Source organism: Malania oleifera, chromosome 2 (genome assembly GCF_029873635.1).
Source record: "Malania oleifera isolate guangnan ecotype guangnan chromosome 2, ASM2987363v1, whole genome shotgun sequence".
Classification (NCBI taxonomy): Eukaryota; Viridiplantae; Streptophyta; class Magnoliopsida; order Santalales; family Ximeniaceae; genus Malania; species Malania oleifera.
Window position 1 is genome coordinate 89,571,595 of NC_080418.1, and position 72,089 is coordinate 89,643,683.

General features: G+C 35.8%; 1 protein-coding gene across 7 annotated transcripts; it reads left to right on the forward strand.

The window, feature by feature from the left end:
- Positions 1–22,763: 22,763 nt before the first annotated feature.
- Positions 22,764–55,661, forward strand: LOC131147823 (zinc finger BED domain-containing protein RICESLEEPER 1-like). Of its 7 annotated transcripts, none has more exons than XR_009134942.1 (4): positions 22,764–23,181; positions 49,959–51,979; positions 53,726–53,808; positions 54,565–54,914. XR_009134942.1 is itself a non-coding variant. In XM_058097416.1 (3 exons), the coding sequence occupies exons 2-3, from the start codon at positions 49,984–49,986 to the stop codon at positions 55,184–55,186; spliced, it is 2,004 nt and encodes a 667-aa protein (XP_057953399.1). In that variant the 5' UTR covers positions 22,764–23,181; positions 49,959–49,983; the 3' UTR covers positions 55,187–55,661. The 7 variants fall into 7 exon arrangements, 3 of the variants coding, with proteins under 3 accessions (XP_057953399.1, XP_057953400.1, XP_057953398.1); XR_009134945.1 differs by having other exon boundaries at positions 22,831–23,181; positions 50,094–51,979; XR_009134943.1 differs by lacking the exon at positions 54,565–54,914 and adding an exon at positions 55,179–55,661 and having other exon boundaries at positions 22,843–23,181.
- Positions 55,662–72,089: the final 16,428 nt, after the last annotated feature.

The window sequence follows — 72,089 nt, forward strand, 5'->3', positions numbered from 1 at the left end:
GCCTGAGGGGGTTTGATCTAGCCTGGAAGGATCAGGTTGGGGTCAACCCTGTGAATTTGACCTAGGGCCTTCTCCGCCCCGTAAGGAGAATTTGTAAAGGTTGAGGTCAGCCCTATGCTAATTGACCTGATTGTATTCGGTGTTGCTCCACCCGTTAAGTGAGCATTAGTAGAATCATCGGGCTTGCGAGCTAGAGGCAGGAACGTAGGCATAGTTGGCAAAACCCTGATAACATATCTGGTGTTGATTTTATTTTCTGTAATTTACTTTCTGCACCTAAATGTTTAAGTTTATCCTTTAAATATTTTATTAGGATTGTGAACACATAGAAAGACCCTAGGTTTGTGAAATACTGCTTGCTAGATTAGGTGAACCTAGGGGATTAACTTTTAAATACCCAAGTCACCCCCCTCTTGGGAATACACCAAAGCTAATATCATCTTTCTTAGACTTTATGAAGAGTGTTGTGTCTATCCTCCCTCTGATAAATACATTGTCCAGTAGAAAGCCACTTAGTCTCTTATACCAAGCTGTAGGAGGTTGTTTTAAACTGTACAAGGCTTTTGTTAGTCTATAAACGTGATCTGGATTCTTATGGTTTTCAAAGTCTAGGGGTTGTTCTACATATACCTTTTCACTTATATAGCCATTTAAAAACGCGTTTTTGACATCCATTTGATATAACTTGAAATCCTTAAATGCAGCATAGGTTAAAAGCATTCAAATGGCTTCCATTCTAACTACAGGTGCAGAGGTTTCTTCAAAATCTATTCCTTCTTCCTAGTTATATACCTGAGCTACTAGTCTTGCCTTATTTCTAACAACTATCCCATGTTCATCTTTCTTGTTCTTATATATCAATTTTGTTAAAATAATTGTCTTATCCTCAGGTCTAGGAACTAATGTCCATACTTTGTTTCTTTTAAATTAGTTTAACTCTTCTTGCATGGACAACACCCATGATTCATCCTTAATTGCTTCACTCACATTCTTAGGTTCTTCTTAACATAGAAAGGCAAAATGACTAATCATATTCCTAAGTGAGGATTGAGTGGCTACTCCACATAATGGTTCACCTATTTTTTGATCAATGGGATGATTCTTTATGTACTTCCATTCTTTAGGTAGTTCATTAACCTCATTTTCAATTTGATTAGTTTCAGCGGATGGTTCCGTAATTTCATTTTTCTTTCCTGAATCATCTTTAATGGACAGTTTTTCAAATTTCTCATTTATCTCAATTTCATCTTCATCAGTCCTTTTAGAGAAAGGATTTGACTCATCAAACACTACATAAATGGATTCTATAACAGTTAATGTTCGTTTATTGTATATACTCTGTAGGCTTTACTATTAAGGCATACCTTAGAAAGATTCCTTCATCTGATTTCACATCAAACTTTCCTAAATGTTCATTGTTTCTAAGCACAAAACACTTACAGCCAAAGACATGAAAATATGATATGTTTGGTCTATAGCCATTCCATAATTCGTAAGGAGTCTTATTTAGAGATGGTCTAATCAAAACTCTATTTAGAACATAGTAAACGGTATTTACTGCCTCAACCCAGAAGTACGTAGGTAATTTATGTTCGTTAAGCATAGTTCTGGCCATTTCTTAAATAAACCTATTCTTCCTTTCAACTACACCATTTTGTTGTGGTGTTCTAGGAGCGGAAAAATTATAAGCTATTCCTAATGAATTGCAATAGTCTTCCATGCTTTGATTTTTAAATTCTCTACCCCTATCACTTCAGATTTTAGTGACAGTATAACCCTTTTCATTTTGAATTTTCTTACACAGATTTATGAATTGTTCATTCGCTTCATCTTTGTGACCTAAAAATAGGACTCATGTATATCTTGAATAATCATCAACTATGACGAATGCGTATGATTTTCCTCCTAAGCTCTAAGTTGGGTTTGGACCAAATAAATCTAAGTGTAGCATTTGAAGTGGCCTAGTAGTAGAGATTACTTTCTTCTTCTTAAAGCTCATTCTTGCTTGTTTTCCTAGTTGGCATGCATCACAGATTTTATCTTTCACAAAATTTCTCTTAGGCAATCTCTTAACTAATTCTTCCTTAACAAGTTTAGATATTAAGTCCATGTTTGCGTCTCCTAATCTCCTATGTCAAATCCAACTAATCTCAATTATAGCAGAGAAACATGTAACATGTTGAGAGGCACGATTATCAAGGCTAGTGATGTATACATTTTCATGACGATCAGCAGTAAAAAGTATTTTGTTTTCAGATTTGTTCTTTACAGTGCATTTGTCATGTTCAAATGAGACTTTATAACCTTTATCACATAGTTGACTTATACTTAATAAGTTATATTTTAATCCATCAACTAAAAACACATTATTAATGACAAGTGAAGGTTCCTTACCAATTTTACCAACTCCAATGATTTTACCTTTAGAGTTATCCCCAAATGTAATGAATCCTTCATCTTTGGATATGATAGATGCGAATTTAGCTTTATCTTATACCACTTGTCCCTTGAGGAGGACAATCTCAAGCATATCTACAGGACATAGTCAAATAACTATTTTTGGTACCCAGATTTTCTTAGGTCCATTGGGGTTAGTACTAGATTCTCCTTTGACTCTCCAGACTTTCTTAATTTTGACATCTTTATTTTTGAATGGATAGTAAAATTTTATGTGACCCAACCTCTTACATTTAAAACAAGTAATATTTCTATGATGGTCTTTAGTTAGAACATATGATTTTGACTCTCTTACAAAATATCTCATGTAGAGATGTTTCAATTTTAGATTCTCCTTCCCATTAAAACCAAGACATTCCTTCTCTAGGGAATTTCTTTGAGCTCCTAGGAGTTTTTCAAAATTATTTCGGCCTTTAGTAAATTTACAAATAATCTTAGTTTTATCTTTCAAATTAATTTCTAACTTCTCAATTTTCAAATCCTTGTCTTTCATGAGAGATGCGTGAGATTCATTTTGACATTCAACTAACTTTGAAAATTCTTTCAATTTTAATTTCAAACTAGCATTTTTCTTATTCATTTTCTTAAGAATTTTAAGGGTGTACAAATATTCCTAATGCAATTCATCATACGAAAGCATGCTATTTTCATTTTCTAAATCACTTGAATAGTAAGATGAAGCAGAACAAAAGGATTGTACCTCATGATCATCGTGAGCCATCAGACATAGATTTGCAATCTCGTCATCACTGGATTCAGATTCTGAACTACTGGTGTTGTGCGTGTCCCAACCCACTTTTAGAGTCTTCTTCTTCTGCTTCTTAGACCCTTTTTTCATCTGGGGACAATCCGGCTTGATGTGTCCGAATTCTCTGCAATTATAACACATGGGAGGATCATCTTTTTGCTTCCTTCTGCTTGACTCTCCCTTTTCTGTTTTTGAGCCCTTGAATTTTCTGGTGTATTTCTTATTCTTTCTCATGAACTCTCCAAATCTCTTGGTGATGAGTGCCATGTTATCATCCGATTCTGAATCACTTCCCTCACTGGAGCAATAAGATAATGCCTTAAGTGTTGTAGTTTTCTTTGCCTTAATTTGCTCATTCTTCCTCTCATTTATTGCAAGCTCATAGGTGATAAGTGATCCAATTAGTTCATCAACCGACATCTTCTTGAGATTTCTCCCTTCTGCTATTGTAGTAGCTTTAGCCTCCCAAACTAAAGGTAGTCCCCTGAGTATTTTCCTGGTCAACTCGTAAGTAGGGTAAGATTTACCAAGAGCATTTAAAGAATTCGTGATGTGTGTGAATCTAGTGTACATTGATTGAATAGATTCATCAATAGTCATTTTAAATGTTTCATACTCACTAGTGAGCATGTCTATCCTACTATTTTTTATTTCCTTAGTACATTCATATGTAACTTCTAATTTTTTCCAAATCTCTTTAGCTGAGTTACATGTCATTACCCTATTAAACTCATTTACATCTAGTGCACAGAATAACAGATACATTGCAGTAGCATTTATTTGCACTGATTTTCAGTCCTCTTCAATATACTCATCATCAGTTTTGGGTACATTAACCTTATCAACTACTTTCATAGGGATATGGTTTCCTTTGGAAACAATTTTCCACACTTTCCAATCGACATTTAATAGATATATACTCATCCTTCTTTTCCAGTAGGTGTAATTTACACCGCAGAAAATAGGTGGTCTAGTGGACAAGTGTCCCACACCAAATGGAGTTACACCGATGTGTGTCATGTGATCTTTTTACAAATGAACAATTAAGTCTATGTAAACCCGCTTTGATACCAAATATTAATTTAGGTGTAATCTCAAGAGGGGGATGAATTGGGTATTTTAGAATCTTTTCAGATTATTTGCTACTTAATCCCTATTTCTATATTTAACTAAATAGCTGCAGGGGTTTGAGGCTGATTTAAATTATTATATCAATGAATTCTTTTTAACCAATTCAGTGCATGTGGGATTATTCAACATACACACGCAAGATAGATATTGAAATGCGTTACGGAAAATAAAAGGAGTAAAGGAAAAGAGAAGGCAAACACAATTTTTACGAGATTCAGCCAACCCGGCCTACGCCCTCGCCTTGAGCAACCCAATCAAAGATTCCACTAATTCCCTGCTCCTTTAACTAGGATGAAGCTTCCCTTACATCCGCTGCTTACAAGAGGCACAGCTTCCTCCTCACTCGGTTCACAACCCGAACCGTGATTGCAATATATAATGTCAAATCTGCAAAACAACTCAAGATTCGCTTCTAACAAAGCTAGTGAGTACAATTTAAACCTAACACACATCCATATGATGAAACTTGAAGCTCAGTATGTATGTAACAATACAATTGTTATATGAATGATATGCTTTATCCAATTTCCCTTTTATCAAATCTCCCAAGTAATGATATAAGTAAAAGCTTTGGAGAAATTAGGGTTCTAGTTCAACTTGCTAAATACACAAATATCATATGTGAACTTATCAAAAGATTTGTCTTGAATATTATAACGATCAAAATCAATAAGCTTTCTTCCAAATATTCAACCACAATATGATCTTTATAATATGCAAATATATATATATGATATGATTTCCAAAGATCAAAAACCTAATGTAATATTTTTCAGAAAATATCCCTCAATAATATATACATACATATATATATATATATATATAGTTATGAACACTATGGATATTTAATCAAGTGGTTTTTTGATATTAAAAATATCAAGTCTTTAACTGAATACACACTTGAATCAAAACCGTTTAACCAATGGAAAAAACTTTTCTCAAGTATTGATCTTGTCAAAACAATCTATATGTAAGCACACTCAAGATCAATCACTCAACTTATATTCAATAATGGATTTTGAGATGAAAAGTTCTTTGAAAATTAATATTAACAAGCAGATCGATCTACCAAACCTCAGTACGAAGTTGATTGCACAACAATCACAAAAAAGTCTTTTGAAGATCAACGTAGCTTTAGTTTAGATTTGAATTATAAGATTTGAAATCCGAATCAAGAACTCAGCAGTGTATTCTCCCAAGTTGTGCTAATCGTACAATATACCCAATCGTATGCCAAAGGTTCTTTTTCTTCTTTCTCTTGTATCTCTTATAGGGCACTAGGGTTTAGATGTTGATTATATAGGTAACCTTGCCCTTAGAATGAATCTTAACCGTTCGATCAAAAAATAACTCGCGTGAAGTCTGAGTTCAGTCTTCTAATGTGCTTCTGCCAGGTTCTATGTTCCACCAATAATTCTTCAGACGACTGAACTTAATCTTCGGTCTTCTGATGAAATTTTTCAGATGACTAAGCTTAAGTTCGGTCTTCTAAAGTTGAATCTTAAAACGACTAAACATGGTGTTCGGTCTTCTAAACTGACCATTTTCTGAATTTTCCTTTTTAGTTTGAAAATTTTACTTTTGCACTCTTTCGTTGCTCTTTTACAAAATGTTTTTCAAGGTTTTAAAAATATTTCTAAATCCATAAATATCCCCTAAAGATGTTCAAGAGATGCATGAGTCCTAAGGTCAGTCTAGGATATAAGTTGAGCCTCAAATTAAATCATATAAAATATGTAAATACATTCAGTTCTAAATACCCATCCCTATGATGATCTTGAACTTGCCGCCAACATCTTCATTCTTTAACTCTTTTAGTTCCATGGATTTTGCCAAGATGTATATTCTTTAGTCTTCATGGCTTCCATGACTTGCTATCCTTCCGTGCATGCTAAATATTTTTTATGTTCACAATCTCAATGCACAAATCAAATACCAAGTGATTTGTCATTATCAAAACCGGATTGGACTCATAGAGTCAACAAGAACAGTGAAATGTGAATGTGAAATATGGAAGTGAGATTTATGTGATGTGTGATTTTTGTGAAAGGTCTCGGGGGATTGCGATACGTAACGCCCCAATGACGATTGATGTGTAAGGCTGGATTGAGGGACGACGATACGTAACACCTCAATCTCAATGAATGTGAATTGTAGTATTAAATGTATTATATATTGTAGTATTATATTTATTTGGGGTGAGGTAAACTCTCTGCCCGAGGGCTCGCTGAGAAAGGCGAGTGCCCTGATAGATAGATATCAGATGTAGTCATACCAAGCCGCATAACATATTAGGGCAGAGGGAATCTTCCCTATTCTCGGGAACCTTCATTGGTAAACATTTGTGTGAATGTGTGTGAATACGAGATAAACTATCCACCTGAGGGCTTACCAAGTAAGGTAAGTGCCCTGATATGCTTTAGTTGTAGCTATAAGTTGCATAAGGTATCAAAGCAGAGGAGTGCTACTTGTATGGGCAGGTAATCACCCCAATCTTTGGGAACTCCCGTTAGTAAAATATGTTGCATGTGTGTGAGTAGGGATAGAAAATGATTTTATAATTGTGGATTAATTTGTAAATGATGATTACATATTTTGTACACAAACCTCATAATAGCAACACACTAGTGTTAATCTATTGACCTTATAGGTCACACCCGATTTTAATAATGACAAATATTCAGGTATTTGATGGTTTTCAAGTATATGTGCAGGTTCATGTTAGCAGATCAAGTAATGGCACATGAAAGCAAATCATGAAGATCCTGAAGATGTTGTAATTCATTTTATGTAATATGGGTCTGTAATAGTAATTAGGATATAAGGTCTGTAATAATTTGCATTGCATGCATGTAGGAACTTATAAGCTCAAGACCTTAGAGAATACCTTAGGGATCACCGGTCGACCGACGCCAGGTTTTTTGGCGTACTTAAAAAGGCCTTAGAAAAGACCCTAGGTCCCAGCACTTGCACATAAGAAAGTCCCCAACATCACTTACTATATCAGGGGAACCAAGTCGGGCTAAAAATGAACTTAATAGAAAACATTGAGAGGGTTCGGGCGACCGAACCTATGCCGTGTTAAACAACTGAGACAACCGAACAAGTCAATATGTTGACTTGGTGTTCAGGCACCCGAACCACTTTTGAGTGTATCTTCCTCAGGCACCCAAACATGTGTCAGGTTCCTTTTCAACAACCCGGGCGCCCAAACGATTACGTTCAAAATGGGCTCAGGCGACTGAATTGATCAATTCGTTTAACCGAACTTTGAGCCGAGCACTCGAACTAACGAACAAATGCTACTAACTTTTGTTCGACCGACCGACTCACTCTTCGGGCACCCGAACCTCTAAAACTTGGATTTTTGACTGTGTCTATTCGAGCACCCGAACCTCAGACCGGGCACCCAAACTTTGTGGGTTAAAATAATTTTTACTGATTTTTAAATAGGGTAAACTAGATTAATTTTCTTAATGGCTTTTGAAACAAATTTAACTATACCCATTGTGTCCCCAACAGTCAAAAAATCCCCCTTGCCTATAAATATCTATTCATTTATCTTAATTAACAAAGGAATTCTCTCAAAATCCAAAACCCTATTTTAGCCTATACTACTCCAAAACACTCATACACTTCATTTTCTTAGATCTTTCAAGTGTTGTGAGTATTTCTAAAGTACTTGTGTCCAATCTAGCCTGCTCATACTCTCATTAGATTATATTGTTTGTTTGATTTTATTGAGAGTAGAAGCATCAAGTTCTTCCACTGATTTAACTTGATAAATCTTGTGTGGGAAGACTTGGAAGGTTGTGGTTCTTGCATTGTTATTGCAAGACACCTAAGCTTATAATTTTTGTGTGCAAAATTATTTTCAAAACTTGCATTCAAGCACTCCTTGTACTTAGTACATTGAGAATATCTTATTGAGTTTGTTTGAATCAACTAGATAGCATATTTGAAACCTTGATATGATTTTGTGATATTCATATATTGTGTTTCAAATCTTGCATTGATATACACTTGTTGGCCTTACAAGCCTTCATATCCTATTTTGATGCTAACAAACAAGTATAACTTAACATAGTTGGTTAAGTGTTGTTATTTTCGGGACTAAATGAAGAATGCAAGGATAAAGAGTTCATGAGAGCTTGTACTTCAGAAAAGGATAATTATATCAAGCTTGAGGCATGGATTCAAGAATAAAAAGCCAAAATTCAACATGGAAAGCTCAAAATTCAAATGAAACTCAAATTTCAAATACTATATCTGGAAAGCTCACAAGGATCAAGGAACATGAAAAGTCTTATATAAATGCAAATGATCCAAATTGAAAGCTCAAAGAAGTGTGGAAGATCAGAAGTTCAGTAAAGAAGATCAAGAGACCTTAAAGCCAAGAAAATGTCAAAACATTTTAGGTCCAAGTCTTTGTAAGTACTTCTAAAGTTTATTCAAATATGAAGTTTTCATTTTGAAGCTCTTTAGGTAAAGAGACTTAGAGACCTTAAAATAAAACTTGCGACAAAATATTTCAAAGTCAAACAAATTCATATTCTAAGATTAATTGAGCAAAGAAGAGAGAATTTAAAAATATGGTTGAAATGCAAAAATGTCTATTGACAAACGACTGTCTATTAATGGACAAGCGACTCGCCAATTTAGTAAAGCTTAACTAAAGACAGAAGCCTGACAAACGACTGTCAAGGTTCTGACAGACGACTACAAGTGCCAAGTGAGAAGTTTGCGAGTGTTCTACTAGACGACTGTCCACCCTCTGTGAAAAATTTGAATTGTTCATGGACAAACAACTATCACCATATGAACAGATGACTACCAACCTACTGAGTTGTATTATAACTACATTATTTCGGTGACAGATGACTGCCAATCAAGGGACAAACGATTGCCACCTCTCTGCCTATGTTTTTATAGTTATAACATATGGGCAGACGACTGCCAGGACTTAACAGTCGTCTAGCTCGCGGAATTTTTCAAACTTCCAATGGATATAATTTTTGAAAGTCAAATTTTTGGAAGCTTAAATAATTTTAATATTTAGAAACAACTCTAAGTATTCTTGAGGAACAAACGAGGTTTTCTACTTCTATAAATACCTCAAGATACATTGATTTTAAAAACACAAGAGAGACATCAAGAAATAAAATTCTGCAAATATACTCTCTCAAGCCTTCTGAAATTCTGAAATTCTGAAATTCTGAAAGTTCCTCAAAGCTCACATCATTCACAAAATCAACTCAAGTCTTCTCACCAATCTTATGCTTAAATTGCTAATTCTTTCATCTATTGAAAGAACTCTACGGTGATATAATTCTGGAGCTTCAATTCTAAATTTACTTTGAAGTATATTAGTTGTGCTGTAATTGTGGTACTAACCAGCTCTTTGAGGAGCAAGTTCTTTGTGCACATCTATTTGATTTTTATCTTGTAGATTGACGAATCCAAGGACTTTTTGGATCGTTGGCTAAGTAAGGGGATATTGCTTAGAGAGGCGGGCTCTAACCTAGTTAAGGAGTGACCAAGCGAGGGTACATCGTTTGGAGAGGCGGGTTCTAGCCTATTTGAAGGAGTGACCGAATTAGGGGATATCGTTTGGAGAGGCAGGCTCTAGCCTACTAAAGCAGTGTGTAAAGGTATTATTCCGCCCAGTAAAGGAATAGGCTTAGTGAATCCTTTGGTGGTTTGCCAAAGGCGAGGACGTAGGCTAGGTATAAGCCAAACCTCGTAAAAATCTCCGTCTCACTCTTTCTTTCCCTTACTCCTTATTTTCAATGCATACTTAAATTGGGTGGATGGTTTAAATTTGAAATCATATATACTACGTAAATTTGGAAATCAAACAAACTTAGAGTTCAATTTTGATTTGGGTTGCGAAAACCGAAAAGGGAGTATGTTGGTTAAATCATTTTTTATGAAAACCATACGGGAGTACGTTACTTGGTTAAACACACAAAGATAAATTAACTAAAAGATTATTTGAATTCTAAATATTTGGAAAGAGTGATTGAATTTTATATTGAACTTCATATTGAAGAATATCATTCACAACACGGCTTAGTTCAAATTCTTACATTATTCAAAGTGTTGTATATCTCATTCTTGGTTTGGCTACTTTTACTTTCAAATTGTGGTTAATTGGTTTGGATAGTGTGGTTGAAGATTGAATGTTTAATTAGTTGATTGTTTAAAAGAATCTCAGTTATTGAGTAATTGATAAATTAAACGAACAAGTTAAAGAATTGGTTAAAGAATTAAAAAGGTTAAGAATTCTCCAAAGGAATTAAAAGAAAGTTTTAAATTCCGATTCACCCCCCCCCCCCTCTTTTGAGAAGTTATTCCTAATTTTAATTGGTATCAGAGTCAGGTTATAGAAAATCTTAATTAGTAGCTATAAAAAGATCTTAATGACTAACTTAGGCGTAGCTTCCTTTAGAGAGGGACAATCTTCAACTAGGCCACCAATCTTTTGTGGACACAACTATACATTTTGGAAAAAGAGAATGCAAATATACCTTCAAATCATGGATTGGAAAGCTTGGGAGGTTGTCACGGATGGTGATCTAATTCCTACCACATTAGTAGATGGAAAACAAATACCTAAGGAAAAGAAAGACATGAGTGAAAGAGATTATAACATGTTGCAAATAAACTCTAGTGCTATGAATGCTCTATATTGTGCTTTAAATGCTAATGAATTTAATAGAATAATGGCTCATAAATCAGCTAATGAAAATATGAGATAAGCTTGAAGTCACTTACGAAGGCACTATAAATGTTAGGGATAATAGGATCGATATGCTCACAAGTGAATATGAAGCTTTTAAGATGAATCCAGATGAATCCATAACTAATATGTTTACTAGGTTCACTCACATAATTAATTCCCTAAATGCACTAGGAAAAACCTACACTACTTATGAGATGATTAGGAAAATTCTTAGAGGGCTGCCACCAAAATGGGAACCAAAAGCCACTGCCATAACTGAAGGAAGAAATCTGAAAACCACTTCCTTAGATGAGTTAATAGGTTCTCTGCTTACATATGAACTGGCAATGAATGAAAAGAATGAAAAAAACCAAAACCCAAGAGACAATAGCCTTCAAAGCCCTAAAAGACAACTCAAGTAGTGAAGAAGAAATGGATGAAGATGAAGTAGCCTTCATATCTAAAAAGCTAGCGAGAATACTAAGAAAGAGAAACAAATCCAAAAGAAGTAATCAAAACTCTGAATCAGAAGAAGCAAGCAAGCAAAAGGTCAAAGAATAAAACTCTTACGTGTTACAATTGCAACAAAGCTGGACATATAAAATCGGAATTTCCTCTACTTAAGAAAGAGTCTAAAAAGAAAAAGAAAAAGGCCATGAAAGCCACTACTTGGGAAATGATGAATACAAGTAGTTCTGAAATTGAATCAAGTGACCAAGAGGTTGCTTATACGTGCTTTATGGCTTGGGACGATGAGGAAAGCTCTTTAGCCAAATCCTTAGATAATTCTTGTAGTAATTCTTCAAATGAATCCAATAATGAGGGGATGCCATCTTATGAAGAACTACAAAATGATCTATTCAAAGTACATAAGATGTTGATCAAAGTAAATAAACAAAATGCTTCACTGAAGAATAAGAATGAAAGTATAATGAAAGAATTAGAATCCCTTAAGAATGCTGCAAGGGAAAAGGATTCAAGGATCAAGAAAATTGAAAATAAGTATGATGCTACTATAAAAGAATTAGAAGTTAAAACTCTTGCTGAAAAAGAAAACGACTTGAAAAGTAAGAAATTAGAAAGCAAGAATGAACAAAAGATAGAAGACCTTCGATCCCTATCCTCTATGGTATATGAGAAAGATATGTACATTTCTGAATTAGAGAATAGAATCAAAAAATTATCTCAAGAATTGGAGAAATCATTAAAGAAAGTTGACAACAAGAAAGAGATAGAGTTAAATGATCTTAAAAATCAGATTAAAGATAAAGAAAAGATCATTTATAACTTTACAATAGGAAAAACAAATTTTGATAAAATGCTAGGCTCCCAAAGAATGACTCTAAATAAAGAAGACATTGGTTTTAATGTAATTGAAAATACAAGAAAAAAGAATCTTTATATGGGTTATTTTTTAAAAGAAGCCAAAGACTATGCTACCACATCTAATAATGTCTACACTAATACAATATGCTATCAATGCAAGAAAAATGGGCATATCAAGTTTGAATGTCCATTTAAGAGAAAAAGTGTGAAAACTAAACAAATATAGAGAGTTAAAGAAACATCCTTCATGAAACTAACCAGACCCAAGAAAGTATGGGTACCGAGATAATAGACTAGTTCATAAATGAAAAACTCCATGGATTAAGTCATTCCCTTTAAAAATTGAGAAAGTAACTTAATTCATGATCAACAAACAAACTAGTTAAAATAGAAAAACTTAAAGAAGAGTTTAAGATAAGTTTGAGAATGAATGACTATATGAGATGCTATATGCTTACATGCCTATATGATTAAGCTACATGATATGCTTGACTTATATTGAAAATTTATGACTCACTATGTTGAAAATTTGAGCATGAGATTATTGAGTATAAGCATGAATTTTGATATGAGATTAATTCTTGATCATGCATGCTATTGATGAATTACATGGATAGACTTACTACTTTTTTATATTGATATTCATGAGCTATGAGAGATATAATGGTTATATTGGTATCCATGAGCTGTGTATAATGTGATAATGACTTTAGTATCTATAAAATCTTTGGTATCCATGAATTTTTTTGGTATCACATTTTAAAAATTTTAATTGGTATCACAATTATTTAAAAAAAAAAAAAAACTCATTTGGTATCACAATCTAAAAGATCAATTGGATTTTTAAGCATAACAAGAATAATTATATCTATGAGCATGGTATGACATTGATGATATGAGCATAATATTGATATTTGATACATCATGTGAATCAATGTTTTGAAATATAGGATGATGAAAGCAAAATTGATAACAAAACTGAATGTATTGAATTCAAGGAGAGTGTTATGTCATATAGCTTATATTATGATTGTTTCCTTATTAATCAATTCATAGAATTTTCAATTGGTATCATGAATTAAATTTTCAATTGGTATCATGAATTTTAAATAGATATCATGAATTCAATTTTAAATCGGTATCATAAAATTAACAATTGAAATCTTGAATATTGTCTAAAGGAAAAAGCTGTTAGTAATGAAGTTACAACTCATATTCTTGAATGTTATAACACACTACACATGCTATATTGAAAAATAATAAATTGAGTGTGTTCATATGTTTGATACGCATGTTTGATGATATGCTCAACATGTGATTTTACTTGAACTTAATCATTTTTTTTTTCATTTTTGATGGATGTCAAAAGGGGGAGAAGTTTTAAAACAAAAACTGAGCATAGTATTGTATATTGCAAAAACTGAGCATGAACATAATATATATCAAAAGGAGAAGTATTTGATAGTGATGAGCATGATTGTAAAAGAGGTTTTGAAATTGATATTGATCTTGCAAATATTGTTAAGATGATGCTTATTGAAAGGGGAAGTCTTTTTAAAGCCCACTCCAATTTTTGCTTCTTATTTGTCATCATCAAAAGGGGGAGATTGTTGGCCTTACAAGGCTTAATATCCTATTTTGATGCTAACAAACAAGTATAACTTAATATATTTGGTTAAGTGTTGTTATTTTCGGGACTAAATGAAGAATGCAAGGATAAAGAGTTCATGAGAGCTTGTACTTCAGAAAAAGATAATTATATCAAGCTTAAGGCATGGATTCAAGTATAAAAAGCCAAAATTCAACATGGAAAGCTCAAAATTCAAATGAAGCTCAAATTTCAAATACTATATCTTGAAAGCTCACAAGGATCAAGGAACATGAAAGTCTTATATAAATGCACGTGATCCAAATTGAAAGCTCGGAGAAGTTTGGAAGATCAGAAGTTCAGCAAAGAAGATCAAGAGACTTTAAAGCCAAGAAAATGTCAAAACAGCTTAGGTCCAAGTCTTTGTAAGTACTTCTAAAGTTTATTCAAATATGAAGTTTTCATTTTGAAGCTCTTTAGGCAAAGAGACTTAGAGACCTTAAAATAAAACTTGGAACAAAATATTTCAAAGTCACACAAATTCATATTCCAAGATTTATTGAGCAAAGAAGAGAGAATTTAAAAATCTGGTTGAAAAGCAAAAATGTCAGTTGATAGATGAATGTCTGTTAATGGACAGACGACTGGCCAATTTAGTAAAGTTTAACTGAAAACAAAAGCCTAATAGATGACTGTCAAGGTACTGATAGACAACTGCCAGTGCCAAGTGAGAAGTATGTGAGTGTTCTACTAAACGACTATCCACCCTCTGTGAAAAATTTGAATTGTTCATGGACAGACGACTATCATCATATGGACAGACGACTACCACCCTACTGAGTTGTATTATAACTACATTATTCTGGTGAGAGACGATTGTCAATCAAGGGACAAACGACTGTCACCTCTCTGCCTATGTTTTTATAGTTATAACATATGGACAGACGACTGCTAGGACTTAACAGTCATCTGGCTCACGACATTTTTCATACTTCCAACGGATATAATTTTTGAAATTCAAATTTTTGGAAGCTTAAATAATTTTAATATTTGGAAACAATTCTAAGTATTCTTGAGGAACAAGCAAGGAGGTTTTCTACTTCTATAAATACCTCAAGATACATTGATTTTAAAAACACAAGAGAGACATCAATAAATAAAATTCTGCAAATATACTCTCTCAAGCCTTCTGAAATTCTGAAAGTTCCTCAAAGCTCACATCATTCACGAAATCAACTAATGTCTTCTAACCAATCTTGTGCTTAAATTGCTAATTCTTTCATCTATTGAAACAACTCTATGGTGATACAATTCTGGAGCTTCAATTCTGAATTTCATATTCTGAATTTACTTTGAAGTATATTAGTTGTGTTGTAATTGTGGTACTAACTAGCTCTTTGAGGAGCAAGTTCTTTGTACACATTTATTTGATATTTATCTTGTAGATTGACAAATCCAAGGACTGTTTGGATCGTTGGCTAAGCAAGGAGATATTGCTTAAAGAGGTGGGCTCTAGCTTAGTTAAGAAGTGACCAAGCGAGGGTACATCATTTGGAGAGGCAGGCTCTAGCCTATTTAAAAGAGTGACCGAACGAGGGGATATCGTTTGGAGAGGCGAGGTCTAGCCTACTGAAAGAGTGTGTAAAGGTATTGTTCCGCCCGGTAAAGGAATAGGCTTAGTGAATCCTTTGGTGGTTTGCCAAAGGTGAGGACGTAGGCTAGGTATAAACTGATGTAGTGACCCGAAGAATAATAACATTTTAATAATAAGAGGGAGAGAAAATAGATACAGAAACAGAAGGAGGCTGTAAACTTCGTCGGGAGCGTTCGTCGACGACATTGCATTTTAGAGATAATATTAAATAATCATAATTTCAGAAAATTGCCAAGCTTCGTCGACGAACACAGGGTCTCGTCGATGAAGGTCTTCAAAATTTCGTCGACGAACACAGGGCTTCGTCGATGAGAAAATACCGAGAGACAGTTCGGGCTGCTTTGAATTTCGTCGACGAACACAGGGTCTCGTCGAGGAACCTGGCCCTATAAATAGTAGAAATCCGGGATTTTTATCATTTTTCACCGAGCTCTCTCTCTCTCTTCTTTCTCTCTCCTACGACTCTCTCTCCCTTCTCTCTTCATTTTTGGCCCCACCAGTCGCCGGATCAACGATCCGAAGCTACCACGACGCTCCTGGTGGAATTCTCTACAAGTTTGCCGGAGCGGATCGTCGAGAAAATGAAGTTGGATTTCATCCCAAATTCAGGGTAAGGTCTTTTATTGAGTTTTTGACTTTCTGGCAGTTATAGAAAATGATGTAGACTAAGAAATACTGATGTTTTGTTCTGGGACATTGTGTTTTCAGGATGTTGAGTTAAGAATCCTGCGGGTATAGAGCCAGATTTTTATAGGGGCTTTTCAAAGTTGAGGTAAGGGAAATATGTTATGCTAGGAGTTTTTGTAATGATATTAGAGATTTTATAGATGCATAACTACACCATTTTACTATACAAAAATTTCAGAATATGAGTTTGAAACAGTATTTGTTTTAGAATATGGGTTTAAATGCTTCTGTGGCCTGAGTAGATGTTTATGAGATGAAGAAATTTATACAATTATTATAATATATCATACTATACTGAATTGAGGGACAACGATACCTAACGCCTCAATCTCAGTGAAAGATTATACAGATTATACAGATAAGGATATACATATACAGAGAAATTTACATGCATATACAGTTTTTATACGTGTAGTTTCACGAACAGATATTTATATATATATATATACATCTACATGTATGCGTATATTCAGATTAGTATGTATATCACCATTTTATACAGAATGTTATATATGCAGAGATTACAGCATTTACAGTACAGAAAGAAGGAGTTACGGTAATTTTGGAAACATGATTAAAATAGTAAAAGAGTATATATGTATATAGTATTAGATCCCTGAGGAAAGATACACAGACAAATACAGATTACAGAGCACGGTACCGTTGCTAGATACAGATAGAGTGCAACCACATATCTCAGATAGTATGTGGGTACCATCAGCCGTACTCGGAGAGTATGCAGCTCCCCAGTACACTGGGTTGAGGGGGCCGATTTGACGAGGTAGTAGACAGTCCCGAGCTTAGGAGAGGATGCAGTTTGGCCGGGCTGAGGTAGTGTAGAGTATGATGACCTATTTGGAGGTCCAACCAGATAGAGTCCCGCCTATGGGCCACACAACCCTATCATGAGGGGTCAAATCATGATGTACAGAGTCCTAGGGATAAAAGCACAGTTATATATATATATATATATATATATATATATATATATATGTTACAGTTTTACAGTATATGATGAGTATAGTATGATATTACCAGTATGAAAAGTAGAAAAACATACGATACAATATGTTTTAAATTGTGAAAGAAAGATATGTTTTACAGATGATTTATTACATTACAGTTCAATTATTATTTTTAAAAGTAACCTTAACTTAGTTGTCACACACTAGTGATAGCATATTTCCACTTACTGAGCGTCGACTCACCCCATTATTTTACCATTTTTCAGGTGAGCCAGCTAGGCGAGCAGATCAGGCTCGCGGATAGAAAGTAGTTAGATCACCCTGGTTATAGGGTGAGTTTTTGTCAGAGCTATATGTCTTTTCTTTTTAGTAGATGATACTGGAGGGATATTTTTGTATGGTCTGTATATTCTAGATTCTGGTATTGTACAGTTTATGTATAAATGGTTTTATGATTTGTGTTTCTGCTGCGTAGGAATGTTTATTATATATATAAAAAAAAATAAAGATAAGAATTTTGAGGTCGTTACAGCTGAACCTCGTAAAAATCTCCGTCTCACTCTTTCTTTTCCTTACTCCTTATTTTCAGTACATATTTAAATTGCATAGATGGTTTAAATTTGAAATCATATATACTACGTAAATTTGGAAATCAGACAAACTTAAAGTTCAATTTTGATTTGGGTTGCAAAAACCGAAAAGGGAGTATGTTGGTTAAATCATTTTTTATGAAAACCATACGGGAGTACGTTACTTGGTTAAACACACAAAGATAAATTAACTAAAAGATTATTTGAATTCTAAATATTTGGAAAGAGTGATTGAATTTTATATTGAACTTCATATTGAAGAATATCATTCACAACACGGCTTAGTTCAAATTCTTACATTATTCAAAGTGTTGTATATCTCATTCTTGGTTTGGCTGCTTTTACTTTCAAATTGTGGTTGATTGGTTTGGATAGTTTGGTTGAAGATTGAATGTTTAATTAGTTGATTGTTTAAAAGAATCTCAGTTATTGAGTAATTGATAAATTAAACAAACAAGTTAAAGAATTGGTTAAAGAATTAAAAAGGTTAAGAATTCTCCAAAGGAATTAAAAGAAAGTTTTAAATTCCGATTCACCACCCCTCTCTTGAGAAGCTATTTCTAATTTCAACACTCTTGTGCTTGATTAGAAAAAGTCATATTCTGAGTGTTAATTGCATACATAGAGCACCGAACTTATAGTTCATACATCATTGAGGTGCATTGATTATATTGCGCGCATTGGGTACATATCTGCTTTACTTGAGAAGCATATTCAATGTACCGGTTATTTTGTGAAGAATATTATTATATTTTCAGGCGTGGCCTGAGGGTGTTTAATCTAGCCCAAAAGGATTAGGTTAGGGTCATCCCTGTGAATTTGACCTAGGGTCTTCTTCACCTCACAAGGAGAATTTGTAAAGGTTGAGGTCAACCCTGTGCTAACTGACCTAGTTGTATTAGGGTGTCGTTCCACCCGTAAAGTGAGCTTTAGTGGAATCCTCGGGCTTGCGAGTTAGAGGCAAGGACGTAGGCACAGTTGGCCGAACCCCGATAACATATCGGGTGTTGATTTTATTTTCCGCAATTTACTTTCTGCATCTATATTTTTATGTTTATCATTTAAATATTTGATTGAGATTGTGAATACATAGAAAGACCATAGGTTTGTGAAATACTGTTTTCTAAATTAGTTGAACCTAGGGGATTAATTTTTAAATACCCAATTCACCCCCCTCTTGGGAATACACCAAAGCTAACATAATCTATTCCATCTTACTGAGATCTGTCTCACCCGATATGAAATTTTATCTTTTTCAAGACCTCTGTGTGATCGAGCTCAGTGAGCTTGGGGCTGGCCTAGTGGCGTAGCATTTTTGTGAGAGAGAGGGTATAGACTTTTGATGTATATTTTTGGGTTTTGTTTAAGTTTTCTAAGATGCATATATTTGAATACTGGATGTTGGAGGATGCTATCTTTTGGGTTATGTATATAGAACTCTGTTATGTTATAAAGAACGTTAGTTTATTTTTCCACTGCGTAATTAATGTTATAGTATCAGATATAGGTAAATGGAAACATGTGACACCCGGATTCGGGGCGTCATAACAACGTAGCCTCTCACTACACAATCACAAAGATTAGACAAAACTTAATAAGCTTCACAAAGGAAATACCCTTTAATTCAATATCAATACCTTTTCTCCTTACACAGTTCTTACAATGAAGGGATATATATATATATATATAGCTAGCATGGGGAGGGGGGGGGACAAAGCATTAATAAGCTTAGCTAGCATGGAAGGACAAAGACATTACACAACTAACAATTCCCACACAAGCATGGGAGACACAAATAATAAAGACACCAACTTACTAGACACATTAATTACTCTTACAAGTTACTAACAAAATAAATGCTCCAACTTTCTAGAGAGAATAAATACTAGTACAACTCACTAGGCAAACACAACTTACTAAGACATGCACATGCAAGAAAACAAGTTGTCTTGTAAAGTTACAAATTAAATCTGAAACAAGAGTCAAAGGGAGACCCAATTTCGTGTGGGGCCCACAATATCGTGTGGGACTCACATGGGTCTTGAACTCAAGCTTGCTTCGGCATCTCTACTGGGGTTTTTCTCACACCAAAAAGTCTTCAAGCTTCTACAAAATAATCATGAACTGATGTGGATATCTGGAGGTCCATGTGTCAACATATCAGCAAAGGAAATGTGGACATCTGGAGGTCATCCATGTATCATAACATCTGAAAATAAGATAGGTAGGGCATGCTGATCCCCATCAATTGTTCACAAGTCAGATGTTATAAGTATCCCCAATATTTGTCCAAATTCTTGTTGATTGGCAGTCATATCCTAAATTATACCAAGTTTGAAAAAAATTTCAAACACGAAAAGGTTCTCTTCAACATTGACATTTATTACGATTGGCTTCATCCACATTCCTTTTCTAGCCTTCTTTAGAATGTTATTGTGGTCAACTCCTTTTGCTAGTCCCATTAGTTGCAATAAAGCTTATCAGATTTCTTGGCTACTCCTCATCTCTTTCATAGGCAAACTCGAGCCTTTTACACAATGTGTAACATGAGCTGGTGGTTGAACCTTTTGCTACTCCTTGGCTTCCTCCATCTTGAGGTGCTCTACCATCTTTTGGGCATTCACATTCTTCTTGCTTTTTTTCCAAACAATGATTGAGGTGTAGTTTTTATTATCAAAACCATTGCTGTCTCTTGTCATTGCTTATTTGTTGTCTTAGATATCACTTTAGACTTCCTTAGCATTTGATTGTTGGTTAGTTGATTGCGAATTTCTTTAAAATTTTGACTTCATCTTGGTGCAACATTTGAGTTGCTTCGCCTAAGTAACTTTCAACCCCAAAAAGAGAGAAGAAAGCAGCAAAGGAAAGAGAAGCGTTTCTCAGAAAAGAGGACGTCCAGTTCTAGTTCAGGAACAGAGTCTGATGAAAAAGGGAAGTTCATCCGGGAGAGATGAAAAGCCCAGCGACAAAAGTCATCTCCAGTGCTTCGTGTGTAGCCAGTTTGGTCACTACAACACTCAATGCACCCAGAATCCTAGATCCAGGAAGGGGAAAGGAGAAGATATGCAGAAAAATGAAGTAATTACAATCAACAAAAATGTTTCAGAATCCAGCAGGGATAGGGAAACAGTTGAAGTAGTCGATGTTGATTACGTTCTTGAAGACTATCTGGGAAGGACTCCAAAAATTACAAGAGGAAAAAGACATTTGCTAGAAGGGATTATTAATAATCCAGCAACACCAGCAAGTACAACTTTTTCAGTCAATATTTGAGAAGTAGTAGAAATTTTGGAAGAATTTGAATCCATTATTTAAGAATACCTTAAAATTATTAACAGGGAGAGTACATCCAAACTTATTCACCAGCAGATTAAACTCAAGGTGGAAATGGATATTCAACTAGAGAAACTCAGTTTTACTACCAGAGCGATAGTCAGTATTTCAGAATATCCAGAATTGAAGAGCTTTTGGATGAAAAGTGGATTGTGTAATCCAAAGCTACACATTCCCAGAAATATTAACCCTGAGCTTCTTATTGCAGTACAGAAGGTCTTGAGGACAGGAGAAGTCCAGTTTTTTGGGTTCAGTAAGACAGGGCAAGCTTTCAAATTCCTACCAGCAATGGTAAAATATGTGCTAAATTTTACTAATCCATGACGGATTTTTTGGACTAGCTATATTGAACCAATTGAATTGAAGTCAGGAAAAGTCTTGTTCTGGAATCTTTTTCTAGAAGATTGGAAAGACGGAACAGTCTCAGATTCTCATGAATAAGAACCAGATTGGGAGGATTTTCAGAAATTTATGGGGAGTTTATCTTCTAGAAGTTAGGATGACTTTAGACTGTATATTTTTCTCAGATCATGAAATTTTGATTGCAATTGAAGAAAAGTTTCTCTAGAAATTCGAAGAAGCAAATTTAGTAGAATTTGCAATCAATGCAAGAGATATAATTAAACAAGTTAAGAATTGGGAGCATCATCTTCCTTCAACGCAGGCCATGAAGAGTGATATTCATATCGTACTTGCAGTACTGTCAAAAAAGGAGCACAATGAAGAAATCATTAGTGCTCTGAAAGATCTTTGAAGGAGACGAGATCCTTGCCAAATGTACAGATTAGATGATAGTCCAGATAGTCATCATATCTCAGGCCAGATTGAGCGGGCTACTCAAGAAGGTCATATCAGACACCTATCCAGAAACGTGTCATATCCCAGACCTCGCCGAAAGGGCGATTCGTCGGATTATATCTTGTGTATTTAGTCAAAAGTAGCTTTATTAAAGTTGTTGGTATTTTGTTTTGTTTTGAAAAGGTGAGTCAGCAAAGCATGTGCTGTCCCCCTCTTTTATTAAAGAAGCTTTTACTTTATGTCAAAGTAGGTTTTGCTTTTACTTTACGTCAAACATCTGCTTTTGAGAAAGCAAGTTGTGCTTATCCATTAGCGTTTGCTTGCCTATTTAAGGGAGCTCTGACCCTTATGTTCGAGGAAGGAAAATTAAGAAATATTAATACAAGTTTATTCAATTCAAGAGATCTCTCTCTTTGAATCTTTCTTTCTATTCCAAACACTAGAATATGACGATTGAAGTTCTAAGGAAGCTCAAGGAAGCTTGTTGAAAGAAGAGCTCGCAGAGGTTCCGCATAGACACCAACCATACTAGTGGGAGACGAAAGGTTACCTATTACAGTTTCGAACAGGATTGCAGAAAGAAATCAAGAAAAGGTAATAAATTTGTTATTAATTAATTTTCCTTTCCCCCTTTGGCACTTTAATCTCAATTTTTAGTTTAGTAAGGATTCGCAAGAAATTGGTATCAGAGCACTAGCACGAGCCAACCAAAGATACCGAATGACACGGTCATTTTTATGGAACCTCTCACATTTTCCAAACAGAAATAAAATTTGTTTGACCAACAGACATAGATCAATTTTGTTGCTGTAATTTTCGGTCTATCCTTGTGTTAATATGATGATGTTCATATTATTCGAGCCCTGCACCTTCTCCACTAATTTTGTTTTTGTACGGAGATATCCTCCTCCAGCTTAAGGTCCGAAAGCTTCGTAACACGAAACTATCTTTCCCGTCGCCCAAACAAGTACACCAACGGCGACCGTAAGCATTTGGAACAAGAAAGCTGCGTTAGACTGCGAAGGGTATGCGTCGAAAAGGACGAAAAGACCAGTAATCCCAAAAACTGAATTATCGGGTTCGCGCTTTTTCATTGAATCCGCAGTCCGTGCCCTCTCTCTCTCTCTCTCTCAACCCTAAACCTAGCTCAACCATTCAGTCGAGAGCTTCTTCGTTCACTGTACGCTCTAAGCCCCTACTCCCTTTCAAGCTTTTTCGTTTTTCACTTTGGCTTAAATCATTATGTAATTTCTTAGGGTTTAATGTATGCATGTGTGTAAATTGAGTCTTTAACCTGTTATTCCGAATCCGAATCCGAATCCGAATCCGGCCCTTACTCGGATATTTGGGTTCTTTTGAGATGGACGTCAATTTTCAATGGGTCCTTGACACCCTATTGCGTGCGACCCGATTGGATCAGGGTTGTTCGGAATATTACTGGTGTGGAGATGGCCAACTTGGTCTCCTTCAGTCTCTGACGGCCGTATTTTGATGGGTTGACCCATTTGTTTGTTGTTTTAAAGTTTTCTCTCTTGTTAATTATATCATTTAACCGTATATTATTTTCCTCCATTTATGGGCGTTGTGTCAAGTACTTCCAAGTTTTTGGAACCTGGCCTTGGGGCCATGTGGTTCTCATCTCTCCATCCCACTTTGTGGAGCTGGTGGTTCAAGTCCCCTTAAGGGCACTTTGTTGAGCATTTAGGTATGCATTTGTATGTGTTTGTTGTGTAGCTTGGGGGTGGTTATGAGCCTGCCCTTGCGGAAGGGGCTTGTGGGGTTGCGTGTCCCGCATGGGTTTTCAAAAAATGTATTTTGAAAATTTATTTAATCCAACTCATAGGAATTGGTGAGTGAAGTTCTTAGTTTAGATTATTATTGCTTTTAAGAATGCATCTGTTTTGAGGACATTATTGATGCAGGATAGCATCATGGAATTACATCCAACACATAATTTGGTGGCGAGAGAGGAGAGGGGAAGAAGAATTAGGAAGAAGGAAGAGAAGGAAGGGGGTACAAGGTCGAGGGTGGGGGGGTGATAGGGGGAATTGCGCCATTCACTATCAATTCAAACTCATCAACAACCTACTCTAATATGGCTTTCACGCACTAAAAGGAGGCGGGCCATATGGCTGCATGCTTATTTATAAGAAGGCCATTAACACAAAAAATTGCACATATGCCCCTAAAACTAGATGAAATTACAAACACCCCCCTAAATTACACAAAGATTACAAACAAGCCTTCAAATACACATAATGCTATACTAACTAAACTAAACACATAACTAATTAATTTGAAGGGGAGCTTAGGCTTAGGCGCAATGGTAAGGTTGTCGCCGTGTGACCTGGAGGTTACGGGTTCGAGGCGTGGAAATAGTCTCTTGCAAAAATGTAAGGTAAGGTTGCGTACTATAGATCCATAGTGACCTGCGCCTTCCTCGGATCCCACATACGTGGGAGCTTTGTGCACTAGGCTGCTATTATATTTAACTAATTAATTAAACAAAGTTGTCCATTCAATTGTTGTTCTCAAACCATTGTCCTATAATTCATTTGCCCCACTTGTTAGATGCCTTATAACAAATGGATGTCAAATTGAGTGGAATGTAAGGTCATATCTTTTTATATTTCTTCATGAGTTGATCTTTAAGCAGTGGGGTCATTGTATGTTGGGTAGGCAATATCTTAATGACCTCAAGTCCTATTTTATTGATGTAAAGAGCAACATGGTTGTCATGCACACTATGCCTTGAGTTAATGCTATGTGTTGATTCATATTAATAAAACCATTAAATTATATTAGTTTTGAGGCAAATAAAGTTTATGGAAAAATTATTAATGATACTTTTGATGGGTATTTTTTTAACTCTCTCTCTCTCTTTATATATATATATGTATGTATTTGCATGATGTTAGATTTGAAAGTTTGGCGACATTAGCATAATTGACATTGCTTGATCAAGAGAAATAAAAGTTGGGAGGGGTTTGGTGTTGAAATTCATTTGTTTTGCTTCCATTTTGTCAAGCAGTGAGGATTGTTCTTTGTTGATCACGGGCTGGATGAAAATGAGCCTTGAACTTATCAGGATGAGAGTGTGAGATGATTCCTAAAATGGGTGATCGAGAGTGCATATGGTCAAATATTCGAGGTATAAGGTTTAGGGGTTTAATGAGGGATCATTTGGTTATGGTTTTAAGTGATTGAAGATCTACAATTAAGGGAACTTATTTGATGTAATGATCACGCGCAAGAGAAAAAACAGTGTTTGGGTTTGCAACTAAGAGTTTAGGGTTTGGGGGTGATCTTGAGTTTAAGTAAGGACTGATCATGGGTTAGAAGATAATAAAGACAAAGAAAGGAAAGAATAGTAATGATAGATGATTTTTAACTGCAGTTGAATGTGATTAGAATGAATGGTTTCTTACCATTATGATCTGATAGAAACTTATGGGTCTGTAGATAGACATCTAAAGAGAGTACTAAAAAGGACATTGATGAAAGTTACTTAAGAGTTGATCAGATTGTGGAATTGGGATCACGAAAATTAACATCTAAACACTAGGAAACTGAAATAGAAAATGATTTTGAGGCCTTTGACAATACAAGAAAAGTCCATTTAGTATAATTTACCAAAATACTCGGCTATCCACTAGTAAGCATGGTCTTAAATTTAGGTAATTCTGCTGAAATTTTAGCTTGAAGTTCGAATTCCAGGGAACATTCCTTTATTTTTTGCTAAATATAGTTGTTGAAATTTCAAATTTTAAATTTGAAACTAAAGAAAAACAAGCAAAATTTTAGGCTTTTTATTTTGTTCCTTAATTATCACAATCGTCTAATCCCAAAAATTTCAATCATAATTTTATAATTTTCCTATATGTTTCTGGTGTTAAAATAGAATTGAAATTTCTGTAAATTGAGACCTTGAAATTTCCACCGTAATCAAAATTTATGTCCTTGCTCGTAAGTCATGCATTGGTTTTCTGCCCTTCTATTTTATCCCCCTCGGAATCATATTTGAGGAGATGTCCAAGCCTAAGGCCTACTTGATGACTGTTTTTAAATGTTGAATGAAAATTGATCATGATAAGTGGTTCCTTTGTTCAATGGGTTAACAAATTAACATGCATTGGTAATTCAAGTTATTATTATTATTATTATTATTATTGTAATATTTTTTTATTAGTTTAATAAACTAAATACTGAGGGGTGAAGACTAAAGATTATGGTTTGGTTCGTAGCATTAGCTGGTTAATAAAAGTGATTGTTTTCCAATTTTATTAGATAGAACTAGAACATCTCGACCATCCGAAGATTTTAAGATGGAGTTTGCTTGGCATTGAAGGGTCTTACAAAGGTGTAGAAGTGAATGTATCAGCTCTGTGCTTTCTCAGGTATTGGCACCATTTTTGTATCACTATATTTACTCTCCCCAAAGAAAGATGCATTGCTGGAACAACACCAAGGATCTGCAGCCATGGAGAATGTAGGAGAGATAGAGGGGAATAAGGAGAAAGAGAGAAGAGAGGAGAGAAGAGAGGAGCTACGAGGGGGAAATCACACGTTGTCTTTTAAATTCAAATTCAACAACTACCTCTATATGGCTTTCACACACTATTTATAAGAAAGCCTCTAATACATGAAATTACACCTATACCCCTAAAACTAGATGAAATTACAAACATATCCCTAAAATGCACAAATATTACAAATAAGCTCCCAATTACACATAATACTATACTATTAAACTAAACACGCAATTAACTACTAACTAAACCCAACAATCCCTTGACCTAATTCTTCTGAATTATTCTCCAACAAAGGATCTTCCCAAGGTCTTGCTTCTTATCCTACATTAGAATGTTTTCAAATTCTTAGTTGATTAGTTAGTTTTCAAGAATGCAACTTTCAAGGTTTATATACAACAACAACAATAACAACAAAAAGTCTTAAGTCCCACTAGGTGGGGTTGGCTGCATGAATCCTTCTCCGCCAATTCACTTGATCTAGAGTATTTTGCTCTATTAAATTAAGGGCTATTAAATCTTTCCTTACTACTTCATTTCAAGTTATTTTAGGTCTACCCCTTCCCCTTTTCATGCTAGAAATCATAACTAACTCACTCCTCCTCACAGGTGCTCTACTAGGCCTACGTTTTAAATGACCAAACCATCTAAGTCGCCTCTCCCTCATTTTGTTTTCAACCAATGCTATGCTTAAATTATTCGGTATATGTTCATTTCTTACTTTATCTTTTAATGTTGAACCTCTCATCGACCTAAACATATGCGTCTCAACAACTTTCATTTTTTGTATATGTTGTTTCTTAGTTGCCTAGCATTTTGAATCATAAAGCATAGCTGGCCTTATACTTGTCTTATAAAACTTTCTTGGAAGATGCATTACTGGAACAACATCAAGGATTTGCAGCCATGGAGAATGTAAGAGAGATAAAGGGGAAGAAGGGAGAGAGAGAAGAGAGAAGAGAGGAGATACAAGGGGGGAATCACACGTTCACTTTTGAATTTAAATCCAACAACTAACTCTACATGGCTTTCACACACTATTTATAAGAAAGCCTCTAATACATGAAATTACACCTATACCTCTAAAACTAGATGAAATTACAAACATATCCCTAAAATGCACAAATATTACAAATAAGCTCCCAATTACACATAATACTATACTATTAAACTAAACACTTAATTAACTATTAACTAAACCCAACAATCCCTTGACTTAGTTCTTCTGAATTATTCTCCAACAAGGATCTTCCCAAGGTCTTGCTTCTTGTCCTGCATTAGAATGTTTTCAAATTCATAGTTGATTAGTTAGTTTTCTAGAATGCAACTTTCAAGGTTTATATACAACAACAAGCCTTAAGTCCCACTAGGTGGGGTCGGCTACATGAATCCGTCTCCGCCAATTCACCTGATCTAGATTATTTTCCTCTATTAGATTAAGGGCTATTAAATCCTTCCTTACTACTTCATTCCAAGTTATTTTAGGTCTACCCCTTCACTGTTTTTTATGCCAAAAATCATAACTAACTCACTCCTCCTCTTTGGTGCTCTACTAGGTTTGCGTTTCAAATGACCAAACCATTTAAGTCACCTCTTCCTTATCTTGTTTTCAACTGGTGTTATGCCTAAATTATTTTGTATATGTTCATTTCTTACTTTATCTTTTAATGTTAAACCACTCATCCACCTTAACATATGCATCTCAGCAACTTTCATTTTTTGTACATGTTGTTTCATTTTCGCTACCTCTCGTTTATGCCTTCATCTCTAATTAAGACATTATCATTCTCATCCTTTATACATTTTACATCACTTATATCTGTGCATTTTCTTTCTCTAGCTCTGGCAAGTCTATAAATGTCTTTTGCTCCTACTTTTGTATCTAATTTAGTATATAAAGTGTCATAAGCTCTATGTTTAGCTTCATTGATAGTCTTTTTTTTGCATTTTTTCTTGTTTCTTTATATTTTTCAAAATTTTATATATTTCTAGTTTTCTACAATTTTGCCATATTTTATACCAATTTCTTTTTGTCTTAACCACTTTTTGGACATTTTCATCCCACTGCCAACTTTCTTTACTACTCAACTATCTTCCTTTGGACTCACCTAAAACCTCTTTTGCTATCCTTACAATAGAATTTTCCGTTTTATTCCAAATAGTATCTGCATCAACCTCCTCCCCAACTGTCCAATCACGCTCTTTGTTAATTTTATCTTTGAATTTTACTATATTATCTCCCTTCAAGTTCCACCATTTAGTCCTCTTGTGTTGATTTATGCTACTTCTCTTCCATTTTTTAATATGCATATCTAATACTAAGACTCTATGTTGTGTAGCCAAACTTTGACCTAAAATAACTTTACAATCTTTACGAGACATACGGTCCACATTCTTAGTTAAAAAGAAATCTATTTGGCTTTTATTGTACCCACTCTTGAAAGTTATTAAGTGTTCTCTTTTTGTAAAGCAAGTATTCAATATAACCAAATCGTAAGACATGACAAAATCTAAGATTATATCACCAGCCTTATTTTTATCTCCATATCCATGACCTCCATGTATCCTCTCATTTCCTATAAGTACTTGCCAATGTGACCATTCAAATCAGCTCCTATGAATGTCTTTTTCAGACATTGGTATCCCTTGTAAATACTATCCATATCTTCCCAAAATTGTCTTTTTAGATTTTACGCTAAGCTTATTTGGGGAGCATACACACTAATGACGCTCACTATTTCTAGTCCTAAAACTGTCCTGATTTTAATGATCCTATCCCTTGTTCTTTCAAGATCCATTACATTATCTTTTAGGTCTCTATCCACGATAATACCTATCTCGTTTTTATGTTTCTCTTTACCATTACCAAAGTGATTTATCAATTTATCTAGCTTTCTCTCTTACCCATGTCTCTTGAAGGAAGATTAAGTTGATTTTCCTTCTAAACATTATTTCCACTATTTCCATACTTTTTCCCATAAGAATCCCTATATTCCAAGTTTCTAATCTTATCTTAGTTTCTTGTTCTAACTTATTAACCCTCTCTCTTTTATACTGACTCGGTCTATTCCCTTGATTTTGGTGAATTTGGTAAGACTTCATGATAATAAGATCTGACGAAGTTTTACGTTGGCTGTCAACTACCTAACACAACTCTATTCGTTTATTTGGGCTTGGTACTGGCTGTGTGTACAAAGAATTTGTGTTACATAGGCGAAGTACACGTTTGCATTTTTTTTTTTTTCCCTTAGCAAACTTATTTCACATATACAATTTTCTAAGTCACACCCTACAGCTAGTAAAAACCACACACACAAATACAATGCATTAAAGAAATACAATTTTGGGTGTGAATCCAAGCTAGACTAAAAACCATGCAATAGTACTTTCTGCGAAAAATTGTTATATTTCAAGACTTTCAAATGAAAACACAAAAAAAGAAATAACACAAAAATGCATATATTAAGCCTACAAATCCTAAACACAAAAATCGCCACAGCTACCCAACTATTGAAGAAGAGAAAAAATATAATAATAGTAGTAATAAGAAAAGAAATAACAAGAGAGGGGAAGATCTCGCTGATGGCTGAAATTAAAAAGGTAAAGACAAACTGCTTGAAAATACCCTTTGGAACAAGGAACTTGATGATGGTAACGAGAATCAATTGAAGAATAATTAAGCGACGAGGGATTGCAAGAATTCTTCAATCTAAAATCAAGTGATGCCCCAATATAACCTCCACAAGAATCCAATTTAAAAATATAGATTTTTAGCGAAAGAGTCTTTGGCGTGACGTAACAAATCCTTAATGGTCAATTTCAAACAAAATTGGATGTCCCAATATAATTGTGATGACCACCAGTTGTGAAATACTTGAAAATTCAAGGTTTATATAAAATCTATTATTAATCTAATGTTTGAAGCTTATTTGGACTTTTAGGTTTTGTTTTATGAGGATTATGGTTGTGTAAGCACCAATGTTTGTGGGAATATAGAAAGTTTGTTTCTGATCCAATTTCTTCCTGCACATTTAAATTAGGTGAATTTACTGAATCCAGGTTATCCATCTTGGAAAATGTGTTGCAGCCTTTTATTTTGTCCAATTGCTCTAATTGTCTGGCCAATTTACTAGTTTCTATTTTAGTGTCATCATTGGTGTGGATATAGTTCAAGTTCTCAATCTAATTCTCTAGCTAACCCCTTACCTCCGTCTTCTTTCCTTGTGCCCCTTGGGTCCAAGAAAGAAAAATGAAGGGCCATTTGGTACCACTATCAAAAATTCTGAAAATGAAAACTAGAAATAACAACAACAACAACAAACCTTAAGTCATACTAGGTGAGATTGGCTATAGGAATCCTTTTCTGCTGATTCACACGATTAAGGGCACTTTCCTCGGCTAGATTAAGGGCTATTACATCCTTTCTCACTATCTCGTTCAAGTTATTTTAGGTCTACCTCCATCCTTTTCTACTGCCAGTAACAATAACTAACTCACTCCTCATTGTGCACTGCTTGGCTTCCGTTCCCAAATGCCCAAATCATCTAAATCGCCCATCTCTTATCTTGTGTTCTACTGGTGGTATGCCTAATTTCTTGCGAATGTGTTCATTTCTTAATATATCTTTTAAAATGTTTTACCACTCATCCACCTTAATATTTGCATTTCAATAACTTTTGCTTTTTGGATATGTTGTATCTTAGTTGCCCAACATTCTGATCCATATAGCATGATTGGTCTTATAGCTGTCCTATAGAACTTTCCTTTTAATTTTAAGGGTATTCTACAATCAATCAAGACACATGAAACACTCATCCATTTTACCAACCTAATTTAACTCTATGTATTACATCTTCTTCGATCTCTCCATCCGCTTGTATGATAGATCTAAGGTATCAAAATTTACTAGAGCTATTAATTTCTTGATTATCAAGTTTAATCTTATCTCCAACATTCCCCTTACATGGCTGAAGTTGCATTTCATATATTTGGTCTTATTTCTACTTATCCTAAAGCCTTTAGTCTCTAAACTTGTTCTCCATAATTCTAACTTTTATTCTATTGCACTCCTACCTAAATCAATTAGAACATATCAACTACAAACAACATACACCACCATAGGATCTCGTTTTGGATATTCCTAGTGAGTTCACTAAAGCGAAAAGACAAGGACGACAAGTAGAACCTTGATATAGCCCTATTGTAATTGTAAATTCTCTAGACTCTCGTCTTGCAGTCCTTACACTAGTCGTTACTCGATCATACGGGTCATTAATGACATCTGTATATCTACTTCATACCCCCTTCTTGTCCAAAACCCACCGAAGGACTTCCATAGGTATTCTATCATAGGCTTTCTCTAGATTAATAAAAACCATATGCAAGTCTCTTCTTTTCTATAAACTTTTCCATTAACCTTTTTAAAAGATGAATAACTTATGTTTTCGACCTCCTAGGCATAAAACCAAATTGATTCTTTGAGATCCTAGTTTCTAATCTTATTCTTTGTTCAATTATCATTTCCCACAGTTTCATCTTATGACTCAAATTTAATTCCACGATAGTTATTACTATTTGGAATATCACTTTTATTTTTGTATATTGGCATTGACATGCTTCTCCTCTAATCCTTAAGCATTTTCTTCATCTTTATATTAGTGTTGAATATATTTGTTATATACTTCCAATATCCCCTAACATTTCCAAACTTCACTTAGGATGTTATTTGGTCCTATAGATTTCCCACTTCTCATCTTTTTTAGCGCCATCTTTATTTTGATGACTAATTTTGTTAATAAATTTTATATTTTTACTCTTTTTTTCATTTGTCACTTCTAACTTCTAAATTCAAACTTCCAATTTGGTTTTTGTTAAACAATTTATCAAAGTATCTTCGCCACCTACCCTTTAGTTCTTCTTCTTTAACTAGGACATTGTCATGCTCATCCTTTATACATTTTTCATTACCTAAATCTTTGCACTTTCTTTCTCTAGCTTTAGCAATTTTATAAATGTTTCTCCTCCTTTTGTATCTAGCCTAGTATCTAAATTATCATAAGCTCTTTGTATAACTTCACTAATGGAAAAAAAAAAAAGAAAAACCAAAAATGAAAACGAGAAATTAGAAACAAATACTCCAACTACCTGTTTGGTTTAAAACTAAATCTATTTAAAAATTTGATTGAATCAAATGCTTCTTTTTGTCCTTCTGATTAAAATAATAAAATAAAACAGGAAAAAATTTAAAAAATTTATAGTAACAAGAGAATACTTAAAAATTATATTTCAAGACTCTTTAGTGCTAAAAGAACAACCTTATTGTACATGAAAATTGAAAAATAGTAAAAAAAATATCTTTTAAATGACTTTTGTTTATTTTTACTTTTTTTTAGAAATATTTCGATTTTTTATTTTAACTATATTTTAAATTTATGTGATAATTTGTTTTAACTTTTAATTAAAGATTATTTTTAAAATTAATGATTTAATTCGCAAAAGTCAATTTTGAATATTAAAATATTATGACAAAAGAACTGAGAACCATAAACGAAGCAAAAAACTAACATGTAAACAAACACATTTTCATAATTCGTTTCTTAAATGAAAAGAAAAAACGAAGAACACAAATGGTACCATGCCTGAAGTATGTGATCTCTTTCTAGCTTATTGATGTAAAAAATAGAAAGAAAGTTATGAATTCTCTTGATTTTTAAGTCTTCTTATATGAACTTTTATTTCTTTTTTTATTTTTTATAAATCATAAATAATTTACCTTTTTGGTTCAATAAGCTGTTGGGAAGCTGACAAGTGGCCTATTCAATAGTAAGTGTAGTGTAGTTGAAATGAGCATCGTAACATGATTAGTATAATAGTAAAGTAAGGGATGAGCATGTCTATGGTAAGTTAGGGCAATCACTTGGTGAAGATAGGACAAGGAAGGTTGGCTAAGATGTTATGGATTGTGTGGGTGCATGCAACATAAACCGGATAATACATTGGTTAGAAAGGGTGATCATTGATGTCATTGGTTATGTAAAGGGAGGATAGACCTAGAATAATTTGGAATGCGGTAAAGAGAAAGGATTTGACTACACTTTGATAAGGTTTTGACCACACTTCAACTTTTAAAGGATATTGTCATATATCTTGTAGAATGACAAAAAAAGATTCATCTATCTGATCTCAACTGTCGGGGCTTAAGGCTTGGTGTGCTGGTAGTTTGTGTTAGCATTGTAGCTGTTAGGATCCTACAACAACAACAACAACAACAAGCCTTGAGTGTCATTAGGTGGGGCTGGCTACATGAATCCTTTTCCACCAATTCACCCGATCGAGAGCATTTTCCTCTATCAGATTAAAATCTATTAAATCCTTCCTCACTATGTCATTCCAAGTTATTTTAGGCTACCTCTTTTCATGTTAGAAAGAATAACTAACTCACTCTTCCTCACTAGTGAGCTACTAGGCTTGAGTTTCAAATGTTCAAACCATATAAGCTGCCCCTCACTTATCTTTTCTTCGATTAGTGCCATCCCTAGTTTATTGTGTATATTTGTTCCTTAATTTATATTTTAATGTTATACCACTAATCCACTTTGACATTTGCATTTCGGCAACTTTTAGTTTTTGTACATGTTGTGTCTTAGTTGCCCAATATTCTGAACCATAAAGCACAGCTGGCCTTACAGCCATCTTATAGAACTTTCATTTTAATTTTAAGGGTATTCTATGATCACACAACACGCCTGACGCACTCCTTCATTTCACCCAACCTACTTCAACTCTACATCCTCTTCAATTTCCCTCGGCTTCTGTTTGGGTTAATTAAGAGAACTTCTCAATTGTCTTTGTTGGTTATTATTATTTAAACTTTTTTTAAAGCTTGTTTTGAGTTACTATTGGTTCAATTCTATACGGTCATTAAATTAAATTAACTTGCACTACCTAATAATCTTGGTGCCCAGTTTGTTGGGCCATCCATATTCTTAGAGGGATTTGATATATACGTTCACCTATTCATTTGTAGTCTCTCATAACAGCCTCAAACATGGAAACTTTATGCCTGTGATATTACTTGGCATTATCACACCCACTCTCTCTCTCTTGCATGGCATGATGTGACCCAATGGGCATATGTTGGATGTTCTAAGGGTTCAGTGTTTATGATTCTTTATTCTGGTCATTTAATCAAAAATTCTTTGGACATGATAAAAATTTCATTACAATTTGTTTTTATATTTTTCATTGTGAATTATGCAAATTATAAGAATTTAATTTTTTAATAATTGCCCATGTCAACGTGGCCTTGTCTATTTGCTTATGCCATGCTTTCATGTTTTTGTAGTGGTGCAATAAGTGCAAGTATTTTTATTGCCATTGTCTTGTGAACAACAACAATGACAATTGGCATGATCATGTTTATTGAGAGCAATGTTTTAAAATGTCAAGGCAAGGCATGTCTAAAATGCCTTGACGCCCAATCCAAAATGGCAAATCCCAAAGAGGCCAACTCATACATGCTAAGGCTTACACATTAGTACAAAAAACGCGTCTTTTGTGCCTTTTTAGTTGAAGCTTACGCGTTTTGGGTGTGCAATTCTCAAGTTAGATTTGGCTAGAGAATTTTAACTCCTTGTATACATAAAAGGAATGTCATAATATGATTTGATTCTGAAACTCTTTAACCTCACCCTTGCCAAAAGAATTGAGAGTTGTATGTTAGATCTTGATAATAATATGAACTTTGTAATTTTAAATCCATCTCGTCATGTTTTTATGTAATGAATTTAAGTTAGAAATTTGTTATTGTCCAACAAGTAGTTTGTGAATTATATTTGATTTTTTTACTTTATATTTTTTACTTAAGTTTTTCTTTATTTGTAAAATATATGTAATTTATTTATATATTTTTATCTAAAAATAAAATTCTCAAAAGGCTTAGGGCTTATGGTTCACCTCTTTTAGGGTTAGAATGCCTTGCCTTTGCCTTTTAAAACATTGACTCAAGAGAGTTTATTTATAACACAAGCTGCATAGAAATGTATCAGCCTATGAGGGTAAAAAGTTGAAAACATGAAGAGAACCTAATTGAGATGAAGAGGCCCTTTAAAGGAAAAATTAAAAATTGATACGGAGAGATCATAAGATCTTATGTTCATTAGAGAAGAAGTAGAAGAAGAATACAAAAGATATTATGACCTTATATTTGTTTTATATATAGCTTTCTCTCTCCTCTCTTTCTCAGGCTCGTGTGCACTTACACATGCAGGCAAAGGGCAAGTGGATGAGATTTTATCCTTTTTGGAGCACAGGAACAATGTGCAAAGTAGGATGCTTGAAAGAAAAAGGAAAAAGAAAAAAGTTTCTTTCTTTTGGTTTCCCATGATCTCATTGGGTTTGATCGAAACTTGTTATGGAGGAAAATCTCCTCTACGTCCTCAGTAATCAAAAATTGCATTTGTAAAAGATTGGGGAAGTAATCAAAAATTGCATTTGTAAAAGATTGGGGAAGGGGGTCTTGTTTTGGTGGAGAAGGCCAATTAGCAATTAGAATTGGTGTATTAGGGTTACTTTTTTGGCTGCTAGATGGGTCACACACACAGGCAAAGGGGTAGTGGATGAGATTTTATCCTTTTAGGAGCACAGGAACAATGCACAAAGTAGGATGCTTGAAAAGAAAAGGAAAGATAAAAAGTTTCCCTCTTTTGCTTTCCCTTGATCTCATTGGGTTTGATTGAAATTTGTTATGGAGGAAAATCTCCTCAAGTCCTTAGTAATTGAAAATTGCATTAGTAAAAGATTGGGGGAAGGGGGTTTTGTTCTAGTGAAGGCTAGCAATTAGAGCTGGTATATTAGGGTTACTTTATTGGCTGCTAGATGGGTTTGGGATTGTTTGTCCTTTTTTTTTTTTTTAAATTCTTTTTTATTTGTATAGATTGGAGCTTTTCATTCATTACATGAAGTTTGCAAGAATTTTAATTGTGTGGCAGTCAAATCATAAGGGGAAGTTTTTGGACCTAGGGTTGTGCTCAATGGCAATCATCCCTATCTGTTTGAATGGGCAAGTTGGCAAAATTAAGTTGAAGCACTAAAATTGGTGGTGAATTGGAAGAAGAGCAGATCTCAAAATTCAATTGCAAATCCCTTTGTTCTGCTTTATCTTTCCTTCTTTCATACTGTTAAGGCTTGATATAAATTGTTGGCCATAATCTAACAGCTTAAGATTTTAGGTAAAGTGATAATCTAACATGGTATTGAACCATGGTTGCCACGAGGCTCTGGGTTCTAGTCTTGTTGCTTGAGTTTATAGTTTGATTGTTCACAATTATTTTATTCTGTGTAATGGGAGTAATTTCTCGTGTTTCTCTCCTCATGTGCAATCAGAATGCATCTGGGGGGAAGTGTTAAGGCTTGATATGCATTGTTAACCCACAATGTGCGGAGGCTTTTTGGTGAAGTGGTAATCTTACAAATGCAATTCTTTGTTTATAAAAAGGAAAAAAAATTGTCAATGAATCTCTGGCTAATAATGTTTTTCAGAGTTGGGAAAACACGATGACTGGGGTATGCAAGCTAGAAACTCATTCAGGTGGTTGGTGTTGTAGCAACTGTGGAGGAGCAGAGCTGGTTCATGTTGGTGTGTTGTGGCTGTTTGTTCTGAGGGTTAGGGGTAGGCAAGATTGTTAAAATTGGGACCATATTGGACCTTGGATAGGGTTGGCTAGATTCAATTGTAGGATCAGATTGATGATCGTAAGATTCTACCAATGTTTATAAAACTAGTATGGAAATGCATCTATATATTCTTTCAAAATTTTCAATATTGCAAACCTAGAAAATTGGCCAGTATGTCTTCAAAACTAAGAAAATCACAACTAGGAGTAGCTCAAATAGTAGAGTTCCTATATAATTAAGATCTAGTTTCATATTGTTGCATTCGTAACTCCATTGAACAACCTAGAAAGGTGTAAATACTTTAAAAAATAAAGAATAACTTAATTTTTAACATGAAACTTTCAACGTACAACTCTATTACAAGAACACTTAAAACCAAAAAAATGTTTTAGCAAACAAATATCAAAAGCAAAACTATCAGGCTGGCTTATCCACAATAATGTAATCATTTAAGTAAAAATTTGTTTCATTAATATCATTGAGATCAACAAGGTCTTCATCACACTCATCAACATTGGCATCATTATTATTATTATCAGCTGCATTAGTGTCCTAATTTTTATCCCAAACATAACATTAATATCTGGAGCGCCTATTGAAGAACAATAACCTGGAATAAGATTATGAGTTCATAATTTTGTTAATATTAAATATAAAAAAAATCACCTTATAGGTTTTCTATTTCTTGCACAAATTGTGTGCGACAAGTGTTATGTCTATGGCTCAAGCAATGTAGAAAAAGAACTAAACATGTAAACTTTTGTAGAATCTGACAATCCTATGATTCCTACCCTGATCCTACTACAATCCTTTTGATCACACAGATCCTAGTATGATCCAACAAATTTGTGATTCTATGATCTGCGTTGTTTTGTCAAAGTAGGTAATCTAGATTGTGATTTTAACAATCATGGGGTAGGTAGGGTTTGTGAGAAGGTGGATGACACATGTGGCTCTAGATGGGATGGTGTGAGCATCAAATGGGATGGGCTGGGTATTATTACTATTCTTGTACATTTGAGTCATCTTTTGCAATGTAGAAAAAGAACTAAACATGTAAACTTTTGTAGAATCTTACAATCCTATGATTCCTACCCTGATCCTACTACAATCCTTTTGATCACACAGATCCTACTATGATCAATTTGTGATTCTATGATCTGCGTGGTTTTGTCAAAGTAGGTAATCTAGATTGTGATTTTAACAATCATGGGGTAGGTAGGGTTTGTGAGAAGGTGGATGACACATGTGGCTCTAGATGGGATGGTGTGAGCATCAAATGGGATGGGCTGGGTATTATTACTATTCTTGTACATTTGAGTCATCTTTTGGGTTGGGCAACAGGGGGGCTAGATCCAGTTATGTCTGAAGGCCATCTTGCTGTTTCTCTCAGTAGACTGACCCACTATCTAAATCAAGTCTTATTTTGAGTAAATGAGCTTAAGCCCAAATTAAGCACTGCCTCAAAAATGAGTGAAAACCCAAGTCTATGATTGGGTTTTTTTTTGGGGGGGGGGGGGGTTTCTAATCCTCATATTGGCAACATTCATAGTAAGCGATGACAAAACTGCAGGTCTCCTCTTACAGTTTAGGCCAAGTCCCAAAGGAAGTGTGTTGCTAAATCTTCTGGTGAGGATTCGAAGAAATATAGGTAAGAAGCCGAGACAGGTTTGTCATCCTCAAGAGGTGTTGCCTACTCAAGCATGTGTTAGATCTTCCTTGGTGAATGATCATAGACTGCGACTCGTGTGTTCAAATTTGGGGAAAAATGAGTAGGATGATGGAGTATAATGTGATGATCTAAGCTCACCGAATTTCAGGATCGATGTGTTGGTGACAAAATGCGAGAAAAGAAATGGTGGGAGCCAGAAAGGCCCTCTAAAGCTGATAGACAGAGTTTGATGGCTGAGTCAGGCAAAGCTGAGACTCAAAGGGAGATGAAGTCAGGTCTTGAAATGAACAAAGGCTTTGAAAAGCAACGCCTTCATCCAAGGATATGAAAGAAAAAGGTTTCTAGGAGAAACAGATGGAAAAAGGGTATTAACCTGGGGATATTGTGAAGACTGTATTTACAGGAGGTTATTTGGGCAGATATCATCTCCTTTAAGGGGTGTGATCCAAGGCATGCATTTATTTCTTGGTTAGCAACTTGGAATAGGCTAAAGACTTCGGATAGAATCTCAAGATAGGATGATTCTCTTTCTCTTTTATGCTGCTTCGGTCTTAATGGCCCTGAACCCAGGGATCATCTCTTCTTTGAGTGTGATTTTAGTGGCAGGTTCTACAAGAGTCTTGGCTTCCTTAGGTTTATCTCCATCCAGTACTCATTGGACCATTAAAATTGAAAGACCCAGGGGTCTTGGGCCGCAATCTCTTTCAGCTATCAATAAGGTTTTCTTGGAGGCCTGTATCTAAAATATCTGGACTCTGGAGAGCTAGGAACAAGAAAAGTTTTGAGGATCTTCTTGATTGCATCGAGTTGTTGATGGCCAGCACAGTTGAAGATATCAATTTCTGTATAGCTGGGTCTAGAAGATTAAGAAGATGAGCTTGCCCTGTATTTGGAGGTGTTCTTGCCCTGTTTATTGTTCTTTCCTTATTTTTTGATTTTCTGTTTTGGTTGTTGGTTTTTTTTTGGATCCGTAAATGTAAAATATATTGATAAAAAATGGGTATGTACAGAAATTCTGGGCATACTCGAGAGAAGGGAAGCAAAGGCTCCCAAACAACACAAAAAAGCAATTACACTCAACTTGGGCATCCCCAGGGCCACAAAGGCCTTCAAAAACTAATCTAACAGTCAAAAGACATAAAAAATAAGTAACACTTAAAATGCACAAAGAGGTACCATCAAAACTGCTCAAGCCACCTTCAGAAAGAGATCCATGTTGATAAAGGAAACCCATCAAGGAAGCAGCAGAAACAGAAAAATCAGAGCAGCAAATGGCTCACAGCACAATCAGTGAAGGAGAGAAGACTGAAAACCCTTTGAAGGTGAATAAGAATCTATTTACAAAGGGGGATAAAAAGGTCCCTTGGACTACTTTGTTTGCAAGCAATAGACAAAGACACTGTTGTGGGGATGTCCCAGCTTATCCCTCGAATGGAATGGGAGCAAAGCTTGAGCTTCAAGATATAGAGAACTCTGTTGACTTGGGGGAGAACTGCTTGATTGGCTATTTTGCTGGGAAATACCCGGGGATGGCTGCTCTTCAACAGATTGTGAAGGCTTGGAATGTTCATACAGATGTGTCGCAACATGGAAGTGGATGGACTATTTCCAAGTTCAGATGCAAAGATGACATGGCTCATGTCATACAAGGTGGCCCTTATCTAGCTTATGGTAGGCCTCTTATGCTTAGAATCATGCCAGACATGTTTCAATTTGATAGCAAAGATGTGAGTATTGTTTCTGTTTGGGTACAATTGAAGAACCTTCCTCTAAAGTTGTGGTCCCTTAAAGCTATTGGCAAGATCTGCTCTGAGCTGGGCAAACCCTTATATGCTAATAAGCTCACTAAAAATAGAGAGAGGTTTACTTATGCAAGGGTACTTGTTGAGATTGATGTAGCCAAAGAGGTTAAAAAAGATATCAAAGTCTGGCTGCCAAATGGGATTGAAATTTCCCAAGAAATCTGCTATGAAAATATACCAAGGTTCTGTAGTGGCTGCAAGAAACTGGGGCACTTGAAGGGGAATTGCACAGCTGGTGGGATGAAGGGTAAACAAGTGCCAGCCAAGAAGGCTGTGGTGCTTGCAAAAAATGGAGTTGCTGAAAGTGAGAAGGCTTGTGACACTACTGTAGCAAAGCCTATTGCAGATAACCCATCTAGTAGTGGTCTGGACAAGCACTTGGAACCAGAAACATCTGAGAACATAGAGGACAATGGTGAGAGTGTTGTTGCTCCACACAAGCCTACAAAGGTAAATTCATCAAAGGAGTCCAGAGAGGCTGTAACAGTGAAGGGTAATACTCAAGCTTCTTCAGCAGGTCTTGCAGAGAAGGGGACTGACCTACTGAAAGACAAAGGAAAGGGCTCATGCCCTGATATCAAAGCTCTAAAGGACAAAGGTAAAACCCATGAGGATGAGTTTATTCCAGTTAAAAACAAAAAAAACTTCAAGGAAAGCAACCAAACCAAACAACCAGCTGGGAAGGGGGGTACAGTACCCCATACCAGATCATGTAGATAGCTACCTGGAACATAAGGGGTCTGAACAAACCCTTTAAACAAAATGCAGTGATTAACTCCATTAGAAAGCATAAATTGATGTGTTTGGTGCACTTGAAACCAAAGTATCAGTGGACAAGCTGGAAAACCTTATGAATAAAAAGCTGCTGAATTGGAAACAGTTTAACAACTTCAATTGTCATGGTGCTGGAAGGATTCTGGTGTTTTGGATTCTTAGAGTCCATATGCAAATTATTGATTGCAAAGACCAGGTAATTCACTGTAACATTAAATGTTTAATTTCTAACAACTGCTTTACAGTGAGTTTTGTTTATGGTTTACACTCTGTTGTCTCTAGACGTCCCATGTGGATGGATTTGGTGAGGGTTAGTAAGTCTTGTACTAGCCCTTGGCTCTTGATGGGTGATTTTAATAATGTGCTTATAGCAGAAGAAAAAAGAAATGGGGTCAATGTGATTGATTATGAGGTGAAAGACATGAGGGACTGTTTCATGGAGGCAAGGATATTAGATATTTGCTCTATTGGGTGTTTGTTAACTTGGGCTAACGGAAGAGTTTGGTGCAAGCTTGATAGGGCAATGTTTAATTCCAAATGGGATAACAGCAGCCTGAAACCCCACACTTGCTTCCAGTTACGTGGTCACATATCATACCACTCCCTATGCATAGTTCCTGGCCACTGGTTGTTCTTCTCGAACAGTCTCATGGTTTCGAGATTCCTCTGACGTTTCATATGTGTCTTCAGAATCTAGGGTTTTAGATTCATCATCCGCCCAAAATTTACTTTTAAGTGGACCCATCAAAACATCTTTTGCACCTTTTGAGCTTCCACTCCTTGAAGGGATATCAGTCGTATTTCTAATATCCTTCTCCTTCAAAATCTGCTTACCTGCCCGTTCCTTGCCTCCATTACCGTCAAGTATTCGGGAAGCTTCAGCACAGATCTCGATTGAGCTTTTCTTGGCCCAATCGGTCTCATTACCACTGTATCTATCAATAACTTTTAGGGTAACTCGCACTTCATTCTTCAAAATTCAAATCTTTTTTAGGGCTCTTCGAAGCCTTACGCCCAGCTCTACACCCCATTGCGAACATGAAATCCACCTTACAGAAACCCTAGATGGAAAACTGAAGGCAGACGCAAAAACTGATTCACGAGCCTGCTTTGCAAAGGGGTAAACTCGTTTGAAAACTTGAAATCAACAAGGGATCGAAGATGAACAGAGGTGGAGGTGGAGGAAGAGCCAAGGTAGCCGTGCATCCCTAGAGAGGGTTGAGAGCTTCTCTCTCTAACATGGCTTTTATTTTATTTTATTTTATTTTTATTATTGAGTTGGGTTCTAGCTGCCTGTTCTGTATTGGTTCTAGCGGTCTGTTTTGTTGGTTGTTTTACTGGTCATTGCTGTAGTTTTTCCCATGGTTAATACATTCTGCTTATCTTTTTATAAAAAAGATGGAAGTTTCTCTTGTTGGGAGCCCAAATGAAACAAAAAAAGATTCAATGGCAAAGGTTTGTGAGGGAGGACTTTAACAAGGGGAAGGAATGGGGTGATGAATTTGGGGGGAGTCTAATAGTGGCTAGTGATTTTGACTGCCATAGTGGTTTATTATGGGATGAGTTTTGGGAATAGAATATTGATGTTATTTGGACTCTTTGGACTATGCATATAATATTTTCCACATCGCAGATTCCTAGTATAGGCTTGGAAGGAGTTCCTATTTTTGAGTACGGTTTTAACAAAACAGGTATTAGTTTGGTAGGCCCAACTGGGGATGGTATCTTACTTTCTCTTTCTTGGAGAAGGTTAGTAATGATATTGAAGCTTTAGAACTCATGGATAAGTTGGGTTTGCGAGTATCTGCACTGGCATGGCAAGAAGTTATATTGATTTTGGTGAAACCAAAATAAAAAAAAAAAAGGTCAAATAGAGTTGGTGAATTTATTATAAATTGTGATGGGAAGGGTTTGAAAAGGCGAATTAGTTGTCTTAGATATTTTATTTTCTATTTTTCTCATGTGTTTTTTTCTTTCTTTTTCCATTTTTTAGTTTTCAGGATTGTACTTTTTTCCAAAAAATAAACGGGCATCCCTGGGCCATAAGGCTCTGCATTTTTTTGCAAGGGTAAGGAGAGGGTCGTCATAGTGTAAACCGGTCACAAAGGAGCAACCTTATCATTGATCCAAGGCCCACCCTCAAATTGTACTTCTTTCCTTTCTTCTAGTAAATTTTCTTTTTCTATAAAAAAGGACAACGTTATTATTTAAATCTTCAGACAAATTTTGAGGGTAAAGGGATGAGTGAAAACAATGTATACTGTGACTCTAGATGTTGATTTTATGGGGAAAGTTTTAAAAACTGAGACTCAAAAGGGAGCAAAGGACAAAGAAAATATAACTATTGGCCTCATCATGATTGGTGGTTTGGAATCATGATCCAGTAGCATGGGTTTTACATGGCAGATTGAGAGATGTACCATCATAAGTGATTAGAACTCTCTATAAGATCTCTAAGTGGACTTTAAAAAGGCTACGTAGAGTTCTTTTTCACTTTGCTTAACAACCAATTATACTTCTATATTATATTTATGTTGGAAATTAGAAAAGAGGCCCCCGGGGTTGGGGGGGGGGGGTTGAATACTCCAAGAGCCATATTTGAATTCCCTGGGCCTAACTATCCTTGGCCCATTTTGTTTGCCTGCTTCAAAGACGTTGGGTTGTGTCTCTTAGTGGGCGCTTCAATTCCCAATCCACTCTGCTTCAATTTTGAGTTCCCAATCACATGTGCCTCCTATCCTTAGCCTTCTGTTAAGCCCAAAGCCTTTTTCATCTTTCTCTTCTTGTGCTCGCCCAATCTATCCCTTGGGCTATCTGATTCAATTTGGTGCCCCTGCCCCACGGCAGTTCCAATCTCAGCTAGTGCTATCCGCCTTAGCCAACAAACGCCCAAGGGAGAATCCTAGGTGTTTGGAGGATAACCTAGCAATTATCCTTGTAAATGACCTAGAAACTTTGAATGTAGAGGATTGCTATCCCTCTAACCTTTTGTGATCCCAATAGGCTGGATTTTGGTAGCACATTCTCAAGATGTAGGTTTTGGGTTGGGTACTTACTAAAATGAACCTGGTGATTAAGGCTATTGGGGTTTTTTTTTGGAAGGCTTCAAAGAAGTGCGTTGGGCCTTTTTGAGGAAATTGAGAAAAAAGAATGTGATGAAGGGAAAATCTAGGAAATGCGGACATTTATGAAAGCTTGAAGTGTCAGTGGCCAACATGTATTGGATATTGATACCTGCCGGACACTCTCCGACATGTATCCAACACATGTCAGAAATTAATTAATTTATTTTTATTTATGGACATGGCTAAAACACTTTCCAACACTTTGTGATATGACTAGGACAACTCTTGGACATTTCTTGCACCGAGATGCTTTGTTTGGTTGCCCTCTCTAAATCTATCAATAAAACCCCATAAAACAATTAGGAGAAGTTGAAAGATTGAGAGTCAGGAGGTTCTTTGACATTTGAGTGGTTAGGATTTGAAGCACTAGTGCCTATGTGCCAGCCTTGTAGAGCACCGTTGGACCTCCCAACCCCTAGAACCCCTAACCCTCTTTGAAAAAAATAAAATAAAATAGAATAAAACCATAAATCATTTGCCGTTCTTTGTTCATTTTTTTAATTTCATGATAAGACTTGCCCATTTCCCCCATAAGCCATGTCCTTGAGTTATGTTTTTGTTGTTAGACCAATACTATGCAATATGAATGTAGTTGATGATGTATAGTTTGTAAAACATGTAATTGATAATTTTGCATAAATGGTGCTTATATGTCATTTTAAATCAAAATTACAACAATATTTGTCATCTAAAAGGAAAACATGCCTATATATATATATATATATACTTTTACATTAATTAATTAGTGTATCCCTAACGTGTCGTATCCTCATTTTTTCGAAATTGTCGTATGGTCGTGTTGGTATCGTGTCGTATCCGTGTCTTGTGTCGGTATTAGTGCTTCCTAGGGGAAAATACTTGAGAAAAAGCAACAAGGCTGCAGCCATAAGAAAGGCACTAGTAGGGAGCTGAAGAGACTATAGAAAATTTTGTAAACTATGACAAGTCAGAAAGATTTTTAGAAATGGGAGTGGCCGGAAGCAACAAGATTGTTTAGCACCTATTTTGAGAAAAGTAATCACATGGAATGTCAGGAGGCTAAATGATAAAACCAAAAGGGCTGTTATAAGGTCATTTCTCAAAACATTCATGTTGAAGCAACAAGTTTTCAAAATGGAAGGTGGTTGGCCTCCACTTGATCCCTCCTATGTCAAGTAAGATTGGAAAGTGATCCGAGATGGACCAAGGGAGTAAGGATTGTGTAGCTTTTGGGAAATTTTCCTCCCAATTAGGAAAATTTTTTCATGGATTTTCACTAGTGTTTATGGTCCGGGTGAAGGCCTTTCCGAGCATCGCTTCTAGAATGAGCTCGTGGAGGTTAGAGATAAGTGGGAGGCTTCTTGGGTTATAGGGGGAGACTTTAGCTTGGTCTTATATCCTCACGAAAGGAATGGGAGATCATCTTATTCTTCCTACAACCTATTTTCACATTTAAGTAGTTTGACATTTGTGCATGCACTTCCAAAATAATTTGGAAATTAACTTTACATCTATAGTTGAAAGCTATGGCATTGGCAATGTGATGCTATAATGATGTGAATGGTGCCAACAACTAACCTAGCTCGATTCATGAGTGCCAATGGTTGTTGTCATTCATCTGGCTCTAGCTTGATAATTGTTGGTCTATAAAGTAAAGGGGTAAATACATTTTTTTTATTAATGCAATGATCTAGTGATCTATATCTGATTAAGAATGTAGTTGCTCATTTTTTCCTTCATGAAACTATTGATCAGCAATGCTTATGGTTTTTGCAATAGCAAGAAGCCTTAAGTCCTACTAGGTAGGGTTGGTTAGATGAATCCTTTTCCACAAATTCACACAATCAATGGCATTTTCCTTGGCCAGCTTAAGAGCTGTTAACTCTTTCCTCATATCTCATTCCATGTTATTTTAGGCCTACCCCTACCCTCTTCTAATACTAGTAACAATGAATAGCTCACTCCTCTTCACTAGTGCACTATTCGGCCTGTGTTCCAAATGCCCAAACCATCTCAGTTGCCCCTCTCTTATCTTATCTTTTTCTACTAGTGCTATGTGTAGCTTATTGTGAATATGTTCATTCCTTAATTTATTCTTTAATGTTATGCCACTAATCCACCTAAGCATTCACATTTTGGCAACTTTTGCTTTTTGGGATATGTTGTTTCTTAGTTGCCCAACATTCTGATCCATTAAAGCATGGCTGGTCTAATAGCCATATCATAAAACTTTTCTTTTAATTTTAAGGGTATTCTATGATCACATAGCACGCTTGAAGCACTCCCCTCTTCAATTTCCCTTTTCTCTTGCATAGTAGATCCAAGGTATCTAAATCTGCTAGTGCTATTAATTTCTTGACCATTGAAGTTTTGTCTTATCTCCAGTATTCCTCCTTACATGGCTGAAATTACATTTAATATATTCTGATTTATTTGAGGGCGGACCTTGGATCAATGGTAAGATTGCTCCTTTGTAACTGGTCGGTCATGAGTTTGAGTCCAAGGAAACAGCCTCTCTGCATAAAAAAAGCGTTGGTAAGGCTGCGTACATCTTCCCCTTACTCTCACAAAGCAAGAAGCCTTATGGGCCGAGAACGCCATATAAATAGATTCTAACTTAGATTCTACTCCTACTTTCATCGGTCAAAACAATATCAGCTGCAAATAGCATACACTATGGAGTCTTGTTTTGAATATGCCTAGTGAGTTTATCAATCACTAAAGTGAAAAGATAAGAGTTCAAAATAGAACCTTGATGTACACCTATTGCCATTGGAAATTCTCTAGACTCTCCTAATGTAGTCCTAATGTGAGTCATTACTCTTTCATACATGTCCTTAATGACATCAATATGCCTACTACATACTCCTTTTCTAAAACTCACCATAGAACTTCCTTAGGTATTCTATTATTGGCTTTCTCTAGGTCAATAAAAACCATATGCAAGCCCTTTTTCTTTTTTCTAAACTTTTTCATTAATCTTCTTAACCGATAAATAGCTTTGTTGTTGATCTCCGAGGCATAAAACTAAATTGATTCTCTGAGACCCTCGTTTCTAACCTTATTCTTTATTCTATTACCCTTTCCCATAGTTTTATCATTTGACTCATAAGTTTAATTTCGCGATAATTAATACAATTTTGAGTATTGCCTTCGATTTGGTATATAGGTATTAATGTGCTTTTCATACATTCATCTAGCATTTTCTTAGTTTTTTATAATAGTTTTGAATAGGTTTATCGAAAAAAAAAGTGTTTAGTAGATTACTTAGCCATATACTTTCATTATCCCATAGATATTTTAAAACTTAAATTTGGATGTTATTTGGTCCTATAGTTTTCCCATTTTTCATCTTTTTAAAAGCCATCTTAACTTCCATGACTCTAATTTTGAGAATAAACTTTTTCCTCATTTGTCACTTCCTAATTTTAAGCTTTTAATTTTGTTTTTATTAAATAATTTGTTTATGGTTACTGCAATTACGGTTTAATTATCTTGGATTCCATAACAAATGTGATTATAAATTCATTGATCGACAAATACCTGCTCTGACATTGTCCCTGTCTTGATTCATGAAAGCCTTGATACAAAATGAAATCCTCATAAGATATCACTCATTGCTTTTTTCTGCCTCACCTCCCGTTTGATTGTCAATCTATTATTGAAACCTGTAGCAATTACTGAATAGTGATTTGTATAAATCTTGCTTTAAATGGTAATGGAATCAAATCTCTAGGTTTCAAGGTTGACCTTTATGGAAAATCTTGGTTTTATCAAAATTCAGTCATAGGAAGCTATGATCATTGTTGGTTACATAGGCACTAACAGAGCATCTCAATAAGTTGTTTGGACTACATAGATTAAAGGGATCAATGAGTTTGTTGAGTTCAAATGCAAGGAGTTCTTTAATTTGGCTATTGCTAGTCTACAAGTACAGCTGTTTTTTTTTTTTTTCTTTTTTTACAAAAAGAAGTTAGATATTTTCTTTTGTACAAGTATAGCTCATATGAAATATAATGATTAGATGCTACGAAAAGTTTGTTTGACAAAATTTATTCATGTTATCAGGACTAGTGGCCCAATGCAGGCTTTCCTGCCAAACTTTTTTTTTTGGTATGTTTTTTTGGGTCAGTTTTTTTTTGGGGGGGGGTGGGGGTTGGAGGGTCTACTAAATTTTGGTTTTTGCTGAAAATTTTTGGGATTTCTAGAGGGTTGAAAATGAAAACATCATTCAAATTATTTTTGCAAAATTCTGGCCAAAATTTCAGATATTTAAAAACTGAGCAAAGTGAAATTCAGCATTTTACGTTTTGTTTCTAAATTATTCACAATCATCTATTTTAACAATTCCAAAAGTCTCATTCATAATTTCCACAATTTACTATAGATTTTGGCTGTTTCATTAAATAAAAATTGAAACTCTTATTGAAATTTTTGTAAATTGAAATCTTCGAATTTCCATTGAAATCGAAATTTTGGTCCTTGTGCTGGAGTTTCAAATTTCGAAAATAGCATCTTAAAAGTGGAACTATTCGGCCCAGTGGTTGGTTGCTGCACTTTAATAACAAGTTCAAATTGCAAGCATCTCAAACAAGGCTACCTTTTGCCCTACCATACCTGTTGTGGCATGGGCGCCTTGTTAATATTGTGTTGTTCTTTATTTCTCTTTTAAAAACTATAGTATGATTGTTTGTAGACTGATAAATCCAAAGCAAAGTCCTTCCTAGAAGGTTTTTGAATGCCATGAAGAATAAATATCTCCTTTAGCAAGTTATAACTACTCCTTTTACAAAGTTAAACTATAGTATGATTGTTTGTAGACTGATCTATCCAAAGCAAAGTCCTTCCTAGAAGGTTTTTGAATGCCATGAAGAATAGATATCTCCTTTAGCAAGTTATAACTACTCCTTTTACAAACTTGCAAATACACACAAATCAGATTTTGATGAAGACTGTTAAAACAATCTTCAGCAATATATGGTCTTATGCTGCCAAAAAGCCCAGATGTATTATTTGTCTGCATTCTACATCCTGTCCATGTTTGAAAAATTATGATAGACGACAAATAGTATCTAGAGAAAAAGTATTTGTGATTAGAAAAGAAGTGAGGTGACTGCTTAATGATATCATCTGCTGAGATTGTTTTAATTAATGTGTTCAATTAACATTCCTTTTCCGGGTCTGGGCAACTTGCATTGTTTAGTTTCGCTTTTTGGACCATCTGAAGAATGCATGGATAGATAGTTCAAGTCAATTTCTTTTTTGCATTTTATATATTGAATTGCATTTCTTTTTAGACTGATGAATCAGTACTTCTGCAATCTTAGTTAATGGTTGTCAGTATTTTATAATTTTATATAGTAGAAATAAAATATTAGCATTTGGTTTTTTGTGATGTGCAGCTATTGATAAATTCAGGGTCATGCAATGGAAACATTAAACGAGTCAGTTATAGTTAAATCTAGTAGATTAAAATCTGTTGTATGGAATGACTTTGATAGGGTTAAAAGTGGCGACACCTGTGTGGCTGTCTGCAGGCACTGCAAAAAGAAACTTAGTGGATCAAGTACTAGTGGAACATCTCATCTGAGAAATCATTTATTTAGGTGTCGGAGAAGATCTAATCATGATATAGCTCAAATGGTTGCAGCAAGGGAAAAGAAAAAGGAGGGAACCGTTACTCTTCCAACTTACAATTTTGCTTCAGAGCAGAAAAAGGATGAAATGCTTCAGCTTGTGAATGTTAAATTTGAACAGGAGCAAATGCAAGATAGTCCCATTGATCATGGAAATGTTAATTTTGATCAAAACCAGAGTCATGTTGATCTTGCCCGCATGATTATTTTACATGCTTATCCTTTGGCTATGGTTGAGCATGATGGGTTCAGAATTTTTGTTAAGAATCTCCAACCATTATTTGAGCATGTTTCATTGAGTAGAATTGAGATTTACTGTAAGGAAATTTATGAGAAAGAGAAACAAAAAGTGTATGAAGTGTTTGATAAATTGCCTGGTAAAATCAGCCTTGGTTTTGATACATGGGCTGCTCCAGAAGATGCTGTATACTTGTGTTTGACAGCACACTACATTGATGAAGCTTGGCAATTAAACAAGAAAATTCTAAACTTCATGATGATTACTTGTTATGCAGAAGACTCGCTTTCAGAAGTTATTATGACATGCCTAATGGATTGGGATATTGATCGCAAGTTGTTCTCCATTACGTTTGATTGTTGTCCCACAAATGACAATGTTGTCTTTAGAGTTAAGGATCGACTTTCCCAAAACAAGTTTCTTTTATGTAATGGTAAACTATTTGATGTACGCTGTGCAGCAAATGTTCTCAAATTGATTGTCCTAGATGCATTGGAAGGATCTTGTGAGGTAATACATAAGATTCGAGACAGCATTCTGTACATTAGAAGTTCACAAACAGTGCAGCAGAAGTTCAATGAGATGGCTCAACAAGTTGGGATTGATTGTCGGAAGTGCTTACGTTTGGATAATCGGTTGCAATGGAACTCTACATATGTTATGCTTGAAGCTGCCTTGGAGTACCGAAATGCATTTGTACTTCTGCGAGAACATGACCCTGTCCACACAATTTGTCCATCTGATATTGAGTGGGACAGAGTAACTATCATCGTAAGCTACTTGAAGCTTTTCTTTGAAGTTACTAGTGCTTTCACAAGATGCAAGTCCCCGACTGCAAATTTATATTTTCCTGAGATCTGTGATATTCACTTGCAGTTGATTGAGTGGTGTAAGAACTCTGATGATTATATTAGCTTCTTGACATTGAAAATGAAAAGCAGGTTTGATGAATTTTGGAGCAAATGCAGCTTGGCTTTAGCAGTTGCAGCCATCTTTGATCCTCGCTTTAAGATGAAGTTGATAGAATATTACTATCCACAAATTTACGGAGGTGATGCCCAAGTCCACATTGATTATGTTTCTGACACTATTAAAGAACTTTTCAACGAACACGCTATCTGTTCTCCCTTAGCTTCTCTTGATCAAGGTCTATCTTGGCAAGTGAGCAGCAGTGTTGGGCCTAATTCTGGCTATACGCCTAGTGCTGTCAACGACTCTAGGGATAGGCTGACTGGATTTGATATGTTCCTGCATGAAACTTCACAGAGTGAAAGCATTCAGTCAGAATTGGACAAGTACTTGGAGGAACCTCTCTTTCCTCGTAATGTTGATTTTAGTGTACTAGATTGGTGGAAAATCCAAACACCCAGGTATCCTATCCTATCTATGATGGCACGCAACATTTTGGGAATTCCTGTGTCGAAAGTTTCATTACAGTCTGCATTCAACACTGGAGGCAAAGTGCTGGATCATATACAGAGCTCACTTAGCCCAGATACTATGCAGGCTTTGATGTGTGCGCGAGACTGGATGCAGAATGTGCAAGATGGTTAGTATTTTCTTGCATTTGTGTAATTTTCTATATTTATACTTGTTACTAATTTTATCCTTTATTGGTGTGTCAAATTGCTAGTCATCGTCGTTATTGTGCCTTTGATACATATTAGCAAGTTGATTCTACATTTTCCATCATTTTGAATGACAGTCTATATTTTTTTCTGGGTAAATCTATTGCCTGCTTGAATTGTTTTCGTGCACTAGATCTGGTGTATATTTTAGTCACAGCTGTAACTATATTTTTGTAGCTCATTTGGCTGTTTGAGGAACTTATTTCATATGTTGAATAACACAACATGAGTTATCTGGTTTAGATGTATCAGTTTTATGGGTTAAGACTTAAGATGGATCTATTAATGCCTTGTACTAGATGTTCACTGGAGTAAAGAGTGATATGCCATAGCAAGAATTTTCTAAAGATGAATGGGAGCCAAAACCGTAATTAGGGTATATGATCATCAGCCTCTGTACAAACCTTATTTCAACTCCATCTCTTACATGTTTGGTTCATGGAATGGCTATTCTATTACTGGCCTATTACAAATGGAGCTATTCCTTTGTTTTGTTTTCTATGGAATTGCTAGTTGGGCTCTCATATTGTCTTGCCTTTCACAGTATCGCTTTGGTTCTGAGCAACAAAGCTACTTCTAAGAATATATTCATTTATACTGTATATATTTATTTATTTTCACTATTATGATACAAAGAACTTGTTATTTGCTCTCTTTTTTGGGTAGGAGTTTCCCATATGCGCGCACGCACACACCCTTGCATGTATGAGCTTTTGGAAATTTGATGAGTACAATTTCAGCTGCTGTTGAAATTTGATTGCTTAATGGATTTGTTTTTAGCTATGGCTTCTCTATGAACTTAGCCACCTACTTGCTGAGAGAGAGAGAGAAAAGAGGTGAAAAATTCTGACAGAAAATTTACAAAAATACCTTCTCAACTGTATTTCTCGTAACAGTAAAATGAAGGGAATAAATGCTTGAGGATTGTTCACTGCGGTCATACTAATAACACATCTGAATTGGTTCTTGTGATATTTTATACAAGTATATTTGATTTCCTCCTACTCCTTTTCTCTGATTGTAACTGTTTTGCCCCCCCTGTCCAATCTCAATGTTTTTGCAAATGTAGAACCCGCAACCTCCTGCAAATTAGTAAATTGAAGCCCTTTAAACACACCAGAAATTTATGAAGTAGCCTCTTGTTGAGTTTGTAACTTTGTTCTTTCGTTGACAGAACTTGTTGGTTGAGATTCATATACTATACGATACATTTTTTCACTTTGGGGACTGTTATGCATTTGTTTATGGTTATGGAATGTTTTAACTTGCCTGGCCCTCCCTATTTTTTCCTTTCTGTATTAACCCACAGAACTAGGGGATTGATCTTGGATATTGTTGGCAATTTGGGAAGCAGCTTTGTAAAATAAGATGGGAGGATGGAAGTGAGGATCAATGTGAGTTTAGATAAATACAGGAAATTTGATGTGGGGAATCATTTTGGGGATTTTTGAAAATTATAGTAAGAAGTCATGTGACAATGAAGTTATCTCATTGTCAATTTTCCATAGTCATGATTGTTGTGTTATTGCTACAAACATAACTCCAAAATTTAGTAATTTAGGACATGGAACAATTGTGGTGCTGTGATAAGATTTTTGTATTTGGGTTGATTTATTCTTCTTCCCTAATGGAAAAAGGCTAAATTTTTAATTTGGTGTGGTTTGTAGGAAACTGTTCTTACTAGAGATGTGATGGCAGTTAATCTCGTGCACCTAGCAGTGATTCTTATTAGAGACTCACCATGACGGAGGTTAGTACTTGATTTGAAGGGTAAATTTTGAATGTGCTCTTATTGACAGGAATAACCTTTGGAAAGCCAGTTTACATCATTTCTATAGGACCATTTTGTAAATCAAATGAGGTTGGAAATATGGATAAAGTGACATTTCATTCCCAAAATAGCATGGGGGGATGATGGTCATGCCTGTGATGTTGAATTAAGGCCTTAATGATGATTGGCAGAAGTATCTGCTTTGGTAGAAAGAGCTTTCAGAAATACCGTGTATAGAAAGGGATTTCATTTTTGACTTGCAGAACAAAATCAAATTTTCTGGTAAAAGCTTCTGAGTTTCTTTCAACTACCATGTGGTATTGACTGGGGGTTTGGGGGTATTGGATGTCCATGATTATGGAGCTATGGATGAACAGGTTTCTGTTTTTTTGTTAAGAAATTTTTTCTTCTAGCTTCTGATTCCTCTATGAGATGAACCCTAAAAGAAGGGATTACCTCTTCAGTTGTTCCCACACAGGGTATGAATATTTTTTCTTTTTTTCCTTAAAAAAAAAAAGATAAAAGAAAAAGGAGAGGGCTATGTTAGTTGAAGTTTCCTAACCTTTGAAATTTCCAAATTGCTGATAATATTTATTAGATTTTTGGTATGATTTTTATAACTTATTAAAATTATGTTTTCAAAAAAAAAAAAAAGTTTATGGTCATTAAAAATGTTTTAATATTTTGTGTTTCTTGGGGTTTTTTCTAATTTAATCGACTCCATGTTTGGTGCAGATTACCGATACTAGAAGTTGACTCATGAATATTCACAGTGAAAATTGAAGGATAAAACTGAGGGGATTAAAGAACAAGATTGAGGGATTTGAATTTAGAGGATATATATATATATACATATATATATATTAACCCTATTTGAAAATATTTATGTTATGATGCAAACATGTTGAATGAAGTCCTAGTGTTTTTGGAAAATGTATTTTTCTTTTGTTTTATGGTGACATTAAATTAATATATTTATCTGTAAATACTATTTTTGTTTGTAAATAATTATTGTATTTATTTGGACTCATTGAGACAATTCTTTAGTTGGATTTGAATAAATTTGATATTATTTGGTTGTACAAGTAATTGGCTAAGTTGTGTGCTTTATTTGTTTGTGCAAAATGTCTTGAGATATTCCATTTTTCATGTTTTATTCTTGCTAACCAAAATGGGAAATGAAGATCATGATACTGGTTATCAAATGGCGTAGATTCTAGTATGTGTAATCATGCTTTGGGTAAATTTTATTCAATCCAAGTTGGAAGGATATGGTTTTATATTTGTTTCCTTGAGTAGCTGATCACTGATCAGCTTTGGGTTTGAGTTGGCCTACTGTGGACCTGCAGGTACTTGAGAAGAATTGTGCAGCTATGGGTAGAATTTCAATTACATTCTGGTGAAAACTTCAGGGTGCTTTTTTCTTTTCTTTTCTTTTCTTGTGTGTGTGCGCGCGCGCGCCTGCGTGCACACGTGTGGGTTGGGGGGTGTTGTCATTACTAGAGAATGTACTGTTGCTTTTGAGGTTTGTTGCTTGTATTACCAGAGCATATAGATTGCTGAACAAGAAGGGTTGGGCGTGGAACTCGTTGGCTAATTATGTGGGCATATATTGCTATACTAAGGTGGGAAGTTGTCTCATAAGCTTTTCCATTAAGTCCGTTGGAAAATGAAGACTTTACGTCTTCCAAAACAGATTTGATGTGTAATGTAAGAAATATTTTTACACGTTTTAAAATGGAGATTTTGTCTTTCAAAAGAGACTGCGGTCCAAATTATATATCTGTGTACATTGGATGATAAAATTAGTTACTATTTGCAAATTTTTAGAAGACTCTAGTGTGATATGTATGTTGTTAGTTTGAAGGAAGAAACCCAGTTTCTCATACATAATTAATTGTGTTCCTGACCCTAGAGTTTATATGAAGGCTTGTGATGAAGTGTAAGGTATTAGGGAATTGTGCGGATCAGTTGATCCCTTATATATATAATACTTAACTTTTCATAATATTGTTTCATCATTACTCGAGAACTTGGATCAATTTTGGAACAAATTATTTGAACAACGGACGGTTGGCATGCAACATGTAGTATCTGAGTAAATTTATGATTAGAAATGGTTTTAATTTATAATTGGATTTTTAATGTTTAGAAACAGGCCAAATTTATGATTAGGATTTGACTCGAAATTATAATTTGTAACCTTAGAATTGATGTATGTTTGTCCATATAGGTGTACAACTTATCTTGTAAGGGTTTCTCAGTCAATTTAATAAACACAATGCAATAGTTTAGTGCTAGAACAGGTCCTAGTGCCTTTTATCGCTCTTATCTTTTTGTTTGCTTCTACCTTTAATCTATCCCCTTTTATCCTCCCCCCCGCCCCCCCCCCCCCCCTCCCCCCTCCACCCTCTTCTAATATAAATTCTCTCTTTCGTATTTTCTCCTTTTTTTCATGATTTCTACGAATTATATGATTCTAATTATCTTTATACTTGCACCTCTAATTGTGGGTTACCATAACAAGTCCATTCACAATTCATTCACCTTCTCCCCGTCTCAATCCACTCCATCTCCTAAAAGGTGTTTGATTTTTTATTAAATATTTTTTTTCGCATGCCTGTGTGGGACTTATTATACTACTAGTTACTAAAGGTGTAAAATAAAAACACAATGTCATCGAGGACAACTAGACTCAAAATACTGATTTAGTGATGATTTAACAATATTGTCTCCGAAGAGAGTTTTCATGCAGTCTCTTAGGCCTCTCATGAAGTAGTAAGGTTAAGGCAATCATGGATGATTCCAAAATGACACGAGGTTTTGGATGGAGAGCATGGGAAAGGACATGGTCAACAACTCAAGATTCATAATGGAAAGGCTCAAGGGAAATGTTGCTACAACTCGCCCACAACCCTTTGTTGGGCATAGCCTAATTATACCAACTTGCCTATTGCAAGTGAATGCTTAGGGGGGGGGGGGGGGGGGGAACAAATGTTATTCACCCCGCAATCTCCTCTTAGAGGAAGCATCTCTTATGATGATTTTGACCAGACCCAGCAGCATAGGGGGGCAATAGACTCGTTTTATAGAGAACATAGGCAATGAAGATTATAAGAATGATCTATTGGCTGAATGACCCCGCAATCTCCTCTTAGAGGAAGCATCTCCTATGATGATTTTGACTAGACCCAGCAGCATAGGGGGGCAATAGACTCGTTTTATAGAGAACATAGGCAATGAAGATTATAAGAATGATCTATTGGCTGATTCTATTGGAGAAAGTGGAGAGGTTGAGCACACCACCAAAAGAAATTATGAGGATTCCTTCGTGGTTGAATATATTAAGGAGGAGGAAGACTTTAACTCGGCGAAACATGATGAATTCAATAATTCCTTTTCAGTTGAGGAATTAAAGCTTGCTGAAGGCCAAGGTGATATTGAGAACAAGGATGATCCCAAGTTGTATCTAGAGATTAACAAACTCATCGGCAAAACTTCTATGTTAGGCGAGGACCATCCTTTAGCCTAGCCTATATTTAGTTAGGTAAACATGTTGTATCTTTCACCCTTGATCAATCAAAACATGTTTTGAGCAAGCTTATAGAATGAATAGACCTATCAGGAAATTTTTTGACCTAGGAAGATGACGAAGATAATACTTTCTTTATGGCCAAAATAAGGGGTCTTTCCATTTTATTTTTATTTTTTTTAAATCCTAAATACCAAAATGTCATGTTTTATTGCCGCACGCATGTGTACACAAGTGTGTGTGTGGACTGCACGTGCATGCATGTGCTCACGCATAAACCAATATTTTATTATTTTTAATTAGTTAATTAATTATTTTTTTGAAAAAATTAGGTGGGGGATAAGAGTAGGAGATGGATTGGGGAACGTGGGTAGGCAAGCAGTTTAGTCACCGTAAATAGCAAAAAATAAAGAGGGGTTGGGTGTTGCGTGCATGGAGATGGAAAGGAAGGGGGAAGGAAAAAGAAAGAAGAAAAGAATAAAAACAACTAAAATGGCCAAAACAACATCATTTTGGATGATTTAAAAAATTAGTTTAGTCCCTATCAAAATGACGTTTTGATAAAGTTTTAAAAATTGTAGATACTCCCTTAATGGAACGACACCGTTTTGGCTCCTTTCCATCAGCTCAATCTTAGTGCTACATGCATAAGTACTAGTCTCAAGATATAATCATTTGAAAGCCTCGGCCAGCTCAATTCTAATATTTTTAATAATATAAAATAAATAGCTTTATAATTACTCATTTATAAGCATCAAGCACAACTAAATGAAGCAGCAGTGAGAGGCATTATTTGTGCCATCTTTGAGCACAACTTGTAACATGGCTAACATTGCTTGGGCATTGTGGTAGTCATCCAACTCACTAGGAGAGGTGGATTGCTTATCACAGAGGGACTCAATGATCAAAAATAGCGACCAATGCAAAAATCTATGTAGCCACTAGGTGATATTGATTGCCTAGTCATTAGGGTTGGCTAATCGTTAAGTGACAAGGCGAACAAGAATTGGGCAAACAAGGCAATTATAACAAATTGGACTTTTGATGAAACTGCCTGATTTATTATTAGGTTTTAATGTTTTAGAAATGGTCTAAATTTATGATTCGATTTTTAATGTTTAGAAATGAACTAAATTTATGATTAGGATTTATAGCTTGAATTTTTTATTTCTTACCTTAGAATTGATGTAAGGTTGACCTCAAAGGGGTATAAATAAGTGTACAACCTACCTAATAAGGATCTCTCAATCAATTCAATACACATAATGCAATAGCCTAGTGCTAGAATAGGTCCTTGTGCCTTTTATACCTCTTATCCTTCTATCTTTTTGTCTCATTCTACCTTTAATCTATCCCCTCTTATCTCTTTTTTCTTATCTTCTAATATAAATTCTTTCACTAGCCTCCCCCTCCTTTTATGATTTCTACGAATCCTATGATTCTAATTATCCTTATCCTTTCACCTTTGACACAGGCTAGCATAATAAGTCCATTCATAATCCATTCACTTTCTAATGATGATAAATTCTCATGAAAGATCATTATGGGTTCTAGCCCAAATAGCTATAGGGTGAAGGTCTTTATGAAGTTTATGAAAGATCAATTTGTGCATTCTAGTAAGGCATTGGCCAACAGCCTAATGAAAAGGCTATTAAGCGTGAAAATACAACATTTCTAGGGGCGTGCATGAGCACATTATGAAAACAACGGCATTGCTGCTCATTTAAGGCCCCAAGATGTTTAGATTTCTGAGTCATTTTTGGTAGATCTCATACTCAACTATTTACTAAAGGATTAAAATTGTTTTAAAATTTCTTATAAGATAAATAAGGAGAAATGGTTTGAGGATAAGCTTTTGACCATGTGTGTTTAAGAGGAATATAATTTTTTTTTTTTTAAATGAGAATATAGAAAGTACTAATGTGGTGGTCTGTGCTAAATGGGATGATGAAAGGGGTTAAGTTGTTGGCTTGAAAGGTAAGGTGTACTCCCAAGAGGGGGGGGGGGGGAGGGTAAATTGGGATTTAAAAATTTCTTTTCAAATTCTGTTTATAAGTTCCTTTAATTAATTTTGAATCTCAGATATGTTCCTTTTCAGCTGTCACACACAAACATAATGATTAAGAAACGTTTGAACTTTAACCAACTCAATCACACAAGTATAGTTGGTTTGCAATGACCAACACTCAATCCAATCAATAAGATAAGCTTGATTTCACAATAAAATAGAAATTTCAACAAGCCTTCAAAATTCAGATTTTGATATCAAACAAGTTACTTGAGTATAAAAACTGTTAATGAACTTTGATATTTATCAATGTACTTCCTTTAATCAAGATTTCTACAATCAACGTACTTTCTTTAATCAAAGTTTCCACAATTACCAAAGTTAAAGAATATCTAGCAATTAACTAAGCATCCACGCAATTTATAAATGCAGAAAATTAAAGAGAGTAGGGTAAGGAGAGTGGCACCATATTTTTACAAGGTTCGGTCCAAGACCTACGTCCTTGCCCCAAGCAAACGGCTGTGAGGATTCTCCATTCCAACTTTTTTATTAGGCCAAAGTTACGACCTCTCTGACAAGAATTCCCTCTCATTAGTACAACGATGCAATCCCCTGAACAATCAACAAATCTCCTTAGCAAGAATCCCCTCTTGCTAGTCCAACGATTCAACAACCTAAACCTTCAAAATTAACAAGATACAATTTGTGTACAATGACACTCTCAAAAGAGCTGATTACTACAATTGAATGCACAACAAAGATACTTCAATTAAATATCAATATAGAAAGAATTGAAGCTCATAAATTTATCACCGGGTTCTCTTTTGGATTTGAATTTCTCAGTAAGTGAGCAAGGAACCGTGTGATTTGATCAGCAAGAATTTCTACAAAGTGTTTGCAATAAAAGTTTTCGAAGAGTGTGAACAATATAGCTCGAATATTGTTTGCAATTTGTTGGTATGTAAAATACGTAGGTTTCCCATGTATTTATAGATGGAAGAAGCTTTTATTTCATATTCCCCAAGTTACTTGGAGTGTTACCCAAGTTTTCATTAAGTTTGAGGGTCGAGCAATCTAATTTGGAAACTTTTCTTCGCTATTTAAATTTGAATTTTACGAAGTACAGTCGATTGGACTATCAGGGTCAGTCGCCTGCTCTTTTAAAAATTGGCGAAATTTCAAAGTCAGAATGGGGTCAGTCGCCTGAACTCATGGCGTCGGTCGACTGGGTCTATTCTGTGTTCCCAATTTATTTCAGCATAAAAAGTACAGTCACCTGAATGTGCAACAATATATGCTTTTTCAATTTCGTTTCCGAAAATTTTTGTTAACTTTTATACTTGCCATATTACTTTGATTCTTTTGAAAATATTTTCCAAAGTTTTCAAAATTTGGTCTCTAAGTCAATAATGAAACTTAAGAGCTTCAATACATCCATATCAACATTAAATGAAGTACTTACATAAGACTCCATGCTTTAAACATTCTAAGCACCAAGTCTCCATGCTTGTCTTTCTTTGAGTTCATCTTGTCTTCAAACTTCAATATACTTTAAGCTTCATCAGATTTTTCTATCTTTGAGCTCATGCTTTAAATATACTTTAAGCTTTCATTTGACCACTTATCTTTGGAGTATAAACTTTCAACAAAGCTTGTGAACACTTGAACTTATATCCTTGATTCCTGAAACATCGTCACTTAACCAAAATATGTTAAGTTCCCTTGATTTGTTATCATCAAAATAAGATTCGTAAGCTTTGTTAGACCAATAATCTCCTCCTTTTTTATGATGACAAATAAGGAGCAAAATTGAGTGAACCTTAATAAGTCTCCCCCTTACAATAAGCATACTCTTAACAATATTTGGAAAGTAAAATAATCATTCATAAAGAGACAATTTTCACAATTTTCAAAATATATCTCAATTTTATATGTCTTAGGTTTGTCTCAGTTTTGCTAAAAAATTCTCCCCCTTTTGACATCAATCAAAAAGAGATAAAGCAATAAGCACATATATACTAAGACAAAGATTAGAATTGAGCACAAAAACAGAGAATACCATTTATCATATGATAATCAATAAGTCTAAACATATTAATGACATGCTTCAAAGAGATAAGCAATAAGAGCAATAAAAAAAAAGTCACAAAGTTGTTTTTAATACAAATTCAGAATAGTCAAAGAACAAAGAGATCTAAGCGTCTCCAGCATCTTTATCAAACTCATCTTCTCCATCTTTATCTTCTCCTTCTTCATCTTCTCCTTCTTCTTCTTCATCTCCTTCTTCACTTCCATCAGACTCAGCTTCCATTGGAGCCTTCCTAAGTTGAGAGGAAGTGTCGGCCATATGTTGTTCAATCCGATCAAGTCTTTTATCTAGAGAGGTATAGTGCATTTGAAGAGTGCTGTAGTTAGCACGCATTTCTGTACTAAAGTCTGTGAACTGCTGATGATAAGACATAAACCATAAAAGTGCATCAAACAGAGGTGATGGTTGATGATCATGAGGTGGAGCTAGTTCAGCCACTTGTCTTGGTCGTCTTCCGCCCTTTTGAAATCATCCTTGCTCGTGTTTTTCATATCCCATTTGTCTAAGAGTTGTGGAGGAGAAAAGATCATATCAAGTAAGTTTGATAAACAAATCAATGGGAGAGGTTACATCGAGATGAGCAAAGAGGAGGTTAAGAATTCCACCATAAGGCAGAGTTACACGACGAGCTTCCAATCTTAAGAGCATCCACTTAAGAATTAAACTTGATGAATCAAGCTTCTTTTCTTTCAACAAGAACCACATAACAAAACAAACCAAGTACGTCATATGGTCATGAGAACCAGTGTGAGGCAAAATATTATATGTGGAATCTTTTGAAGAATTTATGCCTAAAGGTTCAATTGCTTGTATAGTGGAGGATTTCCGAAGTATACTGGAGCTTCAGTCATGATAAGTGGCAAGAATTCTTCATGAGTAAACCATTGTTCCATAATCCACGATTGCCCGAAATTAGGATACTTAAAATCCCCTTGACGAATACGGAAAATAGGGGCCAAGGTTTTTGGAGTGAGGGCAATGGATTTCCCCACAACTTCGGTAGAAATTACCAACTCGTCTTGAACTAAATTGGCGTAAAAAATTTTAACCAAGTTTTGAAAGGCACCCTTAGCTTGATAAGTAACAAATTGCTTCCATCTAAGGGTCTCAAACATAGGTAATATGGCATGAAATTCAGTGTTGAAGAAGGTGGTATCCAGAATCTTACCAAGAATAGGTTCTGTAGTTCAAAGGTGATTGTGATACCGTTGCTTGGCATGAGGAGCAACAAGCCACTTCTCAATACTATCGTCATCCTTTCCTGAAGTAGCACCACAATTTTCCATGTTTTTTGTTCTTGTCATTTTGATTTCAGAAGAAATAAACGGTGAAAAACCCTAGAAATAGTGAGGGAAGGATGTGGGAATATGATGTTCTCGATTTAATCAGTGAATATTGAGTATAAAGATACTAGAGATTGAAGAAGAGTGAGTACAGGTGAGTGAAGAAATAGGGTTTGTTGACTAGGGATTTGAAGAGTTAAGGTTTCGTGCACTTTAAGTATTTAAAATCTCGTTAGTCGATCGCATGTACTTAAGGCGCAGTCGCCTGTCCTTTAGTGCATTATAATTTTTCACTAACAATAGCATGTCAGTCGACTGGAGTCTGAGGGTTAGTCGCTTGACCTTACTGATCCTGAAAAATTGAGATAGTCAGAACGAGTTCAGTTGACTGGGGCTTAAGGCACAGTCACCTGACCTCATCTATCTTTCAAGTTTTCACTTAGCACTCATCATGTATCCTTCTAAGCAACTTCCCTACTATGTAATAAGTCAAGTTCTCTTCTCATAGATATGAATCTATCTTCCGGAAGAGGTTTGGTAAAGATATCCGCCCATTGGTCACTTGTATTCACAAATTCAAGTATAATATCTTCTTTTTGTACAGGATCTTTTAAAAAATGATGTCTAATATCTATATGCTTGGTTCTTGAGGGTGATATAGGATTTTTGGAGATGTTTATTGCACTTGTATTATCACAATTTATAGGAATAGCTGAATACTACAAATTAAAATCTTTTAATTGTTGTTTCATATATAGTGTTTGTGCACAACAACTACCTGCTACCACATACTCAGCTTCGGCAATAGACAAAGTTACAAAGTTTTGTTCCTTAAAGAACCAAGAGACAAGAGACCATCCTAGAAAGTGACAAGTACCACTTGTGCTTTTTCTAGCAATCTTACATCCAGCATAATCAGCATCCGAGTAACTTATTATCTCAAAGCTGGTGTCCTTAGGACACTATAGACCTAAGTCAATAGTACCTATGTAGTATCTTAAGATCCTTTTCACGGCTATTTGGTGAGACTCTTTAGGAGCTGATTGAAAGCGGGCACACATACGTACACTAAACATTATATACGGTCTACTTGTTGTCAAGTATAGTAGACTTCCTATCATGCCACGATAATATTTCATGTCAACTAGTTTTCCCTTTTCATCTTTGTCAAGACTTATGGATGTGCTCATTGGAGTTCCTATAGGCTTGCTATTTTCAATGTCAAACTTTTTAAGCATGTCCCTTATATACTTAGATTGATTTATGAAAGTTCCATTCTTGGTTTGCTTAATTTGAAGTCCTTGGAAGTAATTCAATTTTCCCATCATACTCATTTCAAATTCTTCTTGCATACATTTGGAAAGGCCCTTAGATAAATCTTCATTTGTAGCTCCAAAAATAATATCATCTACATAGATTTGAATGATAAGCATATCTTCATTTTTAGATTTAATGAATAACATGATGTCTGCCTTTCCTCTAGAAAATCACTTTTCTAGTAAAAATCCACTCAACCTCTCATACCATTAGATATTAAATAAACTTAAGCTTAACTTGTTTTTGGGATTGCGAAAATCCAAAGGGAGTATGTTGGTTGATCCAACATAATAAACTCGTACCCTTTACTTTTCTCGGTGACCTTGTCAAGGATCGCGACGGCTTCTTCAAGGTCACCGTAGGTAGAGAAGAGATTGCGGAGGTTCTAGATCGTAGTGTCCCATCCAAGGCCGCGAATGAAGAGTTTGCACTGGGTAGGGTTTCGATCGGCGATGGATCGGACGACGTCAAGTACATCTAGGTGTCGGACAGCGACATTTCGGACAATCTCAATCGAGCCAATGCATCGACCTTCAATTATTTGATGTAGTCATGATCAAGGATTAAAACAAAAAACCTCTCAAGAAGTTCCAACAGACGGCGCCAACTGTTGCAGCCAAAAATTTATAGACTTTCACGATCCCTGATCACAACCACTGGAAAAGAGATAAATAAGCAAGGCTTGGAGGACCCAGGGTGTAGTCCGGGGGATCTCTTTGATGCCTAAGTCAGGGATGGGCTTGAGAGGTTTTTTATGTAATAGTAAAGTAGAGTTTAGAATGAGATACCTTAGCCTCTTATCTGAATCCCCATTTATAGCGATGGAATTTGACACAAGGGTGATATGCCATTTATTGGCAAATTATGGTGCAAGCGTGAATCGCTCCGGTTATTACAGCGTTGGCGTAGATTACTCTGTTCATCATGGTGCTGGCATCAATTGTTCTGGCCAAGCAGTTGACTTAGGTGGTGGCTCTAGTCTCCTTTGAACTTATGGTAAGTGATATATTTGGGGTATATCACTTCCCCCCCCCCCCACCTTTCAGTTTCTAATTTTTGAAACTTATTTCTGAAGTTCGAATGTTGTTGTTGTTGTTGTTTTTTTTTATTTTATCAAGCAGCTCTTCTTGAGGCATTTTGGGCTGCTTGTGCCATAATGAGTCGTGCTCTTCTTTTTTCTCATATTTTGGGCCGATTCTTCTTTACCTAATGAGTTGTGCTCATTTTTTGGGGATTCTTCTGATCTCACGAGTGTTGCTCATCAGTTGGGCCGATTCTTCCTTACCTAATGAGCTGTGCTCATTTTTTGGGCACTCTTCTAGCCTCGCGAGCGTTGCTCATCAGTTGGGCCAATTCTTCTTTGTCTAATGAGTTGTATTCATTTTTTGGGCACTCTTTTGGCCTCACGAGCGTTGCTCGTCAGTTGGGTCAATTCTTCCTTGCCTAATGAGCTATGCTCATTTTTTGGGCAGTCTTCTAGCCTCACAAGCATTGCTCGTCAGTTGGGCTGATTTTTCTTTGCCTAATGAGTTGTGCTCATTTTTTGAGCAACCTCTGGCCTCACGAGCGTTGCTCGTCAATTGGGCCGACTCTTCCTTGCCTAATAAGATGTGCTCATTTTTTGGCAGTCTTCTGTCCTCATGAGCATTGCTCGTCAGTGGGGCCGATTCTTCTTTGCCTAATGAGTTGTGCTCATTTTTTGGGCAGTCTGCTAGCCTTATAAGCATTGCTCATTAGTTGGGCCGATTCTTCCTTGCCTAATGAGTTGTGCTCATTTTTTGGGCTATATCTTCAGTAACATTTTGGTAATTTATGATTCCGAGATGGTTGTCCAATTCGACAGGTTCTTGCAGATTTTATTTTTGCCTGCAACACCTTCAAAAGACATACCTCAAGGTGGTGTCTTGTGAATAACTTCAAGGATCTCACGATGAGGAAAGTTGTCATCTTATGTATGGCTATTTAATATTTTAAAGGTCGATAAATGTAACGACCTGCTTATCTTATCATATAATAAAACATAGCAAATAAAATAATCAATCCGAAACCCATGGGTAATGGGGACACCTGTCATACACAGCGGAACCTAGGCAGCAGTAAATGTAAATCATCATTCTTACAACCACAAAATATATAATACCAGAGTTAACTATATTCCAAAACACTATATTTATATACAATCCTCCAAAAATACAAAAATAATAATTATCTCTAGGATCCCACATCAAAAACCTCCTGATCCTAGTTCAACTTGCCCTTCTAATAGGGTAACACAACCAACTCAACAGTGGCCTCGATCCTCCGGTCTTTATGGGTTTCCTGAAAATTATTTAATATTCGGGGGTGAGACACTTCTTAGTAAGGGAAAATAAACGAAATACAGTTGTGTAGCACCATGAATATTTAGTGTTGTAATACATATACAGTACATTTCATAAGCTGAAAAACATTCATCATAACATATTGCATAATTGTATACTTTCATAGTTTCTAATAATTCATACTAATCATGAAATATCTGATATAACTGTAATACTGAAAAACTACCCAGGATGAATAGCTAGTTGATGTAATGTATTACCCCCTATGACGGGTTGTGCAGCCCAAAGGTGAGACCCGACAATGGTTGGTCGACCACTACCGAGTCAAAAATGTTTGTAAGTACGATGGGCTCGCCACACCCTAGTCTAGACTGCCAGGTGGACGTCTATAACTCTACACTGAAAGCCACATCGACTATCCATCTCCCACCCCCTTGTGGGGTGGTTAGCACAAGTTTGAACATAATATCTAATCCAAATAGCAACGATACCGTGCTCCTGTAACTGAACTGAACTATCATCCGGTTTCTAATAATACATAATACATGATACTATACAGTTTAACGTAAATAGATTGATAGCATGTTTTGTAATAATGTAAAAACATAAGGCCTTGTGCTGTTTACTTTCATATCTGTGGCCATGCGCCAAAATCATACATACAGCCTTGCACCGAAATCATATACCATACACGGCCTTGTGCCGGCTATCAATCACAACCTTACGCTGAACATTTCATAAATATCATTCTAAATAAAATAATTCATTTATCATGTATTTGAAACTTTAATGAACTACATTATCTCATAATCTGTAAAAACATGTTTTATTCGTAAAATTTCCATCACATAATACTTTTCAGGTAAAATAATATTCATGTCACACATTGCTGAATAAATCGTACATTCCAATTTAAAAATCATATTTCTTGACATATCATACTAATATATATACATTTCAACATAATAACAGTATTTTCCCAAACATGCATTATTGCCAATCTCTTCTTATATATTACACATGCTTCCTGAAGATAAATTTGCTGATAAATAATAATAATAATAATATAATTTGCATGGAAAATAACTGGTTTAGTTTATTCCCTTACCTAACACTGAAAAGAGACCCCCTAAAATACCGATCATGCACTCGTAGAGTTCCCCCTTCAACTCCCTGAAAACAATAACTCCCAGAACTAAACTTCAGTATTTTTCCATGAATATCATTTCTTATAACTACGGCAAGACCAAATTTTTCTTAAAAAGTTTTACCTGAAACCAGGGATGAATTGCAACTCTCCCCCACCAACAATCTACTCCGGTAGATTTGGAGAGAACTTCCCCAGGAGTGTCGTGCTGGCCTCAGTTCGTTGATCCAACGAACATTGGAGCCAAAATCAAAGAGAGAGGAGAGAGGAACCGTAGAGGAGAGAGAGAATAAGAAATTTTCTGATTTTCTGCGTTAAAAATCCGAGTTTGAGGCTATTTATACTATAAGATTCGCCGACGAGCTACGTCATCTCGTCGACGAGGTCAAGAGGCAATTCGTCGACGAACTCTCCCCTTCGTCGACGAAATTCAGTGTCGCACAAAACATCCTCTCAGTATTTTCTCGACAACGAGGCACACCTTCGTCGATGAGCCCAGTGTGCAACATCGTCGACTAAGCCTGCTGTCTCCTTTTGTTACTGTTTCCCATTTTTCATTTTCTTTATTATTTAAATACCATTATTCTTTAGGTCATTACATTCTCTCCTCCTTATAAAATTTCGTCCTCGAAATTCACTATTCATATAATTTATCATCCCTTAAGGAAAAACAGTCTACTTATTTTATTACTTAGCCTCACTTATGGCAGAGGAATACCGTGGTTACATTTCAAGTCCTGGGAGATTACGTATATCAAAAGAAAATATCACTTACTAACTAAAGTATTACATGTACCTGTAAAAGAAATGCTACATATTTACTTACATTTTCTAATTATATCTGAACTTCTTGGAACAATTGTGGATACTTTTGTCCGATTTGTTCCTCAAGCTCCTATGAAGCCTCTTCTATTGCATGATTCCTCCATAAAATTTTTACCATAGGAATCTTCTTGTTACGCAATTCCTGTTCTTTTCTATCCAGTATCTGTACTGGTACCTCCTCATAGACTAGTGAATCGCTGAGCTCTAACTTACCATAACTGATAATATGAGAAGGGTCTGCGACATATTTCCTCAATATATACGTGGAATACGTCGTGCATCCTGGATAACGTAGGTGGTAAAACTAATCTGTAGGCAACCGGCCCCGCTTTCTCTAAAATCTCAAATGGACCGATGAACCTAGGACTAAGTTTACCCTTCCTTCCAAACCTCATAACCCCTTTTAACGGAGTTATCTTCAAAAATGCATGATCAAATTCCAAACTCCAGGGATGATTATCAGCATAACTCTTCTATCGGTTCTAAGCTACACTGATTCTATCTCTGATGACCCGAACCTTATCGTATGCCTACTGCACAAGCTCTGGTCCCAAAACTCACTGCTCACCCATCTCGTCTCGATACAAAGGAGATCGACATCTCTTACCATATAAAGCCTCAAATTGTGTCATGCCAATACTAGTCTGATAACTGTTATTATATGCAAACTTTGCCAGCGGCATGAACTGAGTCCAACTACCCCCAAAATCTAATACACATGCTCGGAGCATATATTCTAATATATGAATCGTCCTCTCAGTCTGCCCATCTGAATGAGGATGAAATGTCGTGCTAAACGATATCTGAGACCCTAGAGCTTCCTGCAAGCTTCCCTAGAACCATGACATGAAATGCGGGTCTCGGTCTGACACTATGGACACAGGCACTCCATGAGGACGGACTATCTCCTGAATGTAAATCTCACCCAACCGGCTGAGAGAATAGCTGATCTTGATAGGGAGGAAATGGGCGGTCTTAGTCAATCGATCTTCTATCACCCATATCGCATTCTGGCAATGCAATGTCGACGGAAGCCCTGAGACAAAATCCATAGATATATGGTCTCACTTCTACTCTGGGATAAATAGAGGCTGCAACTGACCCACCGGCCTCTGGTGCTCAACTTTTACCTGCTGGCACGTCAAACACTGGGCTACATACTTGGTGACTTCCTTCTTCATGCCACTCCACCAGTAAAATTCTCGCAGATCCCTGTACATTTTCGTACTGTCAGGATGAATTGTATACAAAGATTTGTGAACCTCCTCCAAAATAGTCTTCTTGATGTCAACATCAGCGGGAACACACAATCTGGAATAGAATCATAAAGTTTCGTCATCTGAAATGCATAATTCCTCTCCCTGACCAGTCTTCACTCTATCTATCACCTTTACTAATTCTGGATCTTCCTTCTGAGCAACTTTAATTCTTTCCTGCAGAGTAGGCTGCACTACTAAATTGGCGATACATACTGGAGGATCACTCTCTACCAACTCTATGCCGAGTCTCTCCAGATCCATCATAATCGGATACTAGATCTCCATGGCCGCTAACACTGGTTTCGCCGACTTCCTGCTCAACACATCAGCTACCACATTTGCCTTTCCTGGGTGATAACTGATGGTACAATCAAAATCCTTAATTAACTCTAACCACCTTCTATGTCTCATATTCAGTTCCTTCTGGGTGAAGAAATACTTTAAACTCTTGTGGTCAGAGAAAATCTCACACCCAAATCTTCAATGCATGTACCACTACAGCCAATTCAAGATCATTGGTAGGGTTGTTCTTCTCATATTCTTTCAACTGTATGGACACATATGCCACCACCCTGCCATGCTGCATCAATACACAGTCAAGTCCCTTCAAGGACGCATCACTGTAAATAACATAACCCTCACCTCCTCATGGGATTATCAATACTGGAGCTGTCACTAACTTCTGCTTCAATTCCTGAAAACTCTGCTTACAGCTGTCATCCCATTCAAATCTGGTATTCTTCCTCATCAGTCATGTGAGAGGCTCTGATAAAGCTAAGAATCCCTCAACAAAACGACGGTAATATCTAGCTAACCCTAAGAAACTCATGATCTCTTAGACGTTCCTCGATCTAGCCTAATTCACTACCGCATCAATTTTACTAGGATCCACAGAAATTTCGTCTCCTGAGATAACATGCCACAAAAACACAACTTTCTCGAGCCATAAGTCGCATTTACTGAACTTAGCATACAACTTCTTCTCCCTGAGCATCTGCAAAACCTGCCTCAAATGTATCTCGTGCTCCTTATAGCTCTTCGAATAGACCAATACATCATCAATAAAAATGACAACAAACTAATCTAAATATGGATGAAAAATCTTATTCATCAAATCCATAAATATCGGAGGAGCATTCGTCAGACCAAATGGTATAACAAGGAACTCATAATGCCCATATTTGGTCCCGAAGGTCATCTTCGATACATCTTCTGCCCTTACATTTACTTGATGGTAGCCTGATCTGAGGTCGATCTTAGAATACACTCGTGTACCCTGGAGCTGGTCAAACAAATCATCGATACGAGGTAGAGGATACTTATTCTTAATCGTCACTTTATTAATCTCTTTGTAATCTATGCACATCCTCATAGACTCGTCCTTCTTCTTCACAAATAGTACTGAAGCTCCCCACGGAGATACACTAGGTCGTATGAAACCCTTATCAAGTAAATTTTGCAACTGATCTTTCAGTTCTGCCAATTCTACCGGCGCCATTTGATACGGTGCTTTAGAGATCGGCAATGTACCTAGAAGTAGATCAATAGGAAAATCTACCTTACGATCAGGTGGCAAACCCGGTAATTCATCTGGAAATACATCAATAAACTCCTTTACTACTGCTGTACTGGTAAGCTTCATTTCATTCCCTGTTGTTTCCTTTACGAAGGCCACAAATCCCTGACAACCACTCAAGAGGAGTCTCCTCGCTTGGATAGCTGAGATCATCTGAGGTAGAGATTGCACTTGTGACCCTATAAATCTGAATTCTGGTCTTCCTGGAGGTCTGAATATCACTTCCCTCGCACGGCAATCTATGCTGGCAAAGCTAGCTACTAGCCAATCCATGCCGAAAATAATATGAAACCCATGCATATCCAGCACTACCAAATCAGCAGATAAAATCCTCCCTTGAATATCAACCGGACAACCTGGAGCATCCTACTACACCTCATCGCTGACCAGGTCGGTGTAGTCACTAATAATTCAATTTCTAATAATTGTGTGTCTGCCCCACATAATTTAACACTCCACAGATGCAAACGAGTGCGTAGCCCCTAAGTCAAATAATACAATAACTTTAAATGAAAACATATTAATCATACCTGTCACCACGTTGTCGGCCGCCTCAACATCACATGGCATCAGAGCAAAAACCCTGGCTGGAGCCATATTCCTTTTCTGGCCTTCACGTGGCGCCTGGTAGCCTCCTCGAGCAGGTCTAGGAGCAAGAGCAGCACCAATCTGAGCCTGACAATCCCTCATCATATGCCTTGGCTCCCCACACCGGTAACAGACACCTCGCCTGGCATGACACTCTCCTAGGTGTCTCTTCCCACAAGTCAGGCACGCTGGAAGTGGCTGCGCACCCTGAAAACCGCAAGTCCCCATCTCCTGCCTCCGATCCTTGTAGTAACCACCTCTCTTCCATGAACCACGGTCGACTCCCTGCTGGGAACCAGAAGGTGTGGATCTCTT

Excerpts from the sequence above, each read along its gene's own strand:
- LOC131147823 (XM_058097415.1), top strand. The coding sequence starts at position 49,984 with ATGGAAACATTAAACGAGTCAGTTATAGTTAAATCTAGTAGATTAAAA.